Source organism: Malaclemys terrapin, chromosome 9 (assembly GCF_027887155.1).
Source record: "Malaclemys terrapin pileata isolate rMalTer1 chromosome 9, rMalTer1.hap1, whole genome shotgun sequence".
Lineage (NCBI taxonomy): Eukaryota > Metazoa > Chordata > Testudines > Emydidae > Malaclemys > Malaclemys terrapin.
In genome coordinates, this window is record NC_071513.1 from 13,460,808 (window position 1) to 13,532,573 (window position 71,766).

General features: G+C 42.0%; 3 protein-coding genes across 4 annotated transcripts; 1 reads left to right on the top strand and 2 right to left on the bottom strand.

The window, feature by feature from the left end:
• Positions 1 to 877: 877 nt before the first annotated feature.
• Positions 878 to 36,152, bottom strand: CUL4B (cullin 4B). Of its 2 annotated transcripts, none has more exons than XM_054038757.1 (21): positions 36,011 to 36,152; positions 34,378 to 34,884; positions 30,526 to 30,641; positions 25,204 to 25,307; positions 24,082 to 24,151; positions 23,457 to 23,530; positions 21,682 to 21,844; positions 21,489 to 21,578; positions 21,079 to 21,161; positions 19,163 to 19,230; positions 17,825 to 17,943; positions 15,918 to 16,110; positions 13,465 to 13,569; positions 13,026 to 13,136; positions 10,716 to 10,801; positions 8,871 to 8,978; positions 8,433 to 8,546; positions 7,757 to 7,862; positions 7,511 to 7,683; positions 6,672 to 6,824; positions 878 to 4,639 (listed from the first exon to the last, which is right to left on the bottom strand). In XM_054038757.1, the coding sequence occupies exons 2-21, from the start codon at positions 34,586 to 34,588 to the stop codon at positions 4,544 to 4,546; spliced, it is 2,343 nt and encodes a 780-aa protein (XP_053894732.1). In that variant the 5' UTR covers positions 34,589 to 34,884; positions 36,011 to 36,152; the 3' UTR covers positions 878 to 4,543. The 2 variants fall into 2 exon arrangements, with proteins under 2 accessions (XP_053894732.1, XP_053894731.1); XM_054038756.1 differs by lacking the exon at positions 36,011 to 36,152 and adding an exon at positions 35,776 to 36,001.
• Positions 36,153 to 47,970: 11,818 nt separating this feature from the next.
• On the top strand, positions 47,971 to 58,408 carry MCTS1 (MCTS1 re-initiation and release factor). Its single transcript, XM_054039078.1, has 6 exons — positions 47,971 to 48,123; positions 50,712 to 50,864; positions 51,607 to 51,704; positions 52,915 to 53,048; positions 55,663 to 55,730; positions 56,866 to 58,408. Exons 1-6 carry the CDS (start codon positions 48,113 to 48,115, stop codon positions 56,945 to 56,947), a joined length of 546 nt encoding a protein of 181 aa, XP_053895053.1. The 5' UTR covers positions 47,971 to 48,112; the 3' UTR covers positions 56,948 to 58,408.
• A 3,006-nt stretch (positions 58,409 to 61,414) lies between these two features.
• On the bottom strand, positions 61,415 to 65,107 carry C1GALT1C1 (C1GALT1 specific chaperone 1). Its single transcript, XM_054039077.1, has 2 exons — positions 64,873 to 65,107; positions 61,415 to 62,855 (listed from the first exon to the last, which is right to left on the bottom strand). Exon 2 carries the CDS (start codon positions 62,847 to 62,849, stop codon positions 61,893 to 61,895), a length of 957 nt encoding a protein of 318 aa, XP_053895052.1. The 5' UTR covers positions 62,850 to 62,855; positions 64,873 to 65,107; the 3' UTR covers positions 61,415 to 61,892.
• Positions 65,108 to 71,766: the final 6,659 nt, after the last annotated feature.

Genomic DNA, 71,766 nt, shown 5'->3' on the forward strand with positions numbered 1-71,766 from the left:
TGCTTCGGGCCACCAAACTCTTCAAGCCTGCCATTATGTGTTGAAACATATGCCCCGCACCGTCATTGCAAAAGCAACTGATCTGGCAAACCCTTACTCATGAGAGCAGTCCCACTGACATCAGTGGGACTTGCTTTGTGAAAAGGGAAGCTTCTCTGTCAGTGAATTCTGCATGGACAAGTCCTATGCTTGTAACAAGTTTTCCCAAAAGGCACCAAGTGTCAGATGGCACAACCCACCAAAAAGGTGGCCCAGCATTGTACAGAAGTGAGTATCAATGTGTTTTTTTCCAAAAGTGTTCTTCATATTTCAGATTAGTATATAAAATGATTCTGAGCAAGCTCTCACTTGACAGCAGCAACAGTAGCGACAAGAGACAATGATTCAGGGCTAGCTGCAGCCAGTCCTGTTTTCTCAAGAAGTCACTCCCCAGTCTGGCCTGGGAACTGTGTATTTGGGTTCTGTACTATGGAAACAGGCAGCAAGCCCTATTTGGTACTTTAGTGCAGTTTTTAGTACTCCCGTGCATTCTGGGCCTGGTTCAAAGCTCAGTGAAGTCACTGGATTTAATGGGGCTTGGATCAGGCCCTTAATTTTTAAACCATGTTTACCAGCCCCTCTCTTAGAAAACAGTGTGTCAGATCTTAAAAATATAAAAATAAAACAAACAAAGTGAATCGAAGAATGGAACCCACTTGGAAAACCCAAGTAAGTGTGATACCTCAACAAAAGGTAACTACTTCATCGGATGAACCCAGGAAGAAAGCAAAAATCTTGTTATCAAAATACATCCCAAAGATATAAAGGAGAGTGCCAAAGACACATTAGCACACCAATATATACAAGTCTGATTAAAAAGACACTTCACACACACAAATAAGAGTTTATCAACACAAAACTGTTTAATATTTATTAAATGACACAAAATACCTAGATAACAGACTCACTCTTTGAAAGGACATGTATTTACATTATTTACCAACTTAACAAAGACTCTCTGTACCCATTTTAGACTTGTTATGAAACATTAAAAAGGTTTTGCTTTTTGCATTAAAGGACGCAATGGTGACACATGTCCCATTTGCAAATCTGCAAAACTATAACATTTTGATGCAGTTAAACAAGCACAATTTTATATTCTAGTAGCCGAGTGACGAGGCTTCTTAAAAGTAACAGGGTTAGTTTTTTTTCACTCCAGAGATACTTCTGAAGAATTGTTATACAAAAAGTATATTACATTTTTTGAATGCTGCTGTACTCTTACAACTTTACTGTAACTTTTCAAAGAAAATACTCTTCCTATTATATGAAATCACTAAAAAACAGTGGTATTTGAACATTGTTTTAGATGCGCAAATAAAACATTGTTTAAAAAGTAAGCATTAGGGCAAATGATATGTTTAGGGAAACGAAAAATACTGTGACTGAAAGATGAGCATTAGAAAGATCAAAATATAAACCACGGCTAAAGCAACTTAACAAATTTGTTAGGTCTCTTATTAACTATTTACTTTGGCACCTTTGTGTGAACTATAGAACAAAACAATGGTTTACAACACTTTCGCAATTACAGCATTTAAACAAAATGGTCACTTTTTTTAAACCAGCCAAGACAAAAAAATAGTCCATTTATGGGTATAAAGATTAAAAAACCTAAAATATATACTTCTAAGAATAAACTGCAATTTCTTATGAACTAGTCTGCTATAAACTGCATGCAAGAGTCAGGATTAAAAATATGTGGCCGAACAGACAAGCTGTTTTATAGCCAAATGAGTTGTGGTCCAAGCCCACTAAAACAAAAATTAATATATGGCTCAGTAGGCAGGCACGTGATCCCAGCAAGAAGTATGGCTGGATGCTAATCTTGGCTGCAGCTTTGTCACTAGCCAGGAGCGAAAACCACTAGCAAAAAAAATGAACAATTTGTCGGGGATAGGCCAGTGGGGTAAATAAAGGGATATGAGGGCATGCTTTTCCCTGCTTTTCTTCAGTTCCTGATCAAGCCAGTGTTCTCATAGGCCATTCATTGGGTTAGTTTAATAGCTGGACTGCTAGTGAAAAGGTTAACTCAGTTTCAGTGTCAAATCTTGAAGTATGTTGACAATTCAGGACATGAGTTTTCTACACAATAGTCTCTGCATTTACTGGTTGAAATAAATGGGATAAATAAAAACAAACCAAAAATAAAACCATCTGGTTGGTTATAGTTGAAATTCAACACCCATCTAATTAGAGATTCTAATGGAGTCTCCTTTGTAAGTATATGGCATACTACCCTGAAACCTTTTTAAGTATGTGGCATTGGTTGTATTTAAACTGTTGCAACAAATCGGAACGGGGCAGTCAAATATTTTGGTTTCCATCCTTCCCCTAAAAGTGAATATTTTAAAGCTTTCCCTCCATAAACAGTATCTTCTTTTAAATAAATCTTTTATTTGAGAAAACAGAACCACCATATACATGGAGAAAAGAGACATAATGCAACTGATACAGAAAGAAGTTTAAAAATAAAGAAGATAGAAAAGCCATGATCTCAATTTCATTGTTGTCCTCTCTCTGGTGGCTCTCTGCTTCTGAGCTAATAGTTATAGGCTTGCTTGATTCCCTACAGAAGCAGCCTCCACAAGAAATGCCCCCATTGGATATATTATGCCTCTCAAAAGGTAGTGACCCTGAATGTCTCCCACTGGATTAGACTGATAACTACTATGCAAAAAATTGACAGGTTTCTTACTACGGCTCACGTGGAAGAGAGCTGTGCAAATTTTATAAGAAGTCAGCATTGAGGGAACAATATGAAATGAGGAGTGCTCTTTACTTGGGGGAGAACCCAGCTGTTGTGTTTTGTCAAGTGAGCACTTTATGTAAAGGAGCCTGAGATAAACAATGGAGGCAATTCACACCATAGAGTTGTTTACAAAAATCAACATTCAGGAAGGGGAAGTTCTGGATCTCACACTCTCACTCTCTCCATAAGGTGATGAAATAATAGATCATCAACAATATATGAGTGCTAGTCATCAGGCGGGTTAAAGAAAGGCCATTATTATTATTATTTTAAAATAAAGTAACATTTTCTTGCCTCCTAGGGTTGTCTGGCATTTCTCAGGGCTGTAGATGCCTGAAAGTGAATCATATTCTTCATCTTCCTATGCCGCATGGCTGAAACTGGTGAGGAGGGGTAGGGGAGCTGTCACATGTCTAGGAAAACTGGAAAAATTAACTCTTCTGCTGCCACTTTATATTCCTGGCATATTCTGCTAGAGCAAAAAAAGTTTCCGGTTGCAAAAACTTCAAGCAATAACCTCACTGTTTGGGGAACCTCTGTATTCAAGCTATTTTTTCCTCCCAGGTTTCACGAAGATCCAAATAATGCTCTTGTCAACTAGGAAAACAGGATCTAGATGCCTTGAAGCAATATTTAAATATCTTTCTGTAGGAGAGGTAGGCTTAGGGTTCTAGGAGGCAAAGCCTGCTACTGTCTAGGACTGATTTCGTAAAGCTTTAGGTTGGCTTGAGTTAACTCCTAAAAGCAATCCAATGCAGGACATGTCTATAAGATTCTCACCCTGTCTAAACCTAGGGTGAAGTTCAAGCCATTTAGATTGTTTCAAAGAAAAATAGTATTCAAATCCATTTGTAATTTTTGTTCATGTAACTTTTTTGTGTGTGTGCGCAAGAACTGTGTTGCTTTTTGCCTCATTTTATAATATAATTCTCTTTTGCTGAGTGTTACTGCAAAGAGTTGGACTCTCCTGCTCAAGACTAGTAAAAATTGTCACGGTTTCTGTTGCTGCTGTTTTATGTTAAGAATAGGGTAAACACTTTACATTTTGGGGTAAGCCATATAAATACAAGTCTAAGCTTGTTAATTAAAGTAAGTGGCACAGTTATTTAAGGAATGGTACATATTTTGTAACCTTACAATCATTTTATATTGATACCGTTTCCTTTACATTTCCTCCTAATTGCAACAGAGAATGTTTTCTATAATCAATAAGTATAACTTGACTTGGTAATTATTTCCACCCCCCCCCCCCCCAGGGTGAAATCCAAATATGAGTGAATCAAATCATTGGTCATTTTGCGACTTGATAAATATATCCAATATTCTGTACAGTAAATTAAAAGTTTGCATGCAGTTTAAGCATTTTAAAGGCTATTTTCTGTATGTTAATTAACCTTCTATTTCATAGTTTAAAGATGTAAAAGAACATTTGTCATATACCAAGGGACTCCTCTTCAGACTCGGAGACAAATGGAATCACGAAGACCAGGTACTTTCTTACAGTTTTCTGCACATCATACTAAATAACATGCAAAGAGTTCAACAGCATTCTTCTTAAAATGTAAATAGTACTCTTTAAATGGGCATGTTAACCACTGAAAAAAGTCCACTCTACTATACTTTTCCATTACACCGCTTTCATTCATTCATCGGTAGTATAAAAAGTCAAATAATGGGCGCAACAGGCTAGTTTATCCACCGGCAATTTAGTATGACACCAAATGTGCAGAAAAACAAAAGGCCAACATATGTTTATGCAATATAGTTGTACTGGTTTGGGTTCTCTTTGTCTCTTTCCATGTAGTCCCTGTCAATTAAGGATTCTATTCTCTTCTTAAGGTCAGCAGGCTGTAAAATAATGCAGATCATCAGTACTACTTTTTTTTTGCAGCCATCTCTACAAAGTTTCTGATCACTCAGTTCCTCCTACTTTAACAATATTACATGAATACATTTTTCAAATTACCATCTGAATAGCTAAATATCCTATTGAGCAATTACAGAAATGCCACAGAAAATCCTTCAGGTACAAGAGCATAACAAATCTAAACTGTCTTTCACAGAAATAGAAAGCAAAAGTATGTGATGGTTAATTTTGGGGTCTGTCAAACATGAATGCCCTATTAAAACTGGAATTCAGGCAGACATACTTCCCATAATGTAACGCTTTTGTATCTTCTAAATCAGGTCACAAAGTGTATTTTGTAACACAATTATCTTATCTCCTGTTTGTGTGGAGCTTTCATCCAGTAACGGAGACGTACTTTGTACATTTGAAAGCATATTGTATAAGTTAGTGACCTAGATTGATGATGTGCGAAAGATCCCCACGAACAAGGGAGAAAACACATTTATGTCAGCTATTATACCTATGCATGCCTGGCTGCCAATTTTATGCAATACAAATCCTTACTTATCTGCAGAGAAAATTTAAAAATTGGTGTTTTTCAAGAAAGCTACAGAAGAAAGTGGCAAAGCTTTCTACTTTACATTTCTTGCACTGGAAAACACCAGAAGTTACAGCTGGCTGAAAAATGAAACAAGTGATTCACATGTTTATTTGCAAACTAAGCTCCAAGTTCAATATGAACTTGACTGGATCTCTCCCTATAGATACAGACATCGTTCATTGTTTGAGACAGCCACAAGCTATAGGTGTTTGTAAATCTCAGTTTACACAAAGTTTTAGCCAGAACTGTTGGTCTGAAAAGTTGTATTAGGTATTTGTTATTCTCTTCTTGATAAGAAGTTTGAATTAAGCAGCTGGGAAGCAGCACCAATACTATGCAACTTGTTGCAAATGACCAACCACAGAGTCTTTCCAGAGAATGCATAGCCAGAACACATTCCCTAACAATTGGTGAGGGCTTATAAATAAGGCTACATTTTAGTCACGGGTATTTTTAGTAAAAGTCAGAGACAGGTCACAGATAGTAAAACAAAAATTCACAGCCCGTGACCGGTCCATGACTTTTACTGAAAATACCTGTGACTAAAACTTGGGGGGAGAGGAGGGCACTGCCCGGGGGCCCCGCAGATGCTGGGGGAAGGCGGCCCAGGACCCCCTCCCAGCAGCAGCAGAGTTTGAGTGTGGGAGGGGGCAGGGGACTGGGGCCCAGGATGGGGGTGAGGTGGGCTCTGGGCAGCGCTTACCTGGGGGGGGGGGGGGGTCCCCAGAAGTGGTGACATCCCCCTCGCTCAGCTGCTAGACGGAGGCATGGCTGCAGTTCCCGGCCAATGAGAGCTGCGGGGGGCGGTGCCTGCAGGCAGAGGCAGCGTGCAGAGCTGCCTGGCCATGCCTCTGCCTAGCAACTGAGTGAGGGTTATGTTGCCGCAGGGACCCCACCTCACCCCATCCCCTGCCCCCTCCCACACCCAAACTCTGCTGTTGCTGGAGGTGGCCCGAGACTGCTCCAGCAGCGGCCAGTGCGCCTGGCGCAGGGGCTACCTGAGCTGCCCCTGAACCAGGTGAACCGGCTGCTGCAGAAGTCACAGAAACTCGCAGCCTTACTTATAAATGCATGCATGCAAAAAAAAAAAATCAGTCTGAGAATGACTTACAAACAAAAAGGAGGCTAAGTTTTTAATGTTATTCACAACCAGTAGTTTGCCCAGCTCTAGAATAATATGCTTTATCTTGTAGCTTTATTTAAAAAAAAAAAAAAAAAAAAAAAAAGTCTTATTATGTCTGTGACTCAAATGCACAAATAAATATAACTGGCACCTCAAACAAAATTCCTAGAAGGAAATACTTTCCCTACCAAATAAGAGTGCTTCACTGGCTGTATTATTTATTCGAGCGATCTCTACAACACCGATGAGGAGAAAGTATAGCAAGGAACAATATTTTCTGAAACAAAAGAAAGAATCAGAACTCTACCTTTACTGGGAATTTAAGCTGGTTGTACACCTCTGACACAAGCAAATTGTGGCTCAGAGTCTTGCGCATCTTCATGATTCGCACAATTGCAGCATCAATTTGGTACTGCCGGTCCTGAAATACTCGCTCTGTAGTGCTTGCCTGTTCCTCTACCTGGATGAGCAGTTTAAAAAAAAAAAAAGTTTTAAAAAGAACACTAAAACAGTCAAAGTCATCCTTTTCTGGTTGTCTGACCTGCAGAAAGCTACATATTAACCCCAGCATTTTTGGTGTCAAATATTGGTCTCTTGACTTCCTTCCTAAATCCTTTTTGAAAGGCTATTGTCTACAAAGAGAAACAAACTCACACAGGGGATTAAAATAGTTTCAGATATCAGCGGGAACCCAATGATAAGTTAACGCATAGCCATAATATAGAGAACGGAATGCCAATTAAGGGTCTGAATGTTCTTATTCCCATGTAATCTAGCCAGATTAATCTATAGCAGTTTGCAAAGTTTTTATTTAGTCAAGCTTCAGAATACAAAGGTCAATGGGCACACGACAACAGGTACTACTTAAATCTTTCAGATTCCTAGAAATATGGGTAGATTATCAAATCTGATTAATAGGATAGCTGCAAGGTAATCTGGATTAGTTTACTAATCCAGATTTAAGCCCTATGGTTCACTTGCCACACAAAGTACACCTGCATACTTCATGTAAGTGACCAAATATACAAATTCATACACTGGACAAAAGAAAGTTTACTGTATTTTTAAGACATACAATAGATAATTGAACTAAGAATCAGGAGAGAGGGCAGCAATCGGGAGGAAAAAAAAACCCCAAACCCATACCGTTTCTTTCATCTGGATTTGGTTTATCTTTATCCTGAAGAGTTTGTGTCTGAAATCATCATTGCATGTAAATTTATCACCATCTTCCACGTCTTTGCCTTTGGGACTTTTAGTCAGTACTCTAGCTTTGCCACAGGCTAATGACTGGAGCGTTCTCCTTAACTCTCCATCCTCTAAAGCAGAAACAAGATGTTTAGTATTTTAGACAACAGCATTCAGACACCATCCACTGCATTTAATACTGACCTATCCCAGTTGCTTGCTTTATCTCCTCTAAACTGAACTCCTCGCCTTCATTAAACATAAGCAGCACCAGTGTCTGGAACAAAGAGACTTGAAGCTCTTTTTTGCCCTGTCAAGGATGAAGTGATCAGATGTTACTAAGTCTTCTTGGAAAGAAAGTCAAAAATCATTCACGTATTGTACATTAATTCAAATGAAAACTTGGCTTGCAGGAAAGCTAACCATTTTATTTGGGTCAGGAATCTGAAAAGGCATATTACTAACTACCATGTGCTAACTGAAATACAGCACCAGGCTTAGACATGAGATGTTCAATTACTATTTGTTCCCCACCATCACAAACATGGTGTGCAGTACTTCTCTCTACTTTCAGACCAATACATTAAGTAACATGTGTAATTTATCTTGTGTGAATTATACCATCCAATACTAGAGTCTCTGATGCATTAAAACACAAAATATTTTGGGTAGCTCCTGCAATGGCACCAAACTGGATGGTACCACACAGTCATTATATTAAAAGAAATTCAAGAAGGTTATTGCCAATGCTAAATATTGATCATATTGCAAGGTTCTTTCCTAGAGCTATCCATGGTCATATCACAAAGTACCTCAAAACGGACAAAAGCCAGACTGCAGGAATACATCAGCAGAAAATAACCCAGAGACTCATACTTGCCTCTTTAAATTCTGCTTTTAGTACACAGTGACCTAGTGTTGATTGCCACTGAAGTTTCCTACCACTGTGTTTTCCCAGGTAGAAGGTCTTAAAGATCTCCTGCAGTTTTACCATCTAAAGAATGGGAAAGAAAGAAAAATTCCACTTTAAAAACTCCACTTCATTTCCATTTGCATTTATTTAATCAAATACATGAAATGTAAACAAAACAGTTTAAGGGAGGAGCAAGCTTAGATAGGAAAAACAATGTTAAGGTTTTGTTTTTTAAAGAGATGTTAACTATGTATTTATGTCCTAAAGGTTGATCTATTTTTAAAAATAGTTATAATCCTTAACCCTTTATTCAAAAGGCAGTTAAACATTAAACATTAACTAATGGCAAGCCTAAGAAAGAAGTGTTCTACTCCTGTATGCAAAGTCCAACATAGTTATCCTTACCTCTGGTGGTAAGTGGACTTCCATAGGCACATAGGTTGGCCAATAACCCATAGTCAGGATGTTCACTGTTAGTTCAATGTTACCAGGTACATTCTGATTTTGCATATACTGCAAGGAGAAACAAAAGCATATTGAAAAAGTGGTGCTGTTCTCTTGTTCTTACAGGCAGAACTACCAGGAAGTTAAACAGGCATTATCAGTGCCATGTCTGCACAGAATGCAAGTGACCTCATGATATATTCTCTGCACTGAATGCAAGTTAACTACATGAGTATTAGAACGAGTATGATAGCACCTTTCAGAGGCTCTCAAAACACTTTTTGCTGTTTGTAAAGAAACCCATAAATTACACTTTAATTTAATCCACTGCCATTGTGGAGTACAAGACTATTTAAAAGACAGAGAAACTGAAGCCAAGAGGTTAAATAACTTGACCAAAGTCAACCCAAATCAGTGGCAGAGTCAGGAATACAACTGAGTTGTGCTGACACCATGTGCTCTACTCTATCCACTAGATCAGTGATCTAGTCTCATCAGCTTGTAATGCTGTTAAGCTAGACATTCAACAAGTTTGCATATTTATTTCAATATATTTCCTATTAAATCCCAGTAGGTACTTGTTCTACTGATTTTTGCTCCGTTATTAGTTAAATCAATTAGTGAACTAAGGTGGAAGATTCTCAAAAAGGCACAAATAGGATTTGAGTATTCAATTCCCATTGACTTTTCAGTAGGAGCTGTGCTTCTAATTGTCTTTTGTCTTTGAAAAAATCATCCCCTCCCAAGGATCTTTGTACAAAAAAGAAACAAGTTAAAGAAACTGCACCTTGTAAGAGCAAGTTATTCTCTGTGTCTTCTGAAGGAGAGAAATGGTAAGGAAATATTTACAACTGGAGCTTTAAACAAACATTTTGGCCATAACACACTGTGACCCAAGAACCTCAATGCCATCTGGCAAGGAGGTGCAGAGGGGTTACAGGAATTTCTTGGGTTTGGCATGTACATTCTAGTTCACCAGAGTGTACTGAGAGATCTCAAATAAAAGCCAGTGTCACGCTGGTTATCAACATCATTGCAAAATGCATGTATGGATATTGTATAAGGAGTTATGTATCTACACTGAAAATTATGTTCTTGAAGGTCTGGTCACCAGCAAATGTGTTTTCTGGCAAGAATGTTGATCTAGCTGGCTCTTTACATGTAAATTAAGTACTGTATAGTTCACATTGGATCTCCTATCACCTGTCAGAACCGAATGTTAAGAATGGAAAGATTGTGGGAACTTCAGAGACAATAACTAAACACCAGAATAGGGTGAGGATAGGAGAGCTGGGGAGAACCTTATATTAAGGTGTACTCCACGGATTTGCCCTATTGTATTTGGGAGGCAAAGATGACATCCTGACAATCCTTCACTGACGAAGTAAAGGGACAGAGCTTGCTTTATGAAAAACAGGTCTCAACCAGGCTTTGTTGAATATGCTGGAGAGAACTTTGGCTGAAGTAAGCTTTTTTTGTTTAGACGGGTGTAAATTGTTAGTTAAATTTAGTCAGTAGAAAGCATGTTATGATTTTGTTTTATATGTAACCATTTGTTCTGAAGACTCCAGGATTCATGTGTTACTACTCTACAGAGTGAGCGAGGCTGTGCTGTGCTTTGCTGCCAAAGGCTGGTGGTTTCAAGGATTTGATCCACAACAGGCACAGCCAAGATTCCTTCAAGCGAAGAGGAGGTAGTAGTGAGGTGCCTCACAACCCTGAGTACCCCTGGGGTGCATCACACATACCCACAAGGAAAGTAATAAAACACTAGAGAACAAACCATGGCAGGCTTTATAGCTATACCTGTTTAAACTGTATCATGATATCTTTTGAAAGTTCCATGTCTTTAAACATTCCTTCAAGCTTGCTGGTGAAAGCAGCTCCACATTCTATAAGAGAAGTTTTTATAATTAAAAAAAAACCAGTCAAAAACTAAGAAGCAACACATTTAAAACGGTGACAGAGTGACAGCCGTGTTAGTCTGTATCAGCAAACAGAACGAGGAGTACTTGTGGCACCTTAGAGACTAACAAATGTATTTGAGCATAAGCTTTCGTGGGCCAAAACCCACTTCATCCGATGCATGCAGTAGAAAATACAGTAGGAAGATATATATACACAAAATATGAAAAAATGGGTGTTGCCATACCAATTGTAATGAGAGTAATTAATTAAGGTGAGCTATTATCAACAGGAGAAGAAAAAAAACTTTTGTAGTGATAATCAGGATGGCCCATTTCCAACAGTTGACAAGAAGGTGTGAGTAACCGGGGGAGGGGAGAGGGAGGGAGGAAGAATTAGCATGTGGAAACAGTTTTTACTTTGTGTAATGACCCATCCACTCCCAGTCTTTATTCAAGCTTAATTTAATGGTGTCTAGTTTGCAAGTTAATTCCAGTTCTGCAGTTTCTTGTTGGAGTCTGTTTTTAAAGTTTTTTTGTCGAAGAATTGCGACTTTGCGGTCTGTAATCGAGTGACCAGGGAGGTTGAAGTGTTCTCCGACTGGTTTTTGAATGTTATAATTCTGGACATCTGATTTGTGTCCATTTATTCTTTAGCGTAGAGACTGCCCGGTTTGGCCAATGTACATGGCAGAGGGGCATTGCTGGCACATGATGGCATAGATCACATTGGTAGATGTGCAGGTGAACGAGCCTCTGATAGTGTGGCTGATGTGATTAGGTCCTATGATGGTGTCCCCTGAATAGATATGTGGACAAAGTTGGCAACAGGCTTTTTTGCAAGGATGGGTTCCTGGGTTAGTGTTTTTGTTGTGTGATTGCTGGTGAGTATTTGGCTTCAGGTTGGGGGGCTGTCTGTAAGCGAGGACTGGCCTGTCTCCCAAGATCTGTGAGAGTGAGAGATCATCTTTCAGGATAGGTTGTAGATCCTTGATGATGCGCTGGAGAGGTTTTCGTTGGGGGCTGAAGGTGACTGCTAGTGGCGTTCTGTTAATTTCTTTGTTGGGCCTGTCCTGTAGTGGGTGTCTTCTGGGTATTCTTCTGGCTCTGTACATTTGTTTCTTCAAACTAGATACCATTAAATTAGGCTTGAATAAAGATTGGGAGTGGATGGATCATTACACAAAGTAAAAACTGTTTCCCCATACTAATTTTTCCCCCTACTGTTACTCACACCTTCTTGTCAACTGTTGGAAATGGGCCATCCTGATTATCACTACAAATTTTTTTTCTCCTGCTGCTAATAGCTAAATTAATTACTCTCATTACAGTTGGTATGGCGACACCCATTTTTCATGGTGTGTGTGTGTGTGTGTGTGTGTGTGTGTGTGTGTGTGTGTGTGTGTATATATATATATATCTTCCTACCGTATTTTCTACTGCATGCATCCGATGAAGTGGGTTTTAGCCCACAAAAGCTTATGCTCAAATACATTTGTTAGTCTCTAAGGTGCCACAAGTACTCCTTGTTCTTTTTACATTTAAAATGGTTATACCATTGGTCAAAGAGCCATTCAAATCTAGCATACAAATAGAAATTCAGAAAATAGATTATTCCTAATTTAAGAACTGTCCTAGGGCCAGCCCATCGAGTACCTGCACATTGATTTTAACTTTGATCTTCTGCATGGTGATCTTTAGATTCTTGAAGTTTGAACCTGGATTAAACTTTAGAAATCCTGTCTGGCACAAGATTTTGTATTATGAAACAGCGAAGGTCAATCGGTAAGAGCTGACTGGCAGTTACACGGGGCTGAGAGTCCTTATACTGGATAAAAATCATGACCCAAGAGGAAAAAGCACATTATATTCTCATAGCATAAGTATTTTGTGCCAGAATCCCTCAGATTTACGCCCGAAGACCAGGATGGTACAAGCTAGATGGTCAGCTTGAACTTTCAATTCCTGACTTCTGCCTGGTACTAATGTATTTGCTTATATGAAATTGTTTTCTTAAAACACAATAAAATTGTTAAAGATAAACATAACATTGTAGAAAAAGATTTACACACCCACTGCATTTCCCCTTTCACTTCTTTCAAAAGAGAAAGACCAAAAAAAAAAAATATATCTGTTATGGGGGAAAAACAGATATTAATTTAGACTATTATTTCTAACAGAGAAAAGCAGGGAGGGAGGGCAAGATACTCACCATGTTTGAGTTTGGAAAGCATAGATTTTTCTGCATCTACTGATGCACTTTTCCCAACTAATAGCCGCTTTGCTAGATCTTTCTTATAGAAGGCCTCAAAGACATCTTTTCCTGTAATGTAAAGGACATGATTTGTTAATGATCAGATAAAACTGGTTTGTGAAAACTGCAACATTTAAATGAAAGGTTACTCAATAGGCCCCATCTAAAGTCCATGGGAGCTTTTCAGTTAACTTCAATTAGCTCTGAATCAGGCACCACATGAGTATTTAGGACACTCTCTACAGCTAAATGATTGGAAGATAAACTAAATCCACAGAGATACTGCACGCTTCTTTTTTTTTTTTTTTTTGAGGCAGATTGATTTTAATCTATCAATTTGCAAGGAAACATTGTTACAGATAAAACAACTGTACACAAACAAAACTGTAACCCTTACCATAAATGAACCTAAATATAATCATAATTTTATCCAGCATTTTTTCAAGTTCTTCATCAGTAGCTTCTTTGTTGCCTGCACGAAGCTTTGAATCCACGTACTTAGCTAAAAAGTAAAACAGGTAAAAGGAATTGAAAACTTGACTCTGACGAGCATCAGAATGAACCTACATTTAAATTTTGACGTTTAGCTCATTCTGGAGATGTTTTAAAAAAATAAACCAAAAACTATGGTCCTTTTGGAAAGCCAGAACAATTAGACATTACCATGAACAAACTTAGCACTGCCATTTTGACACTACTTTCATTTATGCCTTTAAAACATCATTAAATTGCAATAGTTCAAGGACCTCTTCTCATATGAGTGAGAGTACCAGCTTAAATATAAGATGATGAAAAATCACAAACTCATGACTATTCCACAGGCCTGTATCGGTTACTTTAAAATTAAGGTTTTTAAACATAATAAACCATACTCCACATAAAGGTCTATAGCTAAAGTAGCAGCAAAAGAAGGCTTTAGGTACCAGAGTAAAATCTGTTGTTAAAATCGTTCTAGAAATTTAAACTTTGGGAAGAAAAATTGTGCATACTAGCTGATTTCAATCGCCAGTTTCAGTTTGTTTCAGTTTCAAATGGTGGGAGAATATCTGCTAAAATTATTGAAACAGAGATCGCTGAAAAATAGGGCACTCTGAAGCAAGTTTCCACTGAAAGGGTAGCCCCAACAGCCCAGATAGCATAACAGGTATGGTTCCATTGCATAGGAAAGTGAGCAGGTCTGTATTTCTGAATGCCACAGAACACTGGTCCACTGGGGCTCCATTCGGTGAGACGATAGAGAGAGAGTGGGCAGGAAGGTCATATAGTTGGTGGATCCACTACTACATAGTTGCACAGGCTGCAGACCCCTACGTCACTCTGTGCACATATGAGGTATCACAGGGACTGCATAGACTCCCGAAGACTAAACTAATTCCATGGTCAGGAAAGTTTTGCCTAATCTCTGTTAGTGATTGACTTGGGTCCTGAAGCATGGCTGATATACCTCAACTCAACTAAAAAAACAACAACAAATACTAGCCAGTGAAATGGTGAATGGTCATTCTTCATAACAATATCTAATGCTTCTGGAATCCTATTAAGCTACACCTCTACCCCGATATAACGCGGTCCTCAGGAGCCAAAAAAATCTCACCGTGTTATAGGTGAAACTGCGTTACACTGGGGTAGGGAGAGGAACTGCTTTTACCGTTCCCCACCCCAGCTTCTCTCCCCCTCCCCCCCAGGCGTGCCACGCCAACCAGCTGTTTGGCCCGGCAAGCCGGGGGAGGAAGAGCGGAGCGGCGTGCTCAGGGGAGAAGGCGGAGATGAGCAGGAGCGGGGAGCGGTTCCTCTGCGCCCCCCCCTTACTTGCTGCGGCCCCCCTGCCCCAGCTCACCTCGGCCTCCGCCTCCTCCCACGAGCGCACCACTCAGCTCCGCTTTGCGCCCCCCTTCCCCCAGGCTTGCTGCGCCAATCAGCTCTTTTGCACGGCAAGCCTGGGAGGGAGGAGAAGCGGAGCTGAGTGGTGCGCTCGTGGGACAGGCGGAGGCAGAGGTTAGCTGGGGCAGGGGGGGCCGCAGCAAGTAAGGGGGGGAGGCACGCAGAGGAACCGCTCCCCGCCCCAATTCACCTCCGCTCCGCCCCCTCCTCCTCCCACGAGCACGCTGCTCAGGGCCACACGGGGAGCGGGGGGAGGGCAAGTAGGACAATTTGCCCCAGGCCCCGGGCCCTGCAAGCCCTGGCTCGGCGGTGTTCTGGGTCTTTGGCGGCATTTTGGCGGCGGGGGGTCCTTCAGTGCTGCCGAAGACGCCGAGCGACTGAAGGGCCCCCCGCCGCCAAAATCCCGCCCAAGACCCGGACCACCGCCAGGTGAGTACAAGCGCTGCAGCTCCCCCGCTTTGCCCCAGGCCCCCTGAATCCTCTGGGTGGCCCTGACGCCACTCAGCTCCACTTCTCCTCCCTCCCAGGCTTGCCACGCAAAACACCGGATTGGCGTGGCAAGCCTGGGAGGGAGGGGTGAGAAGCGGAACTGCGGCGCGCTCGTGGGAGGAGGCGGAGCAGAGGTGAGCTGGGGCACGGGGGCCCCGGGGAGGGCCGCAGAAGTAACGGGGGGGCGCAGAGGAACCGCTTGCGGTAACACGAATTCGGATACAACAAGGTAAAACAGCCTCGTCCCCCAGAGCGCTGCTTTACAGTGTTATATCGGGTAGAGGTGTATTTGCAGAAATATACATTGTGGTAGGAGATTATACAGTTTAGTTATGCTTTCTGTTAAGCCTCCTTTCGTATATAAAATCCCATCATTCCCCTAATCATCTGTTCAAATTGCATAATCAAAAAACCCAAAACAAAAAACCAATGAACAAAACAAAAAACAGCTTCTATGTAGAAAGAGACTGAAAATGATACCTATCAGTTCAGCTGGTTTATTTGGTCTCTTGTTAATGAAGGTTTCAAATGCTTCTTTCATAGCATTGACAAATTTCTCATTCTTCAGAAAGCAGACATCAATAATATGGTCAACTTTATCCTTAAAATCTAGCAGCTCTTGGACCATAGTTTTGTCTTTTTCTGGGTTAATTACTATAGTGCTACCAAATGCCTGAAAAACAAAAATTCACCCTTCAATCAAAATTCTAAATACCAGATCTGAATGAAATCTTCAAACAAAAGTTGGATGATGTAAAAGTTCAGATTTTACAATGAAAAATGTTTGCTTCCCTAACACAACAATAATTAAAATAGCAGAATGTACTTGCTAGACACAGATAGTATTTTATATTTTGAATCACCATACCAAGATAGACAGCAATTAAAAAAAACAAAAAAAAACAAATTGCTGAAGTCAGGATATAGCAGAACTTGCATTTCAGAAGAGATGCAAACACAATGGTAAGCCAACTTTATGGTACAAACACTTAAAGATGATAGTCAAACTATATACGACCAAAATATTACATGCTGTAAGGACTCATTCCTGCAGAGACTTACATGGGCAAGACTCCCAGTGAAGTCAATTTCACCACAACAGTAATACAAAGCACTCTCCTACCAAAGTTAGGATGCCTGTGTGACAATATTATTAAAGTTACAGAATCATCTGCCCACTGAACACTTAAGTCAATGGGAGTTTTCCTATGAATAAATGAAGGATAATAAAGGTCTTTAGTGTTGTAACCTAGTATGTATGCCCTTTGCTTTTTAAGTAGCTTATCCCCCCTAAATCCACCACTCAATTAAAGCAGAGAATTTAAGTGTAGGCTGGAGCAATACAGACTGGGGATACTCTACTCACACACTCAGGAATACAAATACTGCATGTATGAAAGTGTATTCCACTTAATAAGCAAAAACTTTACTTTTGTTGCTGAAAGTTTAGTGCTTTTGGATTTTTTTCTATGTGCAACTAACAAAACCCCACATATGCTGTTAGCAGCAAACTGCTCTTTCAGACAAGATCCTAGCCTGGCAATATCCATGATGCTGGTGCACAGACAAAAGTAATCAAAATATAATCACATAAGCTTCATTGTTAGAAATAGAGACGTGTTTTTCCTTTAGTACACAATCCGTATGAATTAACATTTTAAATTCCAAATTTCTCAGTGGACTTTTCTGAACAAATGAGTGGAAACCCAAAGAGTTAACTATAAAAAAAATATATATATATATAACTGGCAGTATCACTTCAGGTGGTGGTGTAGACCAAGCCTATGTCAGTATAACTATGTTGTTCAGAGGTGTGGAAAATCCACACCCGAGTGACACAGTTCTACCAACCTAGCCCCCCGGTGCAGACAGCACCATATTGATGGAAGGGCTTCTCCCATAGACATAGTTATCACTTCTCGGAGGTGGAGTACCTATGCCAACGGGAGAAGTTCTTCCGTCGGCGTAGGTAGAGTCATTATTAAGCGCTACAGCTCTGTAAGTGTAGACAAGGTAAACTTGACCTGGAAATAAACGTATAAATTACAGCCAACATTATTCTAAAGTGACAGGAAAATACCAGGAATGTGTCTTTCCTCGACCAATACACATTGTTCTGTGTAAACCAAAAACCAAAAATCCAGATTTTGGAATGATAGATGCTTCAAGACAATATTCAATTATTCTAAAATAATACATCATTCCCAATGCAATTTAACAGGTTGTTAGGTTGCATATAAGCATGCTGTTTAAAAGTTTCCAAGTCATCTGTTGAAACATAGTTTTATCTTTCTAAGCTATAATACTTGTTTATGAAAAGAAATGTTTGTGGACAATCCTCGGTGATTATATAAAGTCAGTACAAGATCCTGGATATATAGCAGTACCTTTATGTATTCAATCCAATGCTGTAAGAGAACTTGCACTCCACCTCTGACCCGACTGAACAACTGATATAGAAGAGACAAGTCTTGAATTCGGTTTTCATCAAGAAGATGGTTTAAACCTGTGAGTTTGAAAGTTTAAACATCTAAAAAAGGTATAATCATTGGAAGTGATCCATGCATGCTACTGGAATGTAAAGAACTTCAAATCTCATGTTAACCCAGCCATATTATCACTCAATATATCCGTTTATTCTCCAATGGAATAGTTTGTCGATTTAAAAAAAAAAAATTGGCAGTCAAACTGGCTAGACAACAAAAAACAGAAAGGCAATCTGAATTAACGCTGTACCTGAAAGCCCTTGTTTAATTGGGCCATGTATCTTGGACTATCGTACTATACGTAACTGTCTCATCACATAAACTTTGCTCATTCATACTTCATTGCTCCTTTAAATTCAGTAATAAAAAAAGTTTATGCTCCATTAGCCCCTGGGAAGCTTTGCTAGGAAGCTCAGAAGTCCTAAACCTCAATTTTTGCAGAAAATTAAGCTTTATAACCCTATAAAAAATGCAAGTCTCTTCATGTAGCCAAGCAGCATCTTCATCTTTCATATTAACCTCTTGGTAGCAGATGTCTGAAAAACCACAGCAGAGTCCAGGGACATCACATAAGTAAGAATCCCCGAATACCCTCACTTCTAGTAGCTGGGAAGAGGGAACAGGTGGGGGCAGGGCTTCTTAACAGAACACCCTCCCACACACCATTCGGCTAACAGGTGTCTAGTAATTTTCAAGTCAAAGGAAAAATATTAAAGCATATTAGATGAACAATTTATGCAGGCTGCACTCATGTATCCATTATTCACCTTCCTTGGAGCACACACGGTCTCATGACCAGGAGGAGAGATTATTACAGGGCTAAAGCAGTGTATCTTAACTGCTTTTGCCTTCTTTAGAGTACAGTAGCATGTTTGCTTGCTAATCCCGAATGGTCTCCCTTGCTACATCGGGCCCTAACGCAAAGACTACCCCCACTCATGATCTTCATAAGGTTACTTGAATCCTCAACCCAACATCTATATTTTAATTCTAGTTTTCCTTCTGCTCTGCAATGTATTTGAAGACACTATTGTGGCTCCTTACCTCTGAAAAGGAGAATGAGACTTGCCCTCCTGCAAAATGTTCAGTGCTATTTCATGAACTGAGTAGCAAGGAGTGTTAAAGAATGATGTGGCTTGTGTCCTCCCCCAGCACCTGAATGTGTCACTTTCTTTTCAGCACAGGAATGAAAGCCCCGAAGCAGTAATTAGAAACATTTCTATAAAGAAGAAAGATTACCTTTCTGAAGAATGGCTGTTAAATGTTCACCTAGCAGTTGCTTTTCTACAGTAGCAATTAGTGGCTTCCTATAGAAGAAATGTTTAGAATTACTTTTCCTTTTTCTATCACTAACAGTTTTAAATCCCATTTGAAGAACAGACTAGCCTGACTTAAATCTACACTTGGCATTTGGTAGGCTCCTGATCAATAACTCGGGGCTGTTTGTTTAATAAATATATTTAACCTGTTTCCCCCAGTAGGTGACTCTACATGTTGGTTGCTGACTAGGGATTTATAGTAAACTCATCACTATGGTATCTGAGTGCCTCGAGGTGATGCACAAGATGGATCTCATCAGGGCAGAAAGTAAGGGAAGCAGCTCCTCAGGGAATATGCTTCCTCCAACCTCATGCAAGAGGGCATTCAGGCCTTTCAAGAAACCATAAAGCAAGGAGACAGTGACCAGGAACGGGCAAAGATGACAGGTATTTGAACCAACAGCTCCTAAATTAGAACGGGGACTTTGCTAACAATGGACTCAGGAAGAAGGGATCCACTGAAGGATCTAGCAGCCTCTTACTCTAGTGGCTGAGGGGGTGGGGGTGGGGACAGCAGGACTGGAGAAACAACATACACAGCAGTCCCAAATCCCCTCCCTCAGAGAGTTCATCTCTAGTGGATGAGGAGGCAGCACCAGAGCAGTATTTCTCAAATGCAGCCACCAGCAGATTTTTTGTGGCCACGACAGCCTCCAAAGCATGGGTGGAGATTCGAGGAGGGGAGGGGGGTGAAGAGGTGGAGGAGAGGGAGCAGCAGCCTCTCCCTGCAGCACCCAGCTGTTGCTCCTGAATAATTGTTACCAAGGGCAGTGAGATGCGCTGCCTGGGTGTTTGTTTTGGCGCCGCCAGCAGGGATCGGCATCCTGCACCACGCAGCCTCCTCAGGGGCTCCAAGCAGAACTGCTGGAGACACATGGGGCTGGTGTGCACAGCACCAGAGTCAGCTATGGTGTTCAGTCATTGGGGCACTCCTCTGCTCCAGCTTGCCTGGGGAGCCTGGGACTCCACAGGTGGCCAGTGAGTCTCTGACACAGCTTCCCTGGGGCGGGCTCTTGCTGAAGGACTACGGCGGGCAGGAACAGAGAGACTGGTTTGTCAGAGTGGCCAGCAGCAAGAGCTGGTGGCCGCACTCTGAGGCCACCAAAATATTTGTTGGGAGAACCCCTGCACTGCAGTAAGAGGCCTCTATATCATTCAGTGGTCTGCTCCCTCCCAACTCCAATGTAAGACCTGCTGCCCACATATTCAAAGAGGGCCATACATCCTATTGCAGGTCTCCGCTTCCTCCCAGTAACCACAACAGTGGCCTCAAAGTATGTCTCAGTAGGGGAATTCCAGCATCCCCACCAGCAACCTCCTGCACCTGAGTCCACCCCGAAAGGTAATCTTCATTTTAAGTTTCCAGGGTGATGACTGTGTTATCTAAGAAACTGACATTCAAGGGTTTTTCTTCCTTGAATGGTATTTACATCCTTTAACTAGTTTAGAGTTTTTCCTCTGAGAATACCCGATAACTATTGCTGGCCTCGCTCTACTTTCGTTAGGAAGGTAACTGAGTATTTGCTCATACAGGTAGTTGCCACTGCTAGTAGGAACACAGGCTCTCTCCCCTAAAATGACCCGCAAATCAAATTAATTGCCCAAAAGTCAAATCAGCCTCTAATCTGAACCACTCCAGTTAGCTGTGCAAAACAAGACAATGATTGATTGGCTCCAAGCAGTTTTAGGGAAGAGAAGCATTTGGCAGCTTACATTACATTTGTATACAAATAACAAGTTAGTCAATAACTATAGTTATTTTGTGTGGCAAAAGCCTTCAACAGGATTAGAACCGAATGGCTAAAGATACCAAGCCAAAGCAGATCACACACTTACTGTGTACTTTGATCCAAGTATGTGATAATTCTATCTGCTTCTTCTTCTAATCGCTTGTTGACATGATGAAGATACTCTGGAACCTGAAAAGATGGAAGAAAGTTATTTTACTGTTTACATAATGAAGAAAAGTTGAAGAGATTCTGAGACCAAAGTCTGACAGCAGCAGCTACAGACCAATTTTGGGACCAAGAACACCAGGCTCTAGAGTGATGGTGCTCGAGTACATTTGCCACGAGTACATTCTTTAAAAAGGTAAATGTGTGGGTCCCACTATTGCTGAGAATATTTTCTGCTACCCTTATGCATGAGGAGAATGCACTATAGGAACACATTATTCTGCTCTCTCTTAGCTAAGATGTTTTATCAGTGGCTGCAAACAAGAGGAAAAAGATTAAAACATAAAATACCTCTCGTTCTTGCATAAGCCTCTGTCCCTCTGCTGCATACAGACGATTAGTCTCTTCCAAGAATCTATGTTCAAAAGAATCTTGATAAATCTACGGAATAAAGAAGAATAATTCAGTTTAAAGCATAGTGTATCCTTGAATACAAGTGTGATGCTTTTTTCAGTTTTCTGCAAACTGAAGAAAATGTACTCACCTGCAAATCAGAAAGCATACTTAGAAGACTTCGGAGCAAACTTCTATCAATAGCCTCACCATTTCTTTCCCTCTCAATCAGGAGAAGAATGCCATCAATGGTCTTGTTCTGAACTTTCTGATCGCTAATTATATGAGTCCTAAATAACTCTAAACCCATATCCCTAAAAAGAGAAAAAAGCCTCTTAAATAATTTGCATCAGAACCATCCCTGATTTTTTATTTTTAACCATTACAATAAAAACCAACAGCACACATTCTTGATTCAGATGCTCAAATATTTATTTTCTCAGAGTTTCCTAAGCCATTTCAGAGGTAAATGCACACATACAACAATAGGCAACTATCTAAAGTAAAACTCTTGTACACATTCTCATATCTGCATATACAAGTGAGATTTATTTTTGATAATCACCTTGTTTTAGGACATTAACCATTCTTAGCTTGGATTAGCTGGATTTAGAAAGATTAAAAACTGATGTGCCTTAAAAAGTGTTTCCTCAATTTAATATTAAGACTAGCATATATTCAAAGATAAAGCAGTTTTGTCAAAAGAACTAAGCATGGAATGGAAGCCAGGGTTCTAATCTCAGCTCTAGCACTGGGTGTTCTTAACCAAAGATTTTAAATGATGAATGGTGATGTGGAAGCAGGGATCTCAGTTTTGGGTGTCCAACATGATGCCTTAAATGGGTCTGATTTGAGAGTGGGTGCTCAGTACTTTCTGAAAAGTTAGACCTTTAAGGTATATCAAGTTGGATGCCCCAAAACGGAGGCATCCAATCACTGCAATTCACTTTCAAAAATCCTGTGATTTCCCAGCTCACATACACTGACTTCGGCTAGCTTGATGAGAGCTATTGTGAGTATAAACAGTAATGTGGCCATGGTAGCAAAGGCAGTGGCAGCAGTGGCATGGCTTAGCCATATTGAATACAACCTGCTTGTAGGTATGGACTCGGCATGGGTAAGCCATGCTGTTGCTGCCTCTGCTACTGCAGCTAAACTGCTATTTATACTTGCACTAGTTCTCATCGAACTAACGTGAGTATGTGTAAATGACCTGGAAATCACAGCCCTAGCTGGTACTGTAGATGTAACCTTAGGGCTGGTCCACACTAACCCCCCACTTCGAACGAAGATACGCAACTTCAGCTACGTGAATAACACAGTAGTTATTAATAACATAGAAGTATCTTAGTTCGAACTTACCGCGGGTCCACACGCAGCAGGCAGGCTCCCCCGTCGATTCCGCGTACTCCTCTTGCGGAGCAGGAGTACCGGCGTCGACAGCGAGCACTTCCGGGATCGATTTATCGCGTCTAGACAAGACACGATAAATCGATCCCAAAAGATCGATTGCTTACTGCAGGACCCGGAGGTTAAGTATAGACGTACCCTTAGTTTACCCCTTTATAAAATTAGGAGTTGTACATATTCGTTATCCAATATATTTAAAGCATTGTATCTTTAGAATGTTACAGATGTAACAAATATCCTCACTACCTTTGTAGTGTACCTGTGACCCTAAATCCTGGCTTTTCAATTACTTTCTTGTATTATGCAAACTGGAGTTAGATGGTATCAGTTCAGTTAAAATTTGGTATTAGTCACTGCAAAACTCTCACATTTTATGGAAATGAAATTCAAAACCTCTCTCTCTTCAAGGAGGACAGAAAATTATAAGCTAGCTGCAATTCCTATATTTCAACTAGTAAGACAGTATGAAAGCTTTTTTTTTTTTTTTAAAATCTATTTTATTCTTTGCATCCTTACCAAATAGATGGCAGCATTGAATTTTGAAGAACATAAGTTCGATCCAGGAACAAAAAGATACTCCTAATCATGATCTGTTGGGGGAGGAGGGAAAAAGTCACCAGCATTTTTATATTAGTTGAAATTGAAATGCCATATACCTATATATGTGTATGTGCCAAAATTACCAACAATTTCGGGAGTATTCTGCATTTATTAGTATGCAGTGGGATGTTTTAAGTAAGATGATCAACATGATATTTAGTATTTGATTTAGGGTGGGAAAGAATGCAAAATAGCATTTAGACATGAATCAAGGGTAAAATTAGAATTAGTCTCTGAGTTACAAACACGAGGGGAAAGGCTAGCATATACACACACGCAATGTGTGTTTCAAATGTTTATTCAAGACCAAAGCCATATGTTCAGAAGTACATCTCAGGGAAGTGCTTTCAAAGTTTCATTTCTAACAAGTTAGATGTCATTTCCTCCTATAAAGGAAGCCTTCACATTAGACATCAGATAACATTTCAGAAGCACAAAGTGTATTTGTAAAAAAAAAAAAAAAATATGAGCGAGATAAGTAAACTGTCAGGAATAGACAAGTTTGTTTTTAACAGAAAAAACAAAAACAAAAAAAACTTACCATTTGTCTGCAGTGATCTTGCCAACATTTGTCTATTTTCTTTAGAAAAAGAACACTGTCCAGCGAATCCATGAAAAGGCAGTTAAGAAAATTATGACCAAAATCCCATAGCTGACATTAGCTACATAAAAAGCTCAACAATACTTGTTTGCTTTTCCACCATACTTTCAGTAGAGTGCATCACAAATTCACTAGCTACCTTTTGGAAAGGATCACAATTTTTTTTCATATGCTATTTTTAGTTTCTATTAGTCATGGTTATTAACAGTAGTTCAAGACCAGGGTAAAATTATTAAAAGCACCTAAAAATCACTCAGGAGCTGAAGTCCCATTATCAAAAACAAACAAACAAAAAAATGTTTGGACTCAGAAGCCTAATCTCCATTAACAATAGTACTTTGCTAGCATATGGAAAATTTCCATTATATGTTGTTTTATTCAGACACAATGATTTACTAAAGTGTAAACATACAGAATGTTACAGTTTCAGGCCATATTTTCAGAAGGACTCAAACTTACAAAGTTTGCACACGAGATCATTTCCAAGCACAAATGCCAGAATTAAGGTGTCTAATACCAAACATGTGACCCCAAATCCTATAGGTACATATCTAAACATAACATTTGCATCCACATTTTATTGTGGGCACAAAATATGCAGGTGTAAAATTAGTGGGTTATTGAAAGTCTGGCTCTTGGTAAAGTACTAGCAATAGTCCATTTTCCATTTCAGCAGGAAAGCTTTAAAGATCCCAAACCAGTAACTGAGTACTAGATATTTCTAGATTCTTAATACAGTTCAAAACTAAAGTTGCTGAAATTAATTCTCTTTGTTTACCTGCACATAAAGCAGTTTCGGGTGTCTTCCTGTGCATTACAACAGTTGATGCCATTGCTAATACTTAGAAGGTGCTATAGAAGTGTGTTATAAATAAAACAGTTCAGGGACTGCATTCATTTTGCTTCATTATTCTCTGTGAAGATCCCAAATGGCTTTACAAACATTTATCTTCCACAATGCCAAACTATAAGATAATGCTACCTCCCCAATGCCATCAACTGATGCACAAGAAACATGACTCCTGAGATTGGCAGATGAAAAGACTTTCAGTTAAAGGATATTCTCTGAATTGGTGAATTTGTGCTTTGATGTGGTCTTCACAAATCTGTCTCAATTGTTTATACAAGTTTGCAGAAATCTTGTAGGAGCAGAGATTTTCGACAGCCTAAAATAAATAATGAAACAGATATAGCAAGATAAATATGAATTTCTCCATATGGCTTCCATTAAAAAAAAATAGCAGCATGATATGTTTGTTTTTGATCCTTGAGCAAGATCTACCGCTCTTGAACTTTACATTACACACTGCTGCTTACAGAGCACAGTAGATGTACAAAGCACTTTACAGCAGTAAGAAGACACAGAAAGGGCCTGCCCCTAAACAGTTCACAACCCATGTGTCTACAGACTTCAACAGGAGCCTTAGCATACGTCTACACTGGAATAAAAGACCTGTGGCACAGCTACAGCTGGTCTGAGTCAACTGACGCAGGCTCACAGGGCTTGGGCTGCCGGGCTAAAAACTGCTGTGTAGATGTTTGGGCTCAAGTTAGAGTCTGGGACCCTTCCCACTCAGGAGGCCCCAGGGTTTGGGCTCCAGCCTGAGCCTGAATTTCTGCGCAGCAATTTTACAGCCCTGCAGTCGGAGCCTTGTGAGCCCGAGTCAGCTGACCCACACCAGCTGCAGGTGCTTAACTGCTGTGTAGACATATATAAGTGCCCAAGTGAGAAACGCAGGATTTGTCCCTAAAGGAACAAAGGTAGTTCAATTTTCCAGCAATTTATGGGTTTTATTACTCTGAAGCACAGACACTTAAGGTTTTATTTTATGAGCTACTAAACTTACCAAGCCATTTGCTGTTCCACGGGGAGAGACAGGGAAGCCTTAGTGCAAGAGAGCATGATTTCCACTGTCACCCTTTCACACTCCCCACTTCAAGTTCCCTCTAAATCCTGAGGTATCCTGCAACATCTCTCCAGGTCACACAGGCCTAATTATGACCTCAGATTTTTTTGGTAGTGCTCTGTGTTCTATACTTTCTCAATAAAATATCTTAAACTACCTGAGGGCATAGTTAACTATGAGCATTTGGGTGTGATTTAGAAAAAATGAATCCATGCATCCTGGATGTTTAAGTGGGAAGTAAAAGGCAATTAAGATAAAGTCTGTAGGCATAATGGCAATGTGAAGTGACATTGCTTGTTATGTGGATGGACCCTCACCTGGTGTTTTCCTAATTTGTATTGATCGTGTTTACATAGAATGCACATGAACAACTTTAACAGTTAGGTTAACAAGGTTTTTGTGTAAGAATATGTGGAGATCTGTAGAAGAGCTAGTCTTTAGTTCCACATGTATTGTCTCCATGATTGTCAGACTGTATTTGCTCAGTTCACTACAAACTCAGCCTGGGATCTGACAGTTAAGTTGGGTTCTTTCTAGCTTCTGCAACAACAGTAAAGCATTAAAGACTCTACAATCCAAAGTTAGCAATTCTGTGAAATGAATGCTGCTCACTCACCCATAATTATATTAGCTCCAAAGGATGAACAGGGAGTAAAAAGTAGTACAAACTTCCTTTGTCAGAAACAAGCAGTTAACTCTGAATATATATGGGACGCAGATTTACGGAGTTAGAATTCATCATTTTTTCAATATAGTTTTAGTCATGAAAGCAAGATGTATCAACAACACATATACAAAATGCTATATAAGCACAAAATGGTTGAGTTCTGGCTGCCGGGAAAGCCAGAACTGAATTTCCTGATATCTGAGAGTTCTTGATTATATATATATATATTTTTTAAATTGTATGCATCTAACATAAGGGTTTTCAACCATTTTTTATTTGTGGACCCCTAAACATTTTTTGAATGGAGGTGCGGACCCCTTTGGAAATCTTAATTATAGTCTGTGGATCCCAAGGGTCCATGGACCACAAGTTGAAAACCACAGATCTAACAGAAAACCACTGTACAGTTCTTTGTTCGGTTTGATGGCATATGGGTTGGAGTTTTCTCCCTTTCTCTCATGCTACTATAGCCTACGTTGTCGGCTTCTAACTTACATATCATTAAAATGTGAGAAGTCAGATCAAACTTTCAAGTAAACACAGGATACAAAATGTAACCCCTCTTCCACCCAAATGGGCTGGGGGGGGGGGGGGAGAAGGGGGATGACTACTGGGGGCTGGAAATATGGAACACCACCTTCAAGCCAGATGCACAATCCCTCTGCACCCATTCTTCTAGCTAATAAGCAGGATTAACAATGGCTGGCTCTCCATACTCCGTAGGGCAATGGTTTCTGGCCAATTGATCTGCTCCTGATCTGCACCCCTCTTTGCCAGCCTATTTTGAGGTGTTACAGAGTCCCCCCGACCTTAGAAAACAGTGGCTGCATAAATAAACGCTCCGTTTCCCACTCTTTGCATGGATAGCAAGGACTTACGCACTTTGGAGGACCCTCTACAGGCCCATTATGAATGGATGGATTTCATCCCAGGTGTATTTATTTCAATGTGTAATAAGTGAAATAAAACTCAGATGATTTTAATGTATGAAACTTCACACATATACATGTATATCTGGAGTTCTACACAGTCGTAAGTATTGGAAAATTCACGACACGCTTGTGTCAAATAGGATTTTCAAACCTTTTGTTTTGACACAAGAAATCAAATACAAAATACATGCATTTTAATGGAGAAAAAATTCCACACAGTGTGAAATTTCAGAAAAAAAACAGACAAGCTTTTTTTGTTTTGTTTTAAAAGAGGCAGATAGAGGGAATTTCCACTGAAAACCGTGTGCTTTTAAATGGAAGTATCTCCGAGACTGTATAATTGCTACTGCAACATTGTACTAGATCAATATTTAAAATAATAGCAATAGCAGAATGTCTTGTGATTATTTGAAGTTTTACCACACACTACCTACTTGCCGTTCACAGAAGTGGGTTGTTCAGAATAAGACACCCTGCCTCGGGATTCTGCACTCTCAGATGTATTAGCCATACTCGGGACATGGGATCAAGGCTCCCCAGACCCATCTGGGTATTGTGAAATTTACATTTGTTTTGGGGGAGGATAAGGAAGAAGAGAAGGCAGGCGGGGAAAACCACCCATGGCTGTCTGAGAACACAGCAATGGGTACTTCAATAAATGGTTAAAAAGCTGACCTTTCTTATTTGTAATCATACATTTAAAACAGGGAATTACTGCCCAAGTCTAGTACTGATGTACTGAAGAAAATTATTCTGAAAAATAAACATTTGTATAAAGCTTTCAGTTCTCCAGGATTATTTAGCTGCTTATCTATGTGCACTCTTCCCCAACTTCAACCTGATGAGTAGAAGAACCAACACAGTGCTAATGGCTAGTGGTCTAAAAAATTAAAGGCTTAAAAAATGTTCACTCGGTGGGATTTTACTGGCAAACAGATGTGTCAAACCAAGAAGCTTAGCTCTGTTCAAAAACAAAATATGAATAAATCCTTTTGAAGAGTGTGGGAAGGAACCTCTAGAGGCTCTTTTTTGGCCATTCCTCTCTCTGCTTAGATAATGGTGTCTGCCAAAGCATATTTGGAATCAGATCCATTTACTAAGCAGCTGTTCACAAGCAGCACTGATTTATTTACCATTTAAAATACTAGCAATCACTATTACTATTTTTAAATTAAGACATTTATTTTTAGATTCAACTTAGAGGGCAGTCAAGTATGAAATGTTCCTAGTCTACTTGACAATGTTCCTAGTCTCTTAAATATATTTAAATAATTGTAACATTACAGCTGAGATTTTCAACACATATGTCAGGATATTCAAAGTCATGACACTCAAAATAGTTGTAACTCACTCTCCTTGAGCATAAGTACCACAGAGAAACCTGGTTTGATATTAACCTCCAAGAAGGCAACTTCATTTAAAATTACTACTTTGAAGTAGTGGCAAGGTTTTCAGTAGGACTTTGTAGATAAAGGTCATTTCAACTAGTTAACTGATTTGTTTGTCCTCTGAGTGGTAGATTAGCCCATGATTCACTTTATTTTTTAAAAACACGTTTATTTGTAGTTCTGCATTATTCAATACAGTATAAGCCTATTTGTACTGAGGTGAAATACCCTGAAATCAACAACTGCACGTGTATCTAATTTGCCATCAATTCCTCCAAATGCTGCAAAGAAGGCACTCTTTATTGTGGAACCATGCACGTGCCAAACATGAAATTTCTCAACCTCGCTGGTTTTGATTTAAAAATTCTAAACAAAGAATCTAAAGTGCACGTAACATGCAGTGGGTGGGGAGGAACATGGGAATGACCCAAAAAAAAAAAAAAAATTCAGCCCATATTCAGGCAATTCAACCCATCCCAAACTTCAATAAGACCTAAAAATAGAATGTCATCACATATTTGCTGGAGTTCATAATTCACCTTTTTGAGAAAAAACATGAAAACCTATCAAACAATAAAAGCTTGAAAATAGAACAAAGAATAGAAGTACTTCTTTATAACTAGTTGCAGCACTAGGTGGTACAAAAAAACCCTAAGTTTAGGGAGTCCCAGTTATTTTGACTAAACAAATGTAGTGAAGTAACTGTACATGAAGAACGCAGAAACAGAAATGTAATTATATAAAGACTGAAGAGCTTATAAAAAAAGGTCTAATACTCAATTTAGACCTGACAGCATTCTTTAAAAATAAATAAAATAAAATAAATAATCAGGGCAAACTAATCATTACTAATGATGGGGGGGGGGGGGGAAGTAGTTTGAATGTTTTCACTGTCAAATATACATAATTCTAATGGCAAGCAATGACAACCAAATGAATATGATTTTCATGAGGAAATATCGTGACACATTTTACACCTACTTTAAAAGTTAAATTATTTTTTTTTAAATGGTTGTTTATGATCCTAAATTATGAACAGATTGTGTTTAGACAGACACAAATAGATTACATTTTAATCCAAGTTGTCCTTTTCTTACCTAAACACCAAACGTTTTAGGATTTCATGTTTCTCCTTGAGCAGCTACACAGCACAAACTCAAAAGCAGTAGTAAAGGGAATACAGCTCCTTGCCTTATTTAATTCGTGTCAACTGTTGCAAGGGAAACCACACCTTAGATTATGCTCTTGGCAGGTAAAAAGGTTCTCAGTTCAACTTTAGCTCTTGCAAATCCTTTATTCTGGATTTTTAAATTCACTTTGAGAAACTGTTCTAAGTAAATAGTTTGTTCACTAGGAATGTAACTACAAATTGTCATATTTCCTTTTTTTTTTTAAATCATAAAAATCATTCTGAGAAATGAAAAATGAACAGAGCATATCCAGATTTTATTTAGACTGAAGGGCTTTAAATATAGACCGGGCCCACTTACCTGATAGAGCTCTTCTAAATTGTACTTAATTGAAGTACTGTTCTGGATAGCTTCCACAGCTTCTTTCAATTTTTGCCAGGTTTCATCTGTGTAGTTTTCAGGCAATTTAGGTTTATCTAGGATATAAACAAAGGTTGAGATCCTATTTAAGGAGAGTAGAAAATTCCAGCTGTTTTCTGATGTGAAGATGACAAATTTGCAAAAACATTCTAGTTTCCACTAAAACATACATGAAGAAAGTTTCTTTAGGCATATATCAGATTCTGCTTTCATTGTTAGGTAGCAAGGAAATTCTAAGTTTCAACTTAACTCTCAGTCTTCAAGTCACCCTGTTGTGCCTGCACATCACAGCACTTGTAGCAGATACCAGACACTGGTCTATAAACACTGCAATACCTATGACTTAACAGTTCAAGTGAAAAAATATTGTCAGTCTATACTTTCATTAATACTGACTTTTTATTAGGCTAGCAGCACATGACAAAATAATTAGAAAGTGACATACAGATTGATCATCACGTGTTGGTAAGATGGAGCCAGCCCTTTTTAGATATGTATGACAGATGTTCCAAGACAGACAACTGTATATACCTAGTAAGAACGTTGTAATTATTATGTACTACTCTTCCTCACAACCTGAAAAACATCTATACAATGGCCAAGTGGGAAACCAGTGAAGGAGACTCATCCCACCAATTTATGCAGGTTTCAAGCTATATTTACACAGGAAACATTATGATTATAGACCTTTGTTTGCAAAGAAAACCTTCCAATCTGAACCAATGCAGTGGTGTTTTCCTAGGTCTGCAGGTTCTGGCCAGTAGGTGTATGTTATGTTTTTCAAGCCCTGTTCTTTATGTTCAAGTACGTCAAACTTGGAAAAATTCAACTCCACTATCATTTAGTACAGCCTTCTTCCACTGTACATTACCTTCAACAAAAAATTATGTAAAACGGGTTAACAAAAATCTCCGAAGTCAAATCCTCAGTGCTGCAGTGAGTTTGATTTTTAAATCATAAATCTAACCACAAAATGATTGTCTAAAGCAAGTTTATGGAAATATTTGGGGATTTTTTTAATGAAAAAAAATAATATTAATTAGCTCAGTAACAGGATCCTGTGAGTAACATTAGCCTCTGGCAAGGGCTAGAAGTGCAGCAGAAGTGGAGACCTTAATACCTATGAGATGGAGAATCCCTTGTAGTGTTCAACAGGAACCCTTCTGAACAATTAACACAAATGGATGAGATGCCTAAATGATTGGTTCTCACTCTCTTTCAGCCAGGATCATAGCCACATCTCAAGGCATCAAAAAATATCAGGGGTTTCAGGACAGAGCAGACTTAGAATTCTAAAAACAAAATACTTAAGTGATCATCTTTGTTCCAAGAGGAATATTGGGATATGGGAAAGGAAGGGAGGGGAGGGAGTTTAAAGAGAAAGACATGCACACTTTCAGGTCAAGTTTGGCCCATAGTTTGGGTGTTGCAAACCCAGTTTTTAAACAAAATTAAGACAACAGAAATTTGTGATTGGGGGGGGGGGGGGGGAGAAGAGAAAGAGAGGAAGTCATAATAGAGACAGGTATTTTTTATATATATATATATATATATATATATATAAAAATAATTTCCTAGAGTGTTGGCAATATTCCAGCATTATGTTAGTTTCCCATTCAGGTTCTTATGCACTAAGTAGAAATGTGATTAGCCCACTTTCACTGTCCAAGCTGAGTGAATTAAAAAAAGCAATATATAAATAAAACAGTGAAAAAATACTGTTTTTAAAATGTATTCTAATTTTAATAAGGTGTTATTAGTAACACAGATAAGGGCATAATTAAAAAAATATTTTCAATCTGTCATTTAATGCTGACTCAATAAATAGTAGTCACAGAGCTGGTAATTTTTTTAAGTGTCAGACAACACAACAATTCATAATATGCAACAAGTGGTCACAAGAATGTGTAATCTACAACATTAACAAACATTAAGTAAGTTGTGAAAAGCTACTGCCATATTCCGTTCACCTATGACCTGTAAGAGAAGCCATAAACAAAGACTAGACTTCACTATCATGCATCACCATCCTAAAATTCCAGAACTCAGTCAAACTAAATGAGGATAGTGCATTCCGCAGTAGGGTGGAAGAACTTTTTATAAGTGCTATCATGAATACCACAGAGCACAGTTATAATCTAATTTAAGCACCATAAATTAGCACTAGATATAGATGCACTACAAACTTACTGTCCTGAATAAGAGAAAAAAACCCTCTCCTCTTGTAGATCTTTAAAGCATATGAAGAAGCACCTCAGTATCCTTTGGGATGCAAATGTTGTATCAGGGGTAGGCAACCTATGGCACATGTGCCAAAGGTGGCATGTGAGCTGATTTTCAGTGGCACTCACACTGCCCGGGTCCTGGCCACCGGTCCAGGGGGCTCTGCATTTTAATTTAATTTTAAATGAAGCTTCTTAAACATTTTAAAAACCTTATTTACTTTACATACAACAATAGTTGAGTTATATATTATAGACTTATAGATAGAGACCTTCTAAAAATGTTAAAATGTATTACTGGCACACAAAACCTTAAATTAGGGTGAATAAATGAAGACTTGGCACACCACTTCTGAAAGGTTGACAACCCCTGTGTTATATAAACCACCGTTTGTTCAATGTGAGGGAGTAGAATAGGGGTCGGGAATTAAGTTGTGAGACTACCCTGTTTCCCCGAAAATAAGACAGTGTCTTATATTAATTTTTGCTCCCAAAGATGCGCTAGGTCTTATTTTCAGGGGATGTCTTATTTTTCAGAAATGAAAAATGCCTTATTATCGGTGGATGCCTTATTATCGGGGAGGTCTTATTATCGGGGGGATGCCTTATATTACAACGAGAGGCAAAACTGTAAGTAGGCCTTATTTTCGGAGGATGTCTTATTTTCGGGGAAACAGGGTAGCATGAGGTGGTGCAGAGGGAAGAAACAAGAAAAGGTGCATGAACCTTGGATTTTGCCCATGGTTTTCAGGTAAAGTGACAGGCAGCTCCTTGAAAGCTATGCACATCCTATAATGGCCCATAATGCAGCTATTTGCTGAAATAGCTCTCAGGCAGCATCACATCAGCCCAAGCTTTGCTTCTCTGCTTCTGCAGCAATCAGCTCTGTCACAATGCTGCCTGGCCTGACATAGCACTCCAAAACTCAAGCAACAAGAGCAGCACACATTCTTCTGGTGAGAGGATGGAGAAGTGGAGCAACAAGGAGAGGAAAAGACAAAAAAAAAAAAAAAAAAAGAAGAAGTATGCCAATCCATTTAGAGACCTGGGAAAGGGAAGAGCAGCTCAATCATAAAAGCTTAGTAATCACCTACAAATTTAAGTTATTTAAAAATGAAATAAAATAGACAGAGACCATACCATGAGATGGACAATTATCTTATCTTCTGCAGAGACCTGTCAAACACCCTGGACTAAACTATTTGTTGTTTCTGGAGTTGGAATTACTACATTAGGGATATCAAATGGTATCATTCTGAATAAGGTTGATTTAAAAGCAAAAATCAGGAGTAAGAGGTCTCAAATCCTTCCTCTCAAGAGACACAATGAAAGCTGCCTTAAAAAGTAATCCCAAATGATGGAGTTTGCCTCCAAGTGTGCATTAGATTTGGCAAGTCTACACCATAAGAGATTATTTTCCTTTTTACATACAGATTCAGGCGTTCACCACAGAAGTGTATTTCCAATAAAGCCTATTTACAAGCCAACTGGATAGCTTGTCATGTTGAAATAGCACATGAGTTGAGTGTCAACTCATCAAAGGTGAGGACAAATTATGGCTTGTTATTACCTTTAAAGTTCTTGATCACTAACTTCTTGGCAGAGCCAGGTTTACTGTTGGCGAAACTGGAGACCGTGGAGGAGGCAGCTTTGGTCAAGCCATTTGCATGGTGCCCCACTGCCACTGAAGAAATTAAAAGGCTTTTATTTTTGAGCTGTTGCTGGTGCTGCTGCTGAGAAGATGCAGCAGGAGAAGAGGATGAGGAAGACTCTTCAGCCATCTTCACATCTAGTCCAATAAAATCCAAGGAGTCCTCAAAGCGCAGCTTCTTCTGCAGGTGATGGTTGGATGAGGGGCCCCCCGAGGAGGTGGTGATGATGGAGGAAGATGATGATGAGTTGTTTTTGGAAGGAGAAGAGGAGCAGGAGGAAATGGAATCAAACTCTTCTCTTTCAGAATTGTTGCTGCTGTTGTTTAACTTTCTCTTCTTGCAGGAGGAGGAGCTGCTGCTGCTATTACCATCAGTGGCAGGTCTGACCTCCTGAGCTGCTGCTGGGGGGTTGGGGGAAGAGAAACCTGTGGGAAACATGAACACACAGAGGTGAACAGACTGAGGGGCATCAAATTCTTTTGGTGTGACACACAAAGAGAGAGTTAGAGTCAGTCTCTGGTTTGTCTTCTCTCAGAGGAGTCTCTCAACTCCTCCTTTTTGCCAGCAGAGTCTTTCAGTCCCCCCCACTCCTTCACTTTCTTCTCTCGGTAGAATCACTTGTTTCCTCTCTTCGCTGCTCCTTTGTTTCTTCTCAGTAGTTTCTCATGCCTCTCTTGCTTCTACGCCTCTCAGCAGCGTCTCTCTTCCTTCTTCTCTCCACCCACTAGCCTCTCCCAGTCCTCCTCTTTACACCTGTATTCTACCTTTTCTGCTCCCACTGGGGCCTCTCAATTCCTCACTCTCTCCTTCTTTTGCTCCTACCCTCTTTCTTAAAGAGGAAATAAAAGGGGTGAGTGAGTCTCTCTCGCTCCCTCTTGTCTATAGACCCCTTTCTCCACCTCCTCCCTTGCCCGTTTCCTTCCTTCCTTCTCTTCCACCTCAGCCCCCGCCCCTCTCGCCTTTTCCGCTCCTCTCGCTTTAGCTCCCCCGCTCTCCCTCCTCCCCCCTCTCTGCCTCCTTCTCTCTCTCCCGGGAGGGGGGACGGGACGGATCGGGGCTTGTTATTGTCAATACAAGGGAGAGAGGGAGCCTAAAGATGGCGGCACATCCGGCCGCCAGGCATTCTGGGAGGCAACCGCCCGGAAATTCTACCGAGGGCCCCAGAGCGGTGGAGGCCGGAGGGGGAGAGTGTCTCTCGCCACTGACAGCCCGAAGTATGTGGCGGGGGAATAGCCTCCCGGCGGGGCCTTCTCCCCACTCGCCGTCTGGCGTAACCTGCCACCTTCTACCACCCCTTCCGCTACCCTCTGACCTACCGGAAGTGATCATGGTGCCGGCTGCTCGCGCCGGGGGACGGGACGGTTCGTTATCCCCTCGCGCTCCGGAGCGTGGGGTACGTCGTACGGCAGGAGGCGTGGCTACAGCCCGACTCCGCGTGGCGGGAGCAGAGGGAGGGGTTGGGCTGGTTCCCTGTAGGGTCCCGTGCCTGGGTTACGCCCGCCCACCCCAGCCCTTGGAGGGGGTTGGTCTGATCCTTGTCGGCTCCCGTACCTCTGCCCTGTCGAGAGAAGTACGTGCAGGCCCTCGTGGGGCCTGGGCCACTCCCGCTGTCCAGCTCGGGGATGGGGCGGCTTGGGCCCGGCTTCTCCCACGCTCGCTCAGGCGGCGGGGGTGCCCCCTGGTGCTGCTCCCTGGGACTGCTCCCTCCCCCTTAGCCGCTGCCCTCCCCACAGGCGCTGGCAGAGCCGGCCCGGGGGGAGGGGACGGCTCCCCGCCCACTTAGCTCGCGGGCTGATCCGGGCCTGCCTCCCCTGGGCTGTGCGCGGGAGGGGGGATGCCTGTCGCCTCACGGCCCTGCCTCCCTCCGTGATCCGGGGGCAGCTGGGTGAAATCCCCTCTCTGTCGCCAGATGTCTGTGCCCTGGCTCTAAGCCTTTCCAGCAGACGTGTCTGTGTAGGGCGTGTTCTCCTGCGCTCTGAGACCGCAGACTTGAAGGCTAGAAGGGACCATCTTGATCATCTAGTCTGACCTCTACCCTGCACAGTACAGGCCCAGAACCTCACCCGCTCACACATCTTCAGCTGCTTTGTGTCCCTCGGGCTGCAGATTGTGTTGTCTTCCTACCTGCCCCTCTTGGGGTTTCACAGAAATGAGTGGGGGCGGATGGCCCGGACCCTGAATGGCTGCAGGGGCAGACACCCAGGTATGCTGGGTTGCTCCCACATTCAGTGCATGTACTGCAAAAACTCACAGTCAAGATAATGTAGCTACATTGTCACCCTGGCCCTGTGCCTATGCTGGCATACTGTAAGTGACCTACTTTACAGCTGGGGAAGTATTCTGGAACACTTGCACTTTTCTAGTGCCTTCCATTTGAGGATGCTCTCCCAATATTAACTAGGCATCACCAACCCTTGGAGAAGCAGGTACGTATTTGACAAACAGGGGGACTGAAACAGCTGAAGTGCAGTGACCTGCCCAAAGCTGTGGTAGAGCTAGAAAGATTCCAGTTTTCAGTAATCCTGGTTTTGTTCTTTAACCACTAGGTACCACTCACTTACACAATGGCAAACAGTAATATGCAAACAAGAATTGAATTAGAAAGTTGGGCTAGACTTATTTAAATGATGGTATCTTTGATCTTATTCTCAAATTTCAGACTTTAGTCAGTGGTTGACTTATAGTGGAAAAGGAGGGTCCCCCCGCCAGCTAATTTTGCAAAAATCAGGTGGGTTATTTTTTAGAAAATTATAACTCTTGTGAAAATTTGCATTAGGCCATAATTTAGCAAATTTTAATCAAAATAAGTTTGGCTTTTTTATAGTTAACAGCAGTGGTTCTCAAAGCCGGTCCAGGAAGTGGTGCGGGCCGAGGGATGTGCTGGCCGCCCTTCCCGCAGCCCCCAATGGCCTGGAGCGGCAAACCGCGGCGAGTGGAAGCCGTGATCGGCCAAACCTGTGGATGCAGCAAGTAAACAAACCGGCCCGGCCCGCCAGGGGCTTTCCCTGAACAAGTGGCGGACCAGCTTTGAGAACCACTGGTTTAGAGTCAGAAGCATTGACATCAGGATGGAGATAATTAAATTGCTTTTTTAACACCCTTTTGTGCTACTGGTGTGTTTTCATCATCCGAAAAAATACAAAAAATAATCCATCAAGTGTACTGTTGTGAGTCACTAAGGACTGAGATATACTTGTGGAAGTAACAAAACAAGCTGTGGGTGCTATGAGACCCTGCTGCTGCAGACCGTGTCAAAGGAGTACTCACAGGAGCTCACGCACTTGTGTTTTTTGGGCAGAAGAGGTCCTCAAAGAGAGACTGCTGGCAGCTATGTTATGATAGAAAAAGATATGCTAACTTATCTTGACAGAAAGTATGGAGACATGGAAGTAATTTTACTGAGTTTTGCTGGACATTTTTTTTTCCGTCCGAATAGTAGAAAAAGAACTCCTGAGTCCTAAAACCTAATTGCACTGATGGATGGAAAAATAACTCAGGAGTGTTTTCTCCAGATGCAAGATATTTTGAACTTGCTTTTGAGTGGATCCGTAATAGAATAAGTGTGTAATTGATTGGTTCCTAATAGTATAATAAAGATAAAATATAACAGTGTTGCTTTTATTATCACTTAATTTTTTAGCCTAGTTAGTTTAGCTAGTCTTTATCAGTTTGCTTTTCATTGTCCACTTGTTCACCTCTTCTTAAATTATTCAAGAATTGTAAATGCTGTATATTTAGAACCTGATCCTGAAAGGTGATTTCACTGGAAGTTGAGAGTGCAAAGCAGCTTGCATGAGGTCCTCTGCATAGAAATGCTACTACTAATAAAGGTGTTATGCAACCTAAGAAACAGGCTTCTGTGTAAATCTTGGTGAAATTAAGAATGATGGACAGTTGTTTTACAAAACTTCAGTTTAAATGCTTTGAGGTTTATTCAAAGACACTCTATGCAAACAAATTCAGATCATGCAAAAACTAAAGTAGCTTTGAAGTCTTTGCAGATGTGCCTCCAAAGACAGTCATATGTATGGAAGAGAACCTAGGGGAATTGGAAAATAGATAGTGATGTCCTGCCTTGGGACCCAGTGAGACTGAAAGAGTTCATCTTATCAGAAGAAAGGAGATGCTAACTTCCCATTGGAAAAAACCTCTATGTGAACCCCGGGGCCAAATTATGCCCTCAGTTATACTGGTGTAAAACCACTGATTTATTTGGCTACACTGAATTACTCCAGGTTTACTCAAATGTTACTGAAGGCAACATTTGGCCTTATGTTCTTAATACTATCTATATATTGTGTGAATATAGTAGTTTCTTAACTGTAATCCTCTAAAAAGGGTTACCATATCTAGCCAGGCTATGATTACTAAGGTGTAGCTGTTTTACAGAAAATAAATGTCTTCCAAAGAGCTCAAGAAAATCCTCTTGAAATAGTTTTGTCATTGTGACAAATTTTTCCTCTTGCTCATACTCCAGTAAGAGAATAACAAGACTATTTGTGCAAAAGATAAAATGAGGTCCCTGATTATTTTTTTTAAATGACATGCAAGATAATTGCTTTTTAAATTACTTATACACTTTTATTTATATAATGTTGGAGTTCTTTCATCTTTGTATATTGTATATTTATCCTTTACCTTGCATATATTTATTTTACTGTTTGAAGAAATGTTGCTATTTATGCAGTATAATTTTACCCTGTGTACCACAGCCATAATTTCATTAAGTATTAAGCCCTAGTTAAATGTACAGTATCAAGGTTGGCCAGTTCACTTTGCCTGGGAAAAGAACCTCGCAGTTTGCATATGGGTTCGATCCTGTTCTCACTGAAGTATATGGCAAAACTACCACTGGCTTCAACAGGAGTAGGATTGGAGCCCATATGTACATTTTCCTTTTCTATTAGCAATATAAAGAACCAAAGCATTTATGTCTAGTCTGACTAGAAGAAGATTGATGGATACATTCGCTAATCTATTTGAACTATCTAATCTATGGTTTTTACTGTGCTAATCACCATGGTGGTGATTGTACATCCATTATCACAACCATCACCAGACAAAATATAATTTGGTCCTAATCAACAATATAAAACATAACTGTCTTCACCAGAACCCATTCCCCCTTCCGGCAGCTGGGATCTTCATGGGAAGCTACTGTTGTTCCGCTCCCCCTCCACCTTCAGGGGTGGCTCTTTCCCTGTCCTCACCTGTGGCACCAGGATCTCCTCCGGTGACAGACTCTCTGACCAGCCCCAGTGTTCAGTCTTCAAGAGTCGGATCTTTTTCCACCCTGCAAAAGATAGGGCCTTGTTTGGGATTCAAAGGCCGGGGAAGGATAGCTTTTGGTCTGGTTAATTTTAAGATTGTTGTTGTTGTTGTTTAAAAATATTCTGTGTTCAATAATGTTAATAATTACTTCTGGTTTCTTTTTGAAGGACTATTTTTTGAAAGAGTGGAATAACACCCAGGAAAGCAGTGTTAAGGCTGCAAGTAACAAACAAGCAGTGCTTCTGAAAGCATAATAAAAGCTCTATTGTGCAATAGCTAGGGCCCTACCAAATTCACGGTCCATTTTGATCAATTTCACGGTCATAGGATTTTTAAAATAGTAAATTTCATGATTTCAGCTATTTAAATCTGAAATTTCACAATGTTGTAACTGTAGGGGCCCTGACCCAAAAAGAAGTTTTGGTGGGGGTGTGTACTGCTACCCTTACTTCTGTTCTGCTGCTGTTGGCAGCTGCCTTCAGAGCTGGAGAGCGGCAGCTGCTGGCTGGGATCCCAGCTCTGAAGGCAAAGCCACCGCCAGCAGCAGCACAGAAGTAAGGATGTCATGGTATGGTATTGCCACCCTTACTTCTGCGCTGCTGCTGGCGGGGCGCCGCCTTCAGAGCAGGGCACCAGGACAACGGCCGCTGCTCTCTGGCCATCCAGCTCTGAATGACCCCCCTAAAATAACCTTGTGACCTTCCCAATAAATCCCTTTTAGGTCAGGACCCTACATTTGAGAAACACTGGTCTCCCCTGTGAAATCTGCATTGTATAGGGTAAAAGCACAAAAAAACTCCAACAGATTTCACAGGAAACCAGAATTCAAGGTCCGTGACGTGTTTTTCATGGCCGGAAATTTGGTAGGGCCTTAGCAATAGCTAATAACATTTTGATAGTGGTACTAAAGAAAACATTTCAATCCATGTATCAAAGTGATTAATCTGTAGTCAGATGTTAGCAGGTAACAAGGAAAAATAATCAATGTGGACCTATTACAGTGCAATGGGTTTGTGATCAATTTAAAATATATTTAAATTATCTGCCAATTTTAAGAAATTATTTAAAAATGTAAAATAGAAGACTTCCCGTATGAGACCTTCAGATCTCAGTTTGTCCAATGTAGTTTACAGCAAAATCTCAGCCCTAGCATCAGAGGAACATAAAAATTGCCATACTTGATCAGACCCATGGTCCTTGCAATCCAGTATCCAGTTTTTGATAGTGGCCATTACCAAATGCTTCAGAGGAAGATGTAAGAAATATTTTAGAAGAATTATGGAATAACCTGCTCACAGAGAAAGTTTCCTCCTAATACTTCTCATGTAGAGGTTGGCTTATGCCCTGAAGCATGATGATTTATCTTTTCCAAACTTTAGGGTTTTTTAAAATCTGTACTATTTTACCTCTGAGTGTTCTCATTATATCTATATAAATATCTATCCTTTTGGCTTCAGTGATATATTGGGCAATGAGTTCCATAGGATAATTGTATGTGTAATTTTTTTTATCGGTTTTAAGTGCTGACTCTGGAATTTACGGAATGTCTCTGTTCTTTTATTATGAGAAAGATCAAGCTCTTCTAGTCACCCTATCATCTCTAGATTATTAATTATTTAGTATACCTTTACCCTGTCCCCTCTATTTTGTCTCCTCTCTGAAATAAATAGCCTTAATTTTTTCAAGTGGGGTGTGTGTGTGTGTGTGTATTTTATAACAAATACTGGCGCTGCAGAGCGAGTCTTATTTGAAAAATAATCACTATATACTATTTTAAGGCACAATATTACTCTGAAAAATGACTATGTAAAAATAACGAGGTGTACTTATAGACTAACAAATTTATTTGGGCATAATAAATTTGTTCACGAAAGCTTATGCCCAAATAAATTTGTTAGTCTGTAAGGTGCTACAAGTACTCCTTGTTTTTGCTGATACAGACTAACATGGCTACCACTCTGAAACCTATGTAAAAATAGAACCTCTTTTGAGTCAGATGGTCTCTGTGTGGGCTCAGGGTTGTATCCTGTTGACTTCAGGGACAAAAATAACTTTGTTGCTTTTATTTCTGTTAGCCATATAGCTTGTAGGGAATGAGTGGGATTCTATTCCTTCTTGTGCATCATCAATATAATTGTTTACTAAATTCTAATCAGTTAGACCTGTGCAGCCACATTGAGAACAATACTTCAGTACTTCAGAAATATAGACAAAATGGAAGGAGTTCAGAGAGGATCAATAAAAGTGACCGGGAACTAGAAGGACTGATTTATGAGGGAAAATTAAAGGTTTAAGCCTCCCAGAATCAGGCCCTAAAACCGTGAAATCAACTTAGGCTATGTCAACGCTAGAGACCTTAGAGCTTCTCCCACTGACATAGCGCTGTGTGCACTACTGCTTATGCTAGTCAAACTAGGTTGCTCAGGGAGTGTTTTTTCACATCCCTGAGCGACTTAAGTGGTAGTGTAGATATATGACCTAAGGAGGGTAAGTGACAACTGAGAAGGTGGGATGTAATCATTCATTTTCTACAAAATTTGAAGATTATGAAGACTAAGGAGGGAGAGGAATTACTGAGGGTGATGTCCCCTGACAACTAGGAGTATTGGGATGAAATTAAGAAAGGGAAAATTTAGGCTGAATATTAGGAAAAATGTCCAGGTGGTTTAGAGGCTTTGGAACAGACAGTTAATGGAAGAAGTGGAAACCCTATCACTTAAGTTATTTACACTGAAGAAAACAATATAAATGTACCTTGGGAATAATCCCACATTGGCAGGGACAAGGACTTGATCAAACAGGTCTTTCCCATCTTAATGTGATTGCATGGACTATGCAGTTTAGTGGGAAATTTAAATCCTTTAACTATTGCACTTATTGGCAACTAGAAACTACAACAAAACTTTTCACTTTGGCCTCTCTTGGCTTTGTCATGTAAATAAAAACCATACTTACAGGCTTTTCAGGTAAGGAGATGTGATGGATAAATGCAGATTGTTTGCACCAGAAGGCTCCATACTATCTTGCTTTAGTAACAGAAGTACTTCTCTGATGGATTATATCTACTAAAGGGACAACCCATCCTAAATGCTCAATTACTGAGGGACAGTCTACACTCATTCCTATATTTGCTTTCTACAACCAACTCTCAGTAAAACTTTTCATGAGAGACGTACCCGAGTATTCGGATTCTAATATCTAAACTTTCATTAAATTTATCTAAATTTGGGTTATTGCAGATTATGTACTATATGTATGTTATGAGGTTTTTAAACAAACTTTGTATTTGTGGATAATCTAAACACTATACCCAGATGTACAGACACTTTTCTCAACCTGTGTATTATATCATTTTAACATTATCTTTAATAAAATGTTCTCACCCTGCTGTATAGTACTTTGTCAGCTACGGCTTTAATGACCTTGAATTTGGTCTGCTAAAATTCTGTATGTATTTTGTTATTTTTATAAACCAGATCAGTGATTCACAATATAAGGAAGGATTTTACAATTTGGGAGATAAATTAACCCATTGTGGTAAATTTACAAAAAGGGAAACCTCACTGACACACATGCTCTAGATTTGCATGTAAAATAGCATTCATTGTCAAAATACACATTGGCCCATGTACATTGTGTCCATTTATTCTTTTGCGTAGAGACTGTCCTGTTTGGCCAATCTGACATCAGGAATCCTAACATTCAAAAACCAGTAGGAGAACACGTCAACCTCTCTGGTCACTCAGTAACAGACTTAAAGGTGGCAATTTTGCAACAGAAAAGCTTCAAAAACAGACTCCAACGATAAACTGCTGAACTAGAATTAATTTGCAAACTATATACCATTAACTTGGGCTTGAATAGAGACTGGGAGTGGCTGGGTCATTACACAAATTTAATCTATTTCCCCATGTTAAGAATCCTCACACCTTCTTGTCAGCTGTCTGGAATGGGCCATCTTGATTATCACTACAAAAGTCTTTTTTTCTCTTGCTGATAATAGCTCATCTTAATTAATTAGCCTCTTAGAGTTGGTATGGCAACTTCCACCTTTGCATGTTCTCTATATATATACCTCTACCCCAATATAACGCGACCCAATATAACATGAATTCGGATATAATGCAGTAAAGCAGCGCTCCGGGCGGGGGGGGGTGCACACTCTGGTGGATCAAAGCAAGTTCGATATAACGTGGTTTCACCTATAACGCGGTAAGATTTTTTGGCTCCCGAGGACAGCGTTATATCGGGGTAGAGGTGTATATATATATCTTCTTACTATATGTTCCATTCTATGCATCTGATGAAGTGGGCTGTAGCCCACAAAAACTTATGCTCAAATAAATTTGTTAGTCTCTAAGGTGCCACAAGTACTCCTGTTCTTTTTGTGGATACAGACTAACACGGCTGCTACTCTGAAACCTGTCACATTGATAAGTGTTTGTAGAAGGAGAATAGTGTAGTCTGGTAAATGACATAAGGTAAGGACTATGCTTTGCAACGTGAGACTTGTTGTGGGACCAGTTATAACTGAAGGTTCCTACATCTGTTGTTATAATGCACTTACATTTTATTACTTTAAAGTATATAAACCGATAGAATCAAAATGAGTCACTTTTTTAACATTCTCTCTCGATCTTGCTATTGCTGTTGATTTTAGTTTGCACATTTTCAGTTCCTGATCACTCCTTTGTCAAGTCTTGAATGAATTCCCACTACACACATGCAAACACAATCTCTTTATTTGCAGATTTGGTTAATGAAACATTTGAAAACTACACAGCTAGTTCTGTCTTTTTATATTTTCTCATGGAATATCCAAATTTTAAATAGGATGTTTCCTATTCCCATATTTCACGCAAGTAGGTGTGGTAATTATAATTCATCTCTTGGTGTCTTGTTTGGTTCCATCATATGTACAAAAGTTCTCAAAATCTTATGGACCCCTTTGGTTTTAATTTAGATTTATGATTAAAGTAGCTGGTAAACGCTAACAGAAGCTGGACATTTATCTCTCATCTGATGTCTGATCACATCATTTAGTTACCATATATTCATCATTGCTGCCAAGTTTTCTTATTTATGCTGGTATTAATTTACCACATGGGTAAAAGAACTATGGAGGTTGTTCATTCTTCTTCCCTTCATATCCACTTCCAGATTGTAATTGTTTGTGAGAAGCCTGTTCAGATTTTTCCTACCAAAACAGATGACATTTGTGCTTCCTTTACAGCAGTATGCAGGGAGTGTGATGCATTTACAGAGGATTCCACCTTCTACCCTGATAACTTAAAGCAGCATAACTCCATGCAGGCTCTATTTAACAATCCATGTCTTACAACTGCTGACAATTTTCTGGAATCTCATTCTCTTTTGTTTTTTTCTGTGGTGACAAAACAATACTTCTATGTCCCCCATCACTATACTATCTGAGCACCTCACAAAAAGTAATGCATTTACCTTTCAGCAGCCATGAGGTCTGGAAGTATTATCCCTGCTTTACAAATGGGGGACTAAGGGATAAAATGTGAAATCCACAGTGGACCTGACGTTGGTGGCAAAACTCCCATTGACTTCAATGGGGCCAGGATTTCACCCAGAGAGATTAAGGCCCAGATTAATGGAAGTTAGGAACCTAAATACCTTTTGAGGATCTGGGCCTAAGTGACTTAGCTATGATCACCTATTAAGTCAGGAATGCCAGGAAATGAACTGAGATTTTCTTCATGCCTGTGTAGTACCAACTACAAGGCCACCCTCCCAAGTCTCCTCTTATATCTGTGATTATGGAACCCTTGTTGCAGCTTCAAAATAATGGTTCTAACTTACTTTCTCTAAGATCAAAGTTGGTCTTCTCCAAAACAATTTTTCTCAAAACCAATCTGCATGACATGTCTCACCTGTGGTCTCTTGTTAGTATTTGTGTTTTAAATTTTCCCGATTTGAAGTGAATCAGACTGTTTTAGAGAAATGGAAGTGAGAAGAGGTTTCTCACTTTTTGAAAATAATTCAAACTTGTTATTTTGGAATGTTGTTTCTCAAGAACTGCTTATCTGAGAAACTACACTGATGGTTAGTTCATCTCATCTGTCTTCCATGAAAACTAGTTGCTATTGAGTTAATTTTGAAAGTTTTTTTCAGGTAGTGGAGTCAGAAAACTGAGACCTTGTCTACACTGCAAAGTTTTGTCTGCAAAAGCTGCCTTTTGCTGACAAAACAGGGGAGGTGTACACACTACAAAGCTACTTTGGGCAGCAAAACTCTGCTGTTTTGCTGACAAAATAAACCCCCCTAACGAGAGGCATAATTTTAAAGCTTTTTGCGGCAAAGTTAAAGCAACAAAGCATCAGTGTAGACACTGCTGTTTGTTTTGTTGACATAACTGGCATCCACCAGTATCCCACAATGCCTGCTGTGAGGGCTCTGCTCACTGTTTTGATCTCTGTTGCCCTGCAGGCATGTGCCCCCTCCCTTTTCAAAGCTCCGGGTACTGGGAAGTATGACAGCTGAGTGTACTGCTCTGCTCCCAAAGAGCAAATCATTAATCTGGAATGCTCCTGTTGTGCCCTGCACTAGGAACACAGCCCTCTGCTATAGGGAGTGGGGGGCAGGGAGGGGAACAACTGCTGTGCTGCTTTGACATTCCTCAGGACAGGGAGCTCACAGACCTGCTTGGGATGCTGGGAGAACTCGGAGGGAATCACAGAACCAAAGGCAGCACGGGCTGCTTCGGGAGAGACTCCTGTGCTGAGCAGAACTGGGGGGGCTGATGGGTGTGTGTGTGTGTATCCCCATGCCTCAGGATAGGTCGGTCAGCTTGCTGTCTCCTCTGACCCAGACACACTATTCTCGTCTCCCGCCACCTTCAGTTGAAAAAGCATCTGACAATCTACTAGATGCCCCTGGGAACAATGGGATTTAGAAACCTGCATCATGTGATGCTATACCTGCCCCATAAGGCATTTAAACCCATCCCAAAGCACCCTCTGTGGCCAGTTGCACAGTGGGATACCTACTACAGTGTACTGCTCTCAGCCTGGTTGCAAGAGCTGCTAGGTGTGGATGCACTCTGCCAACACAAGGCGCTAGTGTAGATGTGAAACAGCGGCTTTAATTAAAGCGGCATGACTTTTGCTGACAAAACTTTGTAGCGTTGACAAGGCCTGAGTTACAATTCATTCAGCTTTATCCACATCAACCCCTGGGAGAGGGGAGGTGTGATTAGCTTTCACGTGAAGCAGGCAGGGACATTCCAAAACCACAGATGTCTTTGGGCCTACTATGGCTCTCAGTGCAAGCATGGAGGGCTTGGGCTTTTTGTGTTATGGTATAGTGATACTACCAACCTCCTCCCCAGAGTAGTATGATTTAGTCCTAAAGTTTTGAGGGGGGTGGGGAATAATGTTCACTAGAGGCCCTGTCCCTAGCATATCCCCTGCACAACACGGTGTGGAACAGAGAGATGCCAGGGCCTCATTTCCCCTTCACCTACCCCCACAATCTATCCTTTCCTCTTCTAGCTGAGCTAGAGGACAGCATTGGCGCCTTGGAGTTCTTTAATCACACTTTGCAACCTCCATAGATTGTGGCCTTTCTTAGCACTCCTCTATGTCTCACAATCACTCTGCACTGCTGACTTTGCCACTTCAACCCCAGTTCCAGCAGCTCAGTTAGTAAATCCTTAGCGGGACTTTTAAGGATTTTGCACAGCCAGCCCGGTTGAAGGTGAGCACGAAGCACTCGGCGGAACCATAGGCTACGATTTCACGAAGTCTGCACTGGAGGCAGCAGCCGTGCAAGGGTTCCGAGGTGCACGGGGCTGCAGTCCTGCGTACGGATTAACGAGCCGGGAAACAAGGCCAGGAGGGGGGGGTGGTGGGGGGGGGCAGGGTGCTGTGTCCAGTCACGGGACGAGCAGAGCAATGAGGGGCCGCGGTGAAGCTGTGGGTCGGGCTCTGTGCCTGAGCCAAGGCCAGGCGGGTAGAGAGCGGAGCGCGATGGCCCCGTTGCAGGTTTGTGTGGGGGAGGGGCAGGACACTCCCCCCGCCCCTCCGTCAAAGCCGCAAGATGGAATGGGCAGGCACAGCTGCACCAACCCTCCGCCGCCAATCCGTACGCGCATGCGCAAGGAGGCGGTGCCGCGCGTTGACCGCCGGGAGTTGTAGTACCCCTGGCTGGCAGTCAGCCTTCTGTTGTTATGGTGAGGTGCGACATGCCGTAAAGAGGGCTTGCTTCCGGCTGGGGCTGACGGGAGGTCCGGGGCCTCGTGTGAGGCATCTAGGACTCGGAGCCCGTGGATGCCAGTTCCACCTCCAGCCCCTCCGTCCGCCCGGCCCCCCAGGGACCCGCCGCCCCCTCCGGCCGGCCCCCAGCGTCCCCAAGATGTTCAAAAAGTAAGTGGGGGGGGGCTGCTTCCCCTGCGGGAGGTAATGGGCGCCCCTCGTGGAGCCGGGCCCCGCCCTCCTTGGCGGAGCTGGGGGTCCTGTGCTGGCGGGTGGGGCCCTGCTGATCCCCTCCGTGTACGTGGCGACGCGTCCTGCTGCCGGCCGCCGGCACCTTCTCCCGGCAGCAGAGAGGGGCAGGGGCTGGGCTGGGCTGCCTTGGCTCCCGGGCGCTGGGTCTCCGGGGCAGCCTCCCGCCTGGGAGCCCGTTCCTGTTCACTGCGGCCAGGCTGGGGTTCATGTGCCCACGCCCTCAAGCCCTGGGGGCGGGGTGGGCACTTCCCCCCCCCTCCAGACACCACAGTCTGTCTCCCCTCCCCCCCACCACAGTGCCTCCCCATCACCCGCCCAGCCACTGCGCACCCCGCACACGTCCCCGCTTCGTGGGGGTGTGAGAGCCTTGCACTAGCCAACGGTGACCCGGCGGGCATCAGTCGTAGAGATCCCGGGCGGAGGGATGGAGCCATACATAGCCATGCCGGGTGGGTACCTCGGTATTCCCATCGCTCAGCACGTGGGCTTGGCTGCTCTTTATTTGTTGGGTGCGTTTTAAGTAACGCAGGGGATAAAATGCGCACTGATATTTCACAATTTCATTCAGTGCTGTAGGCTTGGTGCTCTCTTCAGAAATGCACGAAATACAGCATTATAATCTTCTGTAGTGGTGTCCAATCACAAAATGAATGTTATTAAACAATTAGTCTGTCAAGACTTTTGATAGGTTCACATTATACCTAAAGATAATACTTAAGTCTAGGTCATGGGTGGGCAAACTTTTTGGCCCGAGGGCCACATTGGGGTTGCAAAACTATGGAGGGCTGGGTAGGGAAGGCTGTGCCTCCTCAAACAGCCCCCTACCACTTCCTGCCCCCTCACTGCCCCCCTCAGAACCTCTGACCTATCCAGTTCCCCCTGCTCCTTGTCCCCTAACTGCCCCCTACTGCGACCCCTGCCCCTAACCGCCCCCTGGGGCCCCACCCCCTATCCAACCCCCCCGCTCCCAGTCACCCGACCCCTATCCCTGCCCCCTGACAGGCCCCGGGACCCCACACCTATCCAACCCCCCTTGTTCCCTATCCACACCCCTGCCCCCTGGCAGGCCCCCTGGGACTCTATGCTTATCCAACTCCCCCCGTTCCCTCCCCCCCAGAACCTCTGCCCCATCCAACCGCTCCCTGTCCCCTGACTGCCCCCCGGGACCACCCGCCCCTTATCCAACCTCCCCGGCCCCATTACCATGCTGCTCAGAGCAGCATGTCTGGCAGCTGCACCACCAGGCCGGAGCTAGACACGCTGCCGCTCTGCTTGGCATGAACTCGCAGCCCCGCTGCCCAGGGTGCTGCCTGCGTGGATGCGGGGAGGGGTTGGGAGCTCAAGGGCCGGAGAGTACGGTCCAGCAGGCCGTGGTTTGCCCACTTCTGGTCTAGGTAAAACTTAGGCCAGCCATTAATGCAGGGGACTGGACTTCACTAGATGACCTCTTGTGGTCCCTTCCAGTTCTATGATTCTCTGAAAGTGTAAATGTCCAATAACTGATACAAATAAGAGGTGTCTCAAACACCGATACAATGCAATCCTTAGCACTCTTCTCCCTTAACCTTTCTTTAGACTGTTAGGCCTGTCCCTAAGCATAAGTGCTCTTCCCTATGCTTTTGTACTGCTATCTTCTAGAATCTAGCTAGTGGATTTCAGAGAATACGTTCATGTGGCAGATTCAGTTTGTAACTTCACATCTAAATAGTTTGGTGATAAAGTAGATCAGTGGCATTGTTAAAGCGCCCAACATCTGGGATAATGTACATAATTCATTTTTTTTTAACTGTTCCCTTCACCTGTATCCTGGATCTAAATAAATACATTAAAAAGGGTGTGTAAATAGGTTTTAGAATTATTAAAACATATTCTCTTATGTACTGAAATAACAATCAGCTTGGTAACATACATCTACCAAAGCAATGAGACAACATGCTTTTTTCATGTACACACTCAACGCGAAGATAAACCCAGAAACACATAATAACTTGTAATATTGGAACCAAATGGGACAAATTTAGGCCCCAATCATGCAAGTTGTTCAACGGGAGCAGAATCAAGCCCTAAAACTAGAAGTTAATGAAAACACTCCCTTTGACTTTAATGGAGCAGGATCCAGCCTTTGGGGAAGACCCCTCTTCTGGGAAGAGTATTGTTGACTTCAGTGGGACTGACCCAAACTAGGAGAATATTGGGCTTGCTGTGAAAGCAAGTATTCTGCATCTAAATGCCATTTAACTGCCACTGAAATGTTGTAAATTCTGTTGTATTACAATTATCAGATTATGTATTTCCTTCAACAAATGAGTTGCCTATTGTCTAGATTAAAGTTAGAAAATGTTTTTGTGAGTAGTACATGTGGTCATTAAATTGTAATCTTTTGTGAAAGATGCACAACTGCAATGCTGCCAGACGTTTAATAGTTAAATTACATGTGCTTTTTAAACTTAAAATAGTGATCACACTGGGATATTGCAGACAGTGACGTCTGTTTTGTGACTTGGCAGGTTTGATGAAAAGGAGAACGTATCCAACTGCATCCAGCTGAAGACATCAGTTATTAAAGGCATTAAGAACCAACTGATAGATCAGTTTCCTGGCATTGAACCATGGCTTAACCAAATTATGCCAAAGAAAGATCCTGTCAAAATAGTAAGATGGTAAGTTTCTCTTCTTGTAACCTCCGCTTCCAAATTGCCTTGATGTTTACTTATTACATACTCTTCTGTGTCCAAGCAAAATTAAGTCTTTTTTGAGAAATACTTTTTCTCTTGGATATCATAGATGAGAGTGCATGTAGGAGCTTATAAATTATGACCTAGTCCAAAAGAAACCATGTTCACTATGCTTTTGGAAATCTATGTGAGAACTCATCCAAATAACTAAACCATCACCTGGTGCATGGCTGGTGTTACTGGGAATAATTATCTCTGAGAATGTCTCTTTCAACGCACACAAACAAAATAGAAATCTTCTTCGAATCTTATTTGCTTATGGTTCGGTAAGTGGGGTTGAGAAGAGTGTATTATGAGGAGGTGGAAACTTGGAGAGTATTTTTTCACCATATCTGGCCTTCCAAGTATGACTTGACTGATTCTATTTTATTTTTTTGCACAATGCACAGTATACTTGTACTGAACTTCCCTGTTAAATTAAAAAAACAGAGAAAGCAGACCCATAGTGACTGAAGGGCTGTGCCTCTTTTTTTATATTGCTGCTAAGGGGGGAAATTTTGAGGAACTAGGTATATGAGCTTAGTAAGGAAACTTGTGACTAAAATGTTACTGCTTGAATGCCCCGTTTCTGCATCAAACAAATGGTGAGATGAAGGAGAGACTGAGTAGTATGATGCACTACCCAAAAAAATTAATTGGCTATTAGAATAACTCTTTTATCTTGCAGTCATGAACATATAGAAATCCTCACGGTAAATGGAGAGTTACTGTTCTTCAGGCAAAGAGAAGGGACATTTTACCCAACGCTAAGGTTACTTCACAAATGTAAGTCTCTTGGGAGCTGGGCGTAATAATGGGCGAGTGGAACTCAAATAGGTTTCTGTAATTACTGTATCATACAAAACTTACCACTTGCATATATCTGCCATAGATAAAAACAAAATAGATCCAATCAGTAAGCTGCAGGTGGAAAAGAGCTGCTAAGTCACTTAGTTCTTTCTGATGCCAATGAGGGATTGTTCCCTACCGCGTTTTTGTGATGCTTTGTGCAATCTTGTTCTTAAATGTGCGAAGCTTCCCCCAGTTCCTCTGGGAGACTTTTCCCTGGTATTCAGTCTAAATTGTTGTTTTATCCTATTACCTCATGTGTTATCCCGCGGTTCTACCCAATATTTCTTTTGGTTCTTTCTTTATTTATTTTGAATAATTGTATGTGGTTATCATGTAAATATCCTTGTAATATGTATTTTGCTCCTCAACCCCACCCCTTCCAAAACATAGATTTGATCAGACCCATCCCTTTGGATTTTGTTTTGTTGCTCTTCTCTGAATTTTTCCTGTTTGTTTACATTATTGTGGTACCAAAGGATAACATTTGCAAAAGCTCCTAAATCCCATTGAAAATCAATGGGACTTGGGCTACTAAGTGACTTTAGGTGTTTGAAAATATTACCTGACCTGTCCAGAACTGATGTCGGTATTGTAAATGTAGTTTTGCAGAGCTTCTCTCTCCATGACGCTTATGTCCTGATCCCTTTCTCTTTTCTGTGGGTCTGTGATCCTGGCTATTTCTGCCCCATCACATTTAGACTGAAACTTTTCAGGTGAAGGACTGCATCTTTACTTGTTTTGGGGAGTACAGATTTGGATAGCATTACTGTTTTAAAGTGTCATTATGAGAACCCTTACTGAAATTGTTACTTGATGTGTGGGAGATTTAGGTTCAACTATCTTAGTCATCTTCTTTGGATCAGTAATGGATGAGAACTGTGGAGAAAGTGCTTGGGAGATGGTGTTGCCAAACAACACGGCCTCCAGATAACTGATGAGGTGATGATAAATCTCCCAAAAAATCTCCTGCCATAATAAACTAAATTTGTGATACCTGTAACCTGTTTTGTCCTTTTTAACCTGATTTAGAACATGCAGGTGTATTACTGAGTCCACCCAGTGGCATGGATTACTGATGTCTGTCGTCGTCCCTCCTACAGTGTGGTAAATCATAATTCTTCATTTTTTTTCCCCTCCCTCCTAGATCCATTTATTTTACCACATCAGCAGGTTGATAAAGGAGCCATTAAATTTGTACTCAGTGGAGCGAATATAATGTGTCCTGGCCTGACCTCTCCTGGAGCGAAACTTTACCCTGCTGCTGTTGATACAGTTGTTGTATCCTTCTTGGTCAATTATATTCATGTGTGCCACAAGATGAGTGAATTGTCTATCACTGTATTTTATGAGTTAGGCATAGTCTGTTCTGAATTATCCTAGCTTTTCAGGGGCCCTGCCTCTAATAGCCTGATAAGGGACAAAGGCATTCAGATCCTTCTGCAGAGTGAAGGTTGTGCCGTAGTTCTTACTTATGTTGGTTTTGGTGCATAGTCGCTAATTATAGTTTTGTCTGTAGTTCTTATTTAAGGGCTCATAGGGTCAGGATGCTGTTTCGTTAATCTAAACATCATTATTTTATTGAACAACTAGGCCCTATCATTAAATCATCCCAACTAGAATAACAGGAGACTAGGGAGGAGAGATGTAATTCACCACACAAAAGTAAATAAAAAGAAATCAGTTGAGAGCTTTGCTCAACTGTATATTGATGAAATATTGGTCCCACTGATGTCAAAGGGACCCTTGCAATTGAGTGAAGCCAGGATTTTACTCTATGCCTGTGATGGACTCCATTGAGTGCGAAGGGGGCAATCTCTGGTCTCGCTTCTCCACTGACTGAGAGTGGAACAATCGGCAGATCCAACTTGCCTGATCTGAAATGCTTCTGCTGTGCTGCTGCAGTTAGTTAGCATGCGTCATTGTAGCCTTAGGGCTTGTCTACACTGGCACTTTACAGCCCTGCAACTTTCTCCCTCGGGTGTGGAAAAACACCCCCCTGAGCGCTGCCAGTTTCAGTGCTGTAAAGTGCCAGTGTAGACAGTGCACCAGTGCTGGGAGCTATTCCCCTCGTGGAAGGTTTATTTTTTTTAATAGCGCTGCGAGAGCTCTCTCCCAGTGCTATGCCGTGACTACACAAGCCACGTTAAAGCACAGCTGCGGCAGTGCTTTAATATTGCTAGTGAAGCGGTGCCCTTAGTAATGAAAGAGCATACATCTGACGTCTCTGGTGGTTCTTGATGTACCCAAGATTGTGAGTCACTTTGTTACCCCCTGCCTCCAGCGAGGGGGGAGTCTGTGGTAGCTGGGTGGCAGCTCCCTGACACTGCGAGCCCTTCACCCATTCATGCACTCTCCTCTGGGTTTATGTCAGCCCTTCCTTTGCCTGCAGGCTAACAATAGGTGCACCCAGTTCACGAATCCCTTTGAAACATCCCCTTGTGATGCCCAGACCCTGATGCTGGCTATTCACCGAATTTTCAGATCCTGTGCTCCCAAAGATGCAGCAATCCCCAATTTACTAGTTTTACTTTAAACCACCACTCCTGTAAGGTACACGGCACTTGTGAGCGCTTAAATAAACCTACTTTTGTTTCTTCCTAAGAAAGAATAATGATTTAACTAGAAACAAGAGAGTGTGGTGGAAACAAGTGCTTATGATATAAACCGCAAATCTCTGTTTATACTTGCAATAGTACCTTTCCTATTCAATAAAGTAGATTTCCCCCACCTCCAAGTTCAGTCTGTTGCAGAGTGGTGGTTCCTCAGTAACCAGGATCCAAATTTTTCATGAAAGCATCCCAGTCAGTGAATGGATTGGAAGCAGTGTGTCCTTCCCAACACAGTTAAACTGAAAACAGGTTTTTGTTTCTATTCACAGCCAGGGTGAAGCTCTGTCTGTTGTAATGTTCGTTTTTCCACCTTTACGTGGTTTTGACTCTCTTTATCACTGATGGTTTCCTATTCAAAGTCTCCGTATTGAACAAGGCTAAACAACTGAGCCTTGAAAATTGCATCACTGGCCAAACAGAACAGCGTGACAACCCCACCCTTGCCCAAATGGGCCATTACCCAGACATCCTAGTGACTAATCTTTACTTTTTTTTACTTCAAGTCCATAAAGCATACTTTCAATATAGATACATTATGCCTTAAATATTACCTGTACATACATCTCACAATGATTATGAATCTTCACAAGTTACGAGCTTTCTGTTGATACCTTACACGTTACTATTTATGGATAAATACCCTGAAAAATGTGTTCAGTGTAATGAGTTTGTCAGGTCTGTGGTGGGACTTGTTTGTGAAGAACAGGGGACCCTTTGGCTTGGAGTTTGTGTCACAACTTTGTTTTAATATTGTTTCAGTTCTGTAATTGGTTACGTTCCTCAGGATTTTGGCTTCCTGGTAGTTTAAAACAACATCCCAGATACACTGATTAAAGTTGTACATCATTCTTTTAAGTAGGGCAGGGCCATCACCTTTTGCTATTAGGCAAAAAGGAAGCAGTTAAACTAACAGCAATACAGTACTATACATGTGTTTTTATTTCACTGCTGTTTAAAGGCAATAAAAACTGTGGTTGTGTGTTTCTTTGCACAGTGACTCAGCAGTTTAATGCACTATATTTTTTTCTATTTAACAAATCTAGAGCACTAGTTTGTTAATATTCTGACCAGTGTTGTTCAGTCAGACATTGCATGAATACAATGCTTTAGTGCTTACAACTATATTTAAGAACTGGGCTCTTGAGAATAGTTAAAGGGTAACAGTTAACCTAGTGACTGACACTTCTGAAAAGGTGTTTCCTAATGTTCTGCTGCTTTTATTTTGCTGAGATGTGCTTTAAAAAAAAAAAAAAAAAACTGTATTCCTTAGCTGTACATTGTAGGCAATAATGGCAGAAGGAAAACAACATGCACTGTGTGTTGGAGTCATGAAGATGTCAGCTGAGGACATGTGAGTCTTGTTTTTAAAATTGATATACTGTATAACCTATCCCTTGTGATAATTCTTAATTACATTTAGAAGACAATGACCTAAGCCAGGGTTTCTCAGTGTGGCTGTGCAGAACTCATTCAGGCGTGTTTCCTGCTGAATCATTCTAAGAAGCACAGAGAAAAATCTTTTCCCCCCTGAGTCGGGTCAGGGAGAGCCGTGCTGGCAGCTGTGGGGAGCTGCAGCAGACCCTCCACCTGCACGGGGCAGGGGGCCACAGCAGCCTCCCAGCTCAGTGTCCCTGCCCCTCAGCCCAGGGCAGGTGGAGGGACCATGGCTCTCCACAGTTGCCAGCATGGCTCTCCCAGCTCTGGCCAGGGGGGCTGCTCAGAGCCGCAGCCCAGCCATGGTAAGAGCCGGGCGGGCAGCTGTGGGAAGCCGTGGGAGACCTTCCACCTGCCCTGGGCATGGGACCCAAGCAACCCCCTGCTCAGTGTCCTTGCCCCCCAGACCTTCCACCTAGGGCAGGTGGAGGATCCATGCCATGGTTCCTCACAGCTGCCTGCCCGGCTCTTACCGTCAGAGCCCTGCGCGGATACAAAATTTGTATCCGCAGATATAAAGTGGATACCTGTGGATTTGCAGGGCTCTATGCATGAGAAAGAGAATCCACAGGCAGATAGATAATGTTCTTGGTTGAGTGAGTGGAAGACCACTGGATAACAAAAGTAATTTTGTTATAATTTCATTTCAGTCTGACAGGGTTTTTTGGTGTTTCTTAGCACTGGACAGTCTTTTTCTGGTAGATGGTGTTTGTTTTTTTTAGTTTCAGACTACTTGATTGTTTGTCAAATATTGCTGGTTGTGGTGTGAGGTGCAGCTGAGCAGTAAAGTTTGATTCCTACTTCAAGGATTGTTTTTTATGTACTTTGAACTTTAGATTTTAATTTAAACAGCATCTTTACAAAATAAGGTATAAAGTCACGGTCAGTTTACATAAAGAGGCTCTTCTACAGCTTTCCGTGTATTTTAATGTAAGTGAACTAACATGACTACAAAATGTAATGTAGACGAGCCCAAAAGGTTAGTTGGGTTGAATTGGAAGTATATGGTAATGAACCATTATACCTTTTACATTTAATTTTTCCTTTCACAGTGAGAAAGTCAACAAAGGGATTGGCATTGAAAATATCCATTATTTAAATGATGGTCTCTGGCATATGAAGACATATAAGTGAAGCAAAAGAAACTGTGTGACCCCAAAGGAATGCACTTAGAGTAAATGGACTGCTTTGTAATTCCTTTTGTTTTTAATGTGACTGAATGTACAAATTTATTTTGTTCAGTGGCTACGCTAAATAAATCAAGTGAATGCTAAAGTCCTGTTAGCGGCAATAGTTTTCTAGACTTTATTACAGTTCTTAAGCTTTTATCCTAAACCCATGTTGTCAGAATGCTTGAAGATTATATCTGATGAAAAGGTCAAATGTGAACAGTGAATAGAACACTTCCTGCTAGGAAGAGAGAAAGCTAACAGGTGTAAAATTTTGTGCTCTCTCCTAGCACAGTAATTTAAATTGGATTTAGGATATATTTAATGCTTTTGTATATAAAATTTCTAAAATGTGTTAATGCATTTGCTTTTGATAACAGGCAGTCTAGGAGGATGAAAAGTCAGAAACTGTAACAACACACAAACTGGATGTTTCTATGTTCCATATACTTTGTGTCAAATTCTAATTTAACTTATTGTCCAACAGTAATGGTTTGAATGTTTTACTCAGCTGAGTGGCCATTTTTTAAGATGCAATTAGTTTTATGGACTATAAACCAAACACTGGATTGTGAGACACGTGACATCTCCAGGATACACAGAATATGCTATTTAAATGATCATTTACCACACGATATTTGAGATCAGTTTTTCCCTGCATTGAAAATCTATAGTAAGTGGGGAAACTTTAAATGGCTACAGTGGTAAGGGCTAACAGATCCTGTAACCAGAAGTTAGTATTTCTGGGCCAAATTTTAAAAGGAGTATCAACTAGGCCTCCATTTGTGCACTCTATCACCTGCACATGTGCTGTTACTACTAATAAATGGGGACTGCATGCACCGACTCATCCTCTGTATTTAAGTGATTGTGCATGCAGAAAGAATGTTGTCGTGTGGAAACATCTGAGGTCTCTACCACTCATGGAATGACCAGAGTAATAAGTCTACATGACTCATTGTTGGAAGGATTTATTAATATTGTAAATCTTATTTGTATTTGCAGTTTTTAATTTTGTATCAAATGGCTTCTGTCTCATTCTCTGTGTGTTTTGTTTCAACATTTTTGGATCCTCTAATTCAAGAACTATTGACTTAGAAAAATACTCTTCCCTTATCCTAAAGTGTTATTACAAATATGGGATATGAAATATATTTTACCTAACAATAGGTAGTGCTAGCTTGAAGATTTCTCCTCTTCCTCTAACACTAAGTTAAAAGGCGTCACTTTTGAAAATGACAGAATTCTAATGCTTCAGCTACTTATTGTATTAACCAAGGAATGAAAACTAAAGTAACCAGTTTGATGGGTACCACCCTACCATTGTTGCACAAAGAAAGCTATACAAATATAAGTGCTCACACTTTATTCTAAAACAGTTACATGTCAGTCTTTAAACTTGGTAATAAAACTTCTCTGAACTCACCATTAACTGTATGTGGGATTACATTACATGCCTTAATTTGTACTAGTCCAAGTAAATTCAGAATTTTTTTCCTTACTTTACAAAGCATCTGACACAATATGGTAAAGTAGGCCTGTTCTGGGAGGGGTTGTATAGGAAATTTATTCTACTTGCCCTTTAACTCCTTTGTAGATGTTAAATGATGAAATACTGTCAACTAAACTTCTCTTGGGTAACAAGGGAAGCTGATAACATAAGCAATGGAAGTGAATTGGTTACAGATCACAGAATGAGGGATGGAGTAACTTACCTCTAACAACTTCTGGCTATGATTTGCATAGTTTTAAAGTTGCTTTCAAGTAAAGCAAATAGCTCTAACATTACTTGTCCTGCCACTACTTGGAAAGGAATAGTAACATCAGGGCAGGTCCCTCTATGAACACACTTATCATTCTAACTTGCTGCTGTAACTATAGATGGGTACATTTACATTGATTTAAGAATGTCCAGTCACCGAGCAAGTTAATTAAATCTGTTTAAAATTACATCTTTAGTTGAACTGCTGCAACTTTGGGCATAGGCCAGGCCTCAAACAATGGTGCAGTTTTAGCCTATCAGTATCAACAAAGAAAGGCTGAAGGAAATACCTATTGAATCTCCCCCTGCCATAAAGACTGTTGGAAACTGAATAACCTGCTAAAATTGCTTATTCCCTTTTGCTGGGGCAGGAGTGTAGTAAAATATAATAGCCCTTTCCACAAAAAAAATGTTGGAAATGTGTAGGTAGACAGAGGATCTATAATAGAACGGTCTAGTACCAACATTACAACTACAGTCTCTCCTTCTACGTCTTTTGGAATTAAGGGGGGGGGGGGGGGGGGCAGAAGAATTCTACACGGAAGTACTGGTATTTACTGTGGTACTGTGACCTTGGGGGACTGAGGCTGGTGACTTGTAGAGACTGTAATGATTTAAAATGTAGTTATTCTCTAAAGAGAGTGTATTATTCCACATTTATTGTTTCACTGGCTTCTAGCTCAGCTCTGCTACATTTCCAAACTAGCTTTTTCTAATATCCAGGATTGTAAAGCTGTGCTTTCACTGGTTTTCACATCAGCCATAAAAGATTCTCTTAATTAGAATTTAGTTAATTTTGTGTATGGATTTAAATACACTCTAGCTCCCTTTCCTATAACATGTAAGACCCCATTCCTTACAGGAGTGAAAACTTGTCACTATGTGAACTGTGAATTACACAGCAGGAGATCTGCGTAAGGAGATGCCTATTTTTAGTCTCTTTCCTGACCATAAGTGCAGTTCAAAAGAATCTTGGGAAGGTTATTTTATGAATATGGAGTTTAGAAAATACACAAGCACTTTCTGACTTTCTGGAATGGGTTAGTTAAAAATAAATTTTAATATCTTACAACTACTTGTACTTGATTATTAACATGTTCAACTATTTTGAGAATCTGCTGTGCATACAGTTACATGAAACAGCCAGTCCTTAACTCACATAGCAGATCTCTGGATGCAAAGTACATCTCTACCCCTATATAACGCTGTCTTCAGGAGCCCAAAAATCTTACCGCATTATAGGTAAAACCACATTATATCGAACTTGCTTTGATCCGCTGGAGTGCACAGCCCCCCCAGAGCACTGTTTTACCGCGTTATATCCGAATTTGTGTTATATCGGGTCGTGTTATATCAGGGTAGAGGTGTACGATCTAAGAGTGAGCCAGGTATTACTAAAAAAGGACACCTCACTTGATGAGGTGAACGAAATCAGCCAACAACTGCACCAGTTTGTTTTAAATATATATATATTTCAAATGTTTAACTTCCACAAGTTTTGGTTGGTTCTTCTATAAGAAACTTTGATAACGTAAATCCACATTTGATAAAACTACCTTTGGTTGAAGTTTCCTCTGACACAGCTTAATAGGTTTTAATGTCACAGTAACAATTTTTGAAAAAATAAATGAGTTAAAGGGATACTCTTATAACTTCAGAAATGGTAAAGAATGAAAAAATCCCTTTCATCTTAATTTTTAACTGGTCATTCCAAATTACAAACCTTCTCCCTACTTGTTAGTACTACACATTTAGTGAAGCTGAGTCAGTATCTACCTTTCTGTGACACTTGCAATTGGCTAACTAATACTAGTTTGTTATAAAAATGAAATTTTATTACAACATTTTCCACAATTGGGGTTGATATTTTCTCTAAAAACACACCCACCCTCCCTTGGCTAACCCAGTTATTTCCATGGAAGCAGTGATATATGTAGACACTTAACTAGCCATCTTGAGTATGGGACTTAAATATATAAAACCAGTGTACGTAATATAGAACAGAAGTGAACAGTAGTGTAATGTATACTATGGCCTGGAAAGAAGGAAAAGTTCCTAATTTGGATTTATAGCAAACAAGAATATTTTTGTTTCAGATGCAGCATTTCAATATTGTCACCTTCAGTGTTTTGGGTGAGAATACATTAAAGGTATATTGCCATCTTGATTTTTTGAAATTGCTAGAAAATTCTGTTTAATAGAGCATTTTCTGAGTTACCAGAACAAATTTGTTTTACATGAAGATTCCCCTCCCCCACTGATGGTTAGAAGGATCCTTTAGATGGGCCCCAACAGCAATACCAAACATGCTTGGTCACATCCTTTGGCTTGATCCCTCTGTCTCCTGCACCCATCTGTATGTTGCCTCTTAATTTCAGCTTCACTGGTGTTTTTGCAGAAGGTAGTGAAGAGAGTGGATATGCTCTCCTGCCTGAGCTGTGCAGAGTGCTAGCATGTGTACAAAGTAAAACAGAGGAAATGCATGTTTTTTCTTCTTATAGAAGTTTGACTAAACAGCACTATCAATAGGCACAGCAGCCTTCAGCTGGTTATGAAGTTGATTAGGTTTCTTCATATTAATACTGCTCCATTTTTCTGAAGGGTAAAAATTCAAGCCACTGACATTTCTATTCTAGACGACAACAAACTGAAAAAAAAATTGCACTGATGTAAAGAAAACAGCTTAAAGTTGTACTTTAATACTAAATTCTGTATTTTCAGTTTTATTTGTACATCTTAGAAAGATATAAAGATTTTCAAGAAGTGCATGGAAGAGTTCAAAATCAAAAAATCTTGCAAAAATATATTTAAATTACAATAGATTAAGATTCATTTGTTTTCACTTATAAATATTTAGCCATACAAACATCCCCTATAAATTCATTTCCTTTATCACACAAAGATTGTAGCATTACCATTAACATTTTTCATTCCAACACAGTCAAGAGCCAGAAACATTTTTGTATAAAAGTTTTAGAAAAAAAGATCCCCACTTTTAAAACTAAAATGACCAAACCCTGATGTGCAAAAAATACACAGATACCATCAAATACAAAAATTGCACCAGCTTGTATACATGCAAGTCACATTATGCATTAACAGCTGACTGCATGTTCTACACAATACATATGCCTTCTTTGAACAGATATCAGTCATTGTCTGAATCTGTGGGAGGTAAGAAAACCAGTGCATCTTTGAAATTGTGCCCATATGCTCTGAGCCTATAAACACCATACATCATTACATGCATGTGGTTAGGAGCCAATCCATTGAAAGTGATGGCCATGTCAGAACAGCATCCCTCTACTACTTGTTGAGGGTGATTAGCCATTGCTTCTTTAATAAGAGAACCAACTGATTTGGTGTTAAAGACATCTTTTCCTTCAGAATCTTCTGCATTTTCAGCAAATACTCCAGTATATTTCAGGCAGACTGCTAGTTGTTTATCCTCAGAGAGTTTCCAAATCAAGCCTCCCTGTTCTGGACACTTCTCAGGGTCTTCAAAAATTTTAGAGAGTCTTTTTAGGGACTCTATACTTAAGACAATTCCTCCATCACCATCTACGTACTCAAGCTCTCCTGATTTTACAGTATGACCTATATAAAAAGGCTGTGATGCGTCTTTTTTCAGCAAGAAATATTTGAGATTTTCTATAACAGCAAATGTCGTCGGATGTGCTAGAAAGAACCAGTTGTACTCATCTTTATAGCGTTCATATGCTAATTTATAAGCGTTTCTCACCATCATCCACATGTCATTTGTGTTGAGAACAACAGAATCAAACACCTTAACGTTTTCAGAACTGTAGAATTCGGCCTTGTCACAGTGTTTGCTCCATGTTTCTTTCACAGCAGCCCAATTGCCAAGATCTTTAGGTTTTACAAGGATGATACAATAAACACGGATACTGTGGCTGAGCTCCAGGCGCTCACCTTCTGACAGATTTAAGACATCTTCTTTGTTAGGTGCTTGAATATGATGATGCTCATGGTGATGTGCTTTAGTCCCCTGGCCCATCTTATTATGTCCAATGAGTGTGACAAATACACAGAAGAGTCCTCCTAACACCATGCCTTTCACAAAAGAACTGCTTTCGGAAATCATTTTTTCCTAGAAAGAAAAGACACTTTTTGAGAGGTTGTGGAAATTATTTGGAAAGATTCAATTTTATCTCAACATAAACTTTTTCTGTTCATACTTTAAAAGAAGTTCCTACATTTGAAATTGCAATTATAGTTCCTCTAACTTTCTACTGTAGTTTAAATTGTTAAGCCACTGTACATTGTCATGAGAGGAGCAGCAAGAATTAATTATAATGCTCTTTTACCAATCCTAAATATTATGGTAAATTTACAGGATAGAGATGTTTCCAAATTAACTCCGTAAAAGTATTCCCTCAAGGTCTTTATCTTCAGAAATCTGTGTTCAATCTCTTGTCTGTGCACTGGATGGAACAGCTTACCTTTACTCTAACAAAGGAAGTGGAAAGTGGCAGTTGGTATCAGAATGAGTACTAGCTGCCTATGCCCCGTGGGCTCAAAATTATGGAGAGCTAAGGAAGCTCCAGCCTGTCTCATGCGAGTGAGCTGAGAACCCTAGCATAGAAATCCAGGTATCTTCAGAGAAGCAGAGTTGTTGATACAGGCAGCTGTCAGCTGAAACATCAGTCAAAAGAACTTGGGGAGGGATAGCTCAGTTGGTTGTCACTGTAATTCAATCCAAAACTTTAATCAAGTAAAGCTATTTTGAAGGACAAAGCCTTGCCATTACCAAGTATGATTCACAATCCTGCTTCTCTCATTCCACACACACTGACTGTGGTTCCTTGGCTGGGGAATTTATCATTGGAGATCAGGCTAAACTTGAGTCTTGCCACATGTATAGTAAGATGCATGCTCTTTCTGGGGGCTCTCTCCTTAACAACTAAACTGCAGAATGGTCTCAACTGTCTGTCCTGGGAAACAATCACCTGGATTATGTCCTAATCAGATTTATTAACTGATCTGTGGGAAAGGATTTGAGAGTTTAGTGCCTTTATTCTAAAGACCAGCATAGTGGTCCTTGTAACAGGGCAGTAGGTGCACAGATACATTTCAGTTAATCTGTTACAGCCTTTGGGCCTTTAAAACTGGGAGTTATAGGTGCAAGTGTCAAGAGTAGGAGGAAGCATATAACCTAGAGAAAGGTAAATACTGTATAAGGTTTCCTTCCTCTTAGGTAAGGGCAGCAGAGTAGAGATTCCCAAGGTCAGAGGAGTGCTAGTGTGGGTCTCCCCATGGTAGGCAGGAAAGCGCTACCTAGCATAGAAGCATAGATCATTTCCCTTCCCAGGCGTGGGCGGCAGGAACAGTCACAATTTATTTCGTGTTGTGCCCTATTTTGAGTCTTCAATTTATTAACAATCTTGTCCTAGGAAAGGGCACAGGAACAAAGAGGGCCCTTTGGGCTTTACTTGGCCTGTCCAAGCTGGACCATGACATTTTCTTCTAATGACAGTAACTGCTGAGACAGGTGTGACTGCTGCTGCTGCACAACCATGGTACGTGGAAGGAAGACAGACTCAAGCAGAAGGTAAGTGCTGCAGGGGCAGGTCCCTAGGAGATGAGGGATGTTTACTCTTCTCAGCACCTGTTATAGGATGACCAGATATCAAGTGAGAAAAACCAGGACAAAGGAGGGGGGGAGGGGAAACAAGTGTCTATATGAGACAAAGCCCTGAATATCGGGACATCTGGTTACCCTAATCTGTTCTCCTGAGGAGGGGGCAATGGGAAAGGAAGGGGGAGTCATTCTTGTTTTGGGAAAGGAGGGTGGGGCCCACCAGAGCAGCCAACTGGAAGGGGCGGTTACTCCCCTCGCCCCGAGGGGGTTAGGACGACCGGAGCAGCCCGTCGGAACGGTGTGTGTGTGTGTGTGTGTGTGCGCCAGAGGAGCCCATCGGAACGGGGGGGCTATGCCCCTCTCCCGGGGGGGGGGTGTGCCGGATGAGCCCATCCGAACGGGGGGGGTGGTGGGCGCCACGGGAGCCCGCCGGAACGGGGGGTATTTTCTCTGTCAACATTGACACTTCCTTGGCGGGAGTCTCCCCGTGTCCGTGCTGGGAGATTCCCCCTCCCCCATCACTCACCGGTGCCGCCGAGCGGACGGGACCACTGGCCCACCGAAGACGAGCTCCAGCTCCACCCCCACCCCGAGACGAAGGCGGAACTATTACTTCCTCTTCCGGCCAGCCTGGCGCACGAGCCGCACGCAGCCCTTCTAGCCGCGGCCACTCGCTGGTTCGCAGGGACGGGCGACTTCTAGTGCGGAGAGGCCGGAGCTGACGTTCGAGCCAGAGCGGCTAGGCGAGGGGGCGGGGACACACATCCCTCTCTTCCCGCCCAGCGACCGTCCCTCCCCCCCCCGCACAGCCCCTCCCCCCATCGTCCCCCCCCCCGCACTGCCCTTCCCCCCAGCAGCACGGTCCCTCCCCTCCTCCTCCCCGCATAGCCCTTCCCACCCAGCAGCACGGTCCCTCCCTCTCACCCCAGTCCTCCCGCCCTGCCCTTCCCGCCAGCAGCACGGTCCCTTCCACCCGCACAGCCCCTCCCCCCATCGTTTCCCCCCCCCGCACTGCCCTTCCCCCCCAGCAGCACGGTCCCTCCCCTCCCACACCCGCACAGCCCTTCCCCCCAGCAGCACGGTCCCTCCCCTCCCACACCCCTTCCCCTCAGCAGCACGGTCCCTCCCGCCCACCAACCGTCCCTCCCACCGCAGCACCCCCTCCCGCACAGCCCCTCCCCCATCGTTCCCCCCTGCACAGCCCTTCCCCCCCAGCAGTATGGTCCCTCCCTCTCACCCCAGTCCTCCCGCCCCCCCGCACAGCCCTTCCCCCCCCCCAGCAGCATCGTCCCTCCTGCCCACCGGCCGTCCCTCCCACCCCAGCACACTCCCTCACACAGCCTCCCCCATCGTTCCCCCTCGCACAGCCCTTCCCCGCAGCAGCACGGTCCCTTCCCCCCCAGCAGCACAGTCCCTCCCGCCATTGGCGTAGTCAGGTTCTAAGAGTAGGGGGAGCAAACATTAAAAAGGCGCACCCCCCTTGGCTCCTCCTCTGGCCACGCCCCCTTGGCTCCTCCTCCGGCCGCTCTGCGCTCCCCCCCACCTTGGCTGGCTCCTCCGGCCGTGCCATGCTCCCCCCATGACTCCTCTGGCCGTGCCGCCCCCATGGCGCCCCCCCCATGGCTCCTCCGGCCGTGGCGCCCCCGTGGCATCCCCCCCATGGCTCCTCCGGCCGCGCTGTGGCCATGCTGCGCCCCCTCTTCAAGCCTGGGGTGCGGCAGCCCCCCCAGTTCCAGCCCCATATGTGTGCAGGGAACAGAGGAGGTTACAGCCTGGATCGGGGTTACAGGGCCCAACTCTGCTCAGGGGTTCTGACCCCTCGCAGCTGGCCGGGAACGCAGCTCCTGGTGGGTCCGAGCCCCTTGGGCAGCGGGGCAGTTTGTGGGAGTCTCTGCGCTCCAGGCTGAGCGCCGGCCGCCCTGAACTCATCCCCCGCTTGCCCAGCTCAGGCCAGGCAGCAAAGAGCCAGAGGCTCCCGCCTAGGCTGACATCCCCACATGCCTCTGTTCTTCCCTGGGGCCTGCCCGCTTCCCCTCACACAGCCTGGAGCAGCGAGAGCTGCTAGCTCCATTTGCCTGTCTCCTTCCCCTTCCTCGCCCGAGGCCACCCTTGCTTCTCTGGCTGCGCCGCCCCTCTGCCCCATGGCTCCTCCGGCCGCGCTGCTGGCTGCCATGCTGTGCCCTTCCTTGCTCCTCCGGCCATGCCCCCCCATGGCTCCTCTGGCCATGCCGCCCCCTTCCTATGGCTCCTCCGGCTGTGCTGCCCCTCCTTGCCTGCAGGAGCCCAGCGCTGGCCCGGCAGGCCAAGCTTCAGAGTGGAGTGTGGGCCCTGCCCGCTGGCACCATGGTAACCCCTAACTGACGCGCCGCTTTTGGAAAACGTGCTGAGAGGAAGCAGCTGCTTTCCCTGCACACCCCCAGCTACGCTACTGCCTCCCACCCACGGACCGTCCCTCCCATGCCAGCACAACGCCTGCTCCCCCCTGCACAGCCATCCCCCCCAGCAGCACGGCCCCTCCCGTCCACCGACCGTCCCTCCCACCCCCGCACAGCCCTTCCCTCCCATTCTTCCCCCTCGCACAGCCCTTCCCCCCCAGCAGCAGGGCCCCTCCTGCCCACCATCCATCCATCCCCCCAGCTCGGCCTTCTCCCTGTCCCCATCCATCCATCCCCTGGTCCAGCACAGCCCGACAGCCCCAGCCACCATCCATCCATACCTTCTTGCTATCCATCCCACAAAGCACTACCTTCATCCCCGCACCCCCACTTGCCGTCTCATCATCTCTCTCTTACACACACAGAGTACAATCGCCCCATATGCTTGCTCCCTATATTTCTTTCACAAACACGGCACCACCAATCCCTGTGTACCTACTCATTGTCTGTCACGCAGCACTCCTACTACAGCATACGCAGCACAACACAATGCAATGCCACATCACTTATATACCACCCACATATATTATTTGCCCCATATATATGAGAACTGCCCCCTTAACACATAAAGCCACCACACACACATCACATACACACACAAAGATGCCTCAGGTTAAAGTTAAGCATGTGCTTAAGTGCCTTGCTGACGTGGGGGCCTCAGAGCACAAGCCTAAGGTAAGAGAGACTCTCATCCTGCTGATAACACAATAGGGCAAATTATACCCCATTTGAGTAATTCTCGTGGTGTCCACTAGTGAGCAGCTGTAAACATACACACTAGACAAAACATGCCACCATTAGGTTAGCTTGATGAGGTGCTATTGTGTTTCTCTGTTCCAGAAGGCAGAGGTTGGGGGAAGTCAATGGCCTTTTTGTAAAATGAGGTCATTAAAGTAGGGGTCTTTCTGCAGCTCCATGTAGCATGCAGAAGAATGTAAAATAGAGAATGGACTGAAGGATAAGAAAAGGATTTACATTTTTCTGTCCCCGCCCTGCTTTTTGGACATATAAATATTAGAATCTGTCTCTCCTTGGTTATTGTATAGTATCAGTGACAGAGGTCAGTGCCTTGGCTCCCCCCCTTCCCCACAGGGTAATAGAAATGAGATGCAGGACCTGTGCCTACAGAGAACAATGATGATACTTTATAAAGGAAAAAAATCCATCTGTTCAACAGTTAATTGATAATGGACAGATAAGAGAACAAGATCCATCTTATGTTTATTTTGGGAATAGTAACATGAGGTAATATGGCTAGACTAAACCTCACCACAACTGTTCCTGGGAGTAGGCAAGTGTACTGCCACCATGAGATTCATGGAAGTAGTTTTCCACACCTGGGGCAAGTAAACATGATTATAGAAAGGATCAGATTGTCTCAGTGTCTTTGTATATTTGCAAAGGAAGATGTACACCTTGTTCGTAAAATGTGGCCAAACATTGCTCATTTCACTTGTAGCAAAAGTTACCTCTTCTTTTCTCTGAAGTTTGTAGCCACAAAGGAACTTACTTGGTCCTGAGGGAGTTATGATAAATGGTGGGGAAATGAATAGAAAAAATAAGAAGAGAAAGTGTGCCATCTTGTGGTGTAGTGTCTTTTATTTTTTTCTCTGCTGAATTTATAGATCGGTGGTGAAGTAAATGTAGATTGGTCCAGGCCTTATATTTTATGAGAGAGGAGTCAGGGCCTGTGGTGGTAGGAATGGCTATGCAACTACTGTGAAAGAATTGTAATACACCTCTACCCCGATATAACACTGTCCTCGGGAGCCAAAAAATCTTACTGCGTTATAGGTGAAGCTGCGTTATATCAAACTTGCTTTGATTTGCCGGAGTGTGCAGCCCCGCCCCCCCGGAGCGCTGCTTTACCGCGTTATATCCGAATTCGTGTTATATCGGGTCGCGTTATATCGGGGTAGAGGTGTATGTAGTACAGGATGCTTACACTCCATTTTGTTTGTTATTCCTCTTCTCCATCTTTCTTTTTGAGCGTATTTATGCGATTAGTTTAATTTCCCAGCATTGCTCCCTTGCTTTAAAACAAGCTAGTTAATGAAAGGAATACAGAATAGCAAACGAAAGGTAAAGGAGACAGAACCAGCTTTAGACCATGTCCAGGTTAAAGTCCCATACAAATAAACACCATCAAACCTGTGCTTAATGAGTAATATCATATCAGTTAGTTGAATCAGCACCATGTACTGTGTTAGGAGGCGATTTGATCTGCGTAGTATAATTCATCGGCTGGCTTTCTGCAGCACAACGTGACGCAACAGGAAAAAAACCCAAGTCAATCTTTAAACAGAAGATAAAACCTCATTATTAATTAAAATACTTTGCCTACAGAGGAACTTTTCTTTAGTGATGCTTATTATTCTTTCTTGTTCTGTGAAAGAAGAACCCTCAGCAGATTGGTAAATGGATTATAAATAGATTTTCCAGAACCACTTCTAAGTGTTCAGAATTGGCCTTGGTTTGAATTGAATGTGCGTCAGTGAGCAGCACTGAGTCACTCCCATTTTGCTGGTGTCCACCAACTGCCTGTAGAAGCATTTTGCAAACTTTTTATTGTATTGCCTGCTTGAGGTGCGCTTTGAGGTGAAGCCTCGTTTGTTGGGATACACTTCACAGAATAAATAACTTGTTGCAAGACGCATGCTACTTCTCCTGCATCCCTGATTATTGGAGCCTATCTCAAGGGATCAAGGAGGTCAGCCCAATTCAGCAGAAAAGTTTTCATTTGGTTTCTAGCGAGCTGCAGAGGTCATTGCTTCAATTGAGGCAGGCTGCTTGTCAGCCAGATTACATCTCCAGCCAGGCTAGATATTCACTGCCTAGTAAAGTATTCCTATAACCAGATACCAGCAGGCAGAATTTAGAGCAGCCTTGATGCTACTCTGAGTTAAGCTGTGGCCCAAACTAGCACCTAGCAGCCTCAGGGGAGTACAAAGATGGGATAAAGTCTCCTTACCCTTCCCTCCCCAGCTACATTATGCAGATCTCTGGTGCACCTAAAGATTTGCGTCCCTACATTTTTATTTCTAATATACCAGCTTACCAAGATGGAAAAGTTGATGCTGTGCAGTCTGATTAATTGTTTTTAGCCTTTCAGTCATTTCTTTTCTCCTACGTTCCTCCTGCAAGTGGGGATTGGAAGCTTTAGCAAAACAAAGAAGGATAGTACCCCTCTACCCCAATATAATGTGACCCGATATAACACAAATTTGGATATAAAGCGGTAAAGCAGTGCTCTGGGGGGGGGGGGCGGGGCTGCGCACTCCGGTGGATCAAAGCAAGTTCGATATAACGCGGTTTCGCCTATAATGTGATAAGATTTTTTGGCTCCCGAGGACAGCGTTATATCGAGGTAGAGGTGTATTCCCAAAAGCAGTATCACTCGCCACCTAGAATTTCTTTCTAATATTTGTACCCCTTCTTCCCCCAAAGGAATGTTTTATTGGACTTCAAGGTAAATGAGCTTTGATGAGTAACTGAAGAAAACAATAAGAACAGAAATGTTGCTGCTAACCATGCATCAGTGATTTTAGCATTAAATATATGGCAACTCTACTGCCATGTAGGATCTAATTTGAGATATAATTCCAGAAATATTCAATAATTTTCAACACTAACAGACAAGTTAGGCCAATCTCTGTTCTCAGTTTCACTGGTGTAAACCCACAGTAATTTCACTGAAGTGAATGGAGTTAGTCTGGATTTACTCTGGGTATAAATGAAAGGGAATCTGACCCTCTATCCTTAGCATATGACTGATATAATTTGGTAGCAGTGTACTTGTGTTAAACAGCTGTTATGTCCTACCTCATGGCCTGCACTGTAGTTTTAAGGGATGTGGTCCTTCTGTAATATAAAGGGCCAGATCCTCTGTTGGTGTAAATCAGTGTCGCTCCGTTGACTTCAATGCAGTTCTGTTAATTTATACCAACCCAGGATCTGTCTGGTAGCCTTTAAAGCACTTTGAGATTTTCCTAGATGAAAGGAAACACACAGTGTGTCAATGTGAAGTGCTGTCAATATCAGGCATTATTATTTCACATCTTTTGGGACACTCTTGCAGAGAACTTGGTCCCTCACCTATTGATGATTTTCACTTTGGTTGAGGTCCAGCCTTGACGATTTTCAGATTGGTGTAGAGCTTTTACTCCTGGGAGCATTCTGTGCCAAAAAATTAAAAATTCTGCACCAAAAAAATTTAAAATACTGCACACAATATTTTAAAATTCTGCAAATTTTATTTGTCAAAAAAGCACTACATAATCACGCCAGTTTCAATTATTTTGGTAATTTATTCCAAAATGCTTGTCAGCAAGTATATCTGAAAAATACAAACACACACACAACAATTCCCGTAGGAGTATAGATTTAAAGAAACCTCTATGACAACCCAGTTCCTGTTTCTCTGTTCCCTTACCCCACCCCCCAAGCCCAGCTGGGGGGTCCAGATACCCACAACTCTTCCTCCCCCCAGAGCCCAGTTGTAGGCCCCCCCCCGGCCCAGATACCCGTCCCCACAACCCAGCCTTGTGCAGACACCTGCCCCCTCCCCCCGCAGAGCTCAGGGATCCAGAGGGAGAAACAGCCTGATGCTCAGTCCCAGGCTTGCACGGAGTTTCCTGTGTGCCATCCTCTCCTTTCCCCAGGGCATGCTGGGAATTGCAGCTGCCAGGAACCCTCTCACTCCCTCACCCCCCCAGCAGTGTCTTCTATGTGCGAGCTGGGCTCTGCTGGGTCCAGCAGCCCCTGGTGGTGGCTAGCAGCACTGCAGCCCATTTCTGTGGGGAGAAAGAATTTCTGCACGCACAACGTTAATTTCTGCAAAATTCTGCATTGCGCAGTGGCGCAGAATTCCCCGAGGAGTAAGCTTTGCATCGTTAGGTGAGGCCTGTCCCCTCTCATCGTTTGCTTTCCTGGGATGTTTCACCTCTGGGGATTGTCACAAAGAGATGAGTGAGTTTCTTACACCG

Coding starts and splice junctions, on each gene's coding strand:
- CUL4B (XM_054038756.1), bottom strand. Junction 23,531..24,081: donor AAGATCACTGCAGACAAATG/GTAAGTTTTTTT, acceptor CTCCCCCAACAG/ATCATGATTAGGAGTATCTT. Junction 21,579..21,681: donor GTATGCTTTCTGATTTGCAG/GTGAGTACATTT, acceptor TTTATTCCGTAG/ATTTATCAAGATTCTTTTGA.
- MCTS1 (XM_054039078.1), top strand. Junction 53,049..55,662: donor CTGCTGTTGATACAGTTGTT/GTATCCTTCTTG, acceptor TGTACATTGTAG/GCAATAATGGCAGAAGGAAA. Junction 55,731..56,865: donor AAGATGTCAGCTGAGGACAT/GTGAGTCTTGTT, acceptor TTCCTTTCACAG/TGAGAAAGTCAACAAAGGGA.
- C1GALT1C1 (XM_054039077.1), bottom strand. CDS start 62,849: ATGATTTCCGAAAGCAGTTCTTTTGTGAAAGGCATGGTGTTAGGAGGA.